Here is a 72,089-nt window from a genome sequence, read left to right as displayed (position 1 = left end):
GAACACAATAAAAGACAAAAATATACAAGAATTTAAGCACATGTCAACAAAAGCACGGGGTCGGGCTTCCTAAAGCACGGGGCCGTGGTCATATTCAGATAAAGACAAAAGGAATTTAAGCACATGTTTATAAAATCACGGGGGCGTGCCTCTGAAAGCACACCCCCGTGGTGAGTCATCATGTACGATCTGACAACATTCAACTGGGGCACGTAGACATGGGGCCGTGCTTATTGAAGCATGGGGACGTGCTTTTCCTTCCAGACAGCCTATAAATAGAGGCTCTTGTGGCATTTGAGAAGTGTGCTTGAATAAGAGTTCTAAACGGTTTTCACATATAAAAAACCCACATTACACTCATATTGAAGATCTTGTGAGGAGTTTGAAGGCTTGAAGGTTATTATCATCATCCATCATCATCCATCATCATCAACACCATCATAACCCATCACTAAGAGAGGAGATTCATCCACATTTGGTTAGATTGTTCTAATTTTAATTATGTGTTTGTTATCATCATCTCTTATGTTCATAACAATGCTCATTATGAGCTAAACTCCTATTACCACCTATAATCTATGAAGAAGCTTTGTTTTACTTGATGATTACATAAAACATGTGGTTTAGTTTGGTATAGTACATGGTAATTTTGCAATTATCCATTGGTGAAGAAATGTTTTATCACTTTAATTCTATACATCAAAGTTGATGATTCATAATCATTCATGGTAATTCATGTTCTTGGAAACTAGAAATGGTAAAAAGAATAATTTGATACTTTATTCAAGATAAAATATGGATTCTTATGTTGTACTTAGAAATGATGAGATATAAGCTATGATCTAATTCTCTAGTTTTGATAATTCTAAACTAACATCGTTAACACGATTGCTTCGGTTATCATGCTAGTTAAAGAAGTCATATGTCAATGGAATGTGTAATTATACTCGAATCTAATCAACTAAGGGGAGGTTGTATGAGTTAACTACAATCATTCGAACTTTTTAGGATTGGTATTTAAGAAATCGAAGTCAATCCTAATTGTTCAACTATACCAAACTACTTGTCTACTTAAATTGACATTCTCGTGGTCATGACATCAGGAAAGGATGGACTTTAAAATGCGCATATTACTTTCTTTTATGTCATAGAATATGTTCACTTAGAAATGAGAGACTATTCTATCATATATTATTAGGACAAATTATCACATGTTTAACTATTAGTCATCAAGGAATAATGGAGTGGATTCTTTATAATAGATGGTAAACCTTCATATAATTGAATTACTCATTTAGAATTTCTATTCTTGTCACCTATATATTATATATTAATATTTTTTAAAAGCTTAAAAATCGATCTCAAAATGTTTGAAACTCTCCGATTAAACTAAAATAAATATTCATTATTAGAAACATTTGTGTCCACGGATCGATACTTGGTTCTTACCAATACTATTCTACATATACGATAGGTACACTTGCCTATTTTGTGTGTGTTTAGTCTTAGCAGAAATCACTTCTATAAATTTAAAACACGATCTTGTGCAAAAGCTAAATATCCAATCTCAAAAATTTTACAAGCATGCGCACACACGCATCAAGTTTTTGGAGCCGTTGCCGGGAACATAGTACGTTTCTAAGAATGATCCAAGTTTTAATTTAATCATTGTCTATAATTGTACAAATTTTTAACTTTCATTTCGTTTTAATTTTTTAATTTTTTTACTACTTATTATATTATATAACTTTTTTTAAGGCTAACCTAACATTTACTTTAGTTTTAATTACTTAGACCTTAGTTTAGTTTTAAAATAGCTTAACCTAACTCGTAGTTTAACTTTAACTAACCTTTAGTTTTAAATATTTTAAATTTGATTTAATCCCATGTATGCCCTCTACATTCGGACATGAGCTTGTTTCTTCAATTTCTGAACCGGGACAACTCTTTCGTCGACGAGCACGTAAACAGACTGCAGAAACCGCCGAAACAATCAAAGACTAGTCAGTAGACGCCACCACTTCAGGAGAAAATCAAACCAAAGAAATAATGGCGGCCCAAAACAATGAACCAAACATGAGACAGTATGACAAGCCAACTCTCGAAGGCTACGGCAATGGAGTGGCTAAACCTGAAATCACCGAAAATTTCAAAATCAAATCAAGCACCATTCGTATGGTGGAAAATTCAGTTCTATTTCATGGTTTCCTCGACGAATACCATCTTTCTCATATATCTCGATTCTTACGAATCTACGGAACCTTTAAATTCCAAAATTGTTCAGAAGATCAGATCAGATCAAACTCAAACTCTTTCCTTTCTCTCAGAGGGGTCAAGCCCTGGAATGGATAGAATCTCTTTCTTCTGGTTCCATCACCACTTGGGACCATATGGTTGCAAACGGCTACCCTGAAGTGCCATTTTAGTACCTGTGGTTTGTTTAATTGAGCAACTTTAGTACCAATTTTGAATTTATTGCAATGGCTACCTCAGTTTTTTAAAACTTGCAATTTTAGTACTTTTTTCTAACTCCGTCTATTTTTATCCGTTAAGTTAGAGGTAATTTTGTAACTCCATTATTTTCATTGTTTTTTTTCCATTATCTTTTAATTAACTTATCCACTTCTTTTACATCTCCGTAACCAAAGACATCTTTATATCCTCTCTCATCTTTTTCCATCATCTTCATACATAGTCTTCTTTCTCTCACTGTACACAACCATCACACACCACAATGGATTTATCTTCTTCATCTCACTCTAACCACCACTTTAACCTTTGCAAACAACCACCACAGTGAGAGAACGATTCACTCATATCTAGAACATGACCCCGCGGGTCAACCGCCGTTGCTATCCATCTACCACCGTCGGCTAACCACCACCGGTTAATCATCACTGCCCCACGATGCGTAATAACAACCACCATTTAACCACCACAATTGCCGCCACCATAAAACATGCCACAAACACAATCATCGTCGGCACAACTACAACCACCACCACCACACCCCTCATCTCAAGAGTCAAATCCGACAACTAAAATCGCTAACCACCACACCCCACACCTTCCCGTCGTCTTCCCCCAATCCTCCTGTGTGCATATTTGGAAGAACACAAGTCCAATTCTTCATTATGGAGACTCAAATTCAACGAAATTAGGGGTTTTTCTGTGTTGATGAAGATGCATCTGGTGCAGATCCATGAAGAAACCATTGATTTGGGTGGAATTAGGGGGTGTAGGGATGTTGGGGGGAGGTGGTGAGTTTAGATTAGGATTAGGGTTATGAAGATAAAAGGTGGAATGTGGTTAAAGAAAAAGAGAAAATAAATAAAATACAGAAAATTACCAGTTTACCCCTTTCTTAACGGATAAAATAGAAGGAGTTAAAAAAAGTACTAAAATTACAAGTTTTAGAAAACTGAGGTAGTCATTTGCAATAAATTCAAAAATGGTACTAAAGTTGCGTAATTAAACAAATCACAGGTACTAAAATGACACTTAACTCAATCCAAAAAGATTTTTGCATACGTTCGCTGAAAATTATGTCAATTACTTACATTTGATGGACATATAAGTGTATATGTTTGGTCCTGATGTTTACTTGTAAATGTTCAGGACAACCATTTACCTGACAATGGAACGTAGTTGGGGCGTTTGTTATGCGTTTTTACTTTATTCTTTCGCTGAAAATTATGTCAGTTATTTAAGTTTGTGGAACATGCTTGCATGTTTTGGTCATGTTATCTACTTGTAGATTGATAGGATAGTCATTAATCTATACACTAAAAAGTGACTGGGGTGATTTACTTTATTTTATGCTCCTCAAAAATTGAGTTTTGAAGCAGAAACACAAAAACATTTTTTTTCTGCTTTTTATTTTACTTTCGGATATTTTTACCCGTAAATATTTTGAAACAAAAATGCAAAATACCATAAAGATTTTTCCTTTTCATTTACATATTATTTAATTCTATTTAAGTTAAGTGTTTGATCGTAAACACGTTACGGTATTACTGTTTACCGAATCGGGTAAAGATTAATAATTTATTTGATCATTGGTATACGGGATTTCGTTGATTTATTTATTAATTTATCTTTTAACTTAAATATTCCTTTAATTAATTGTTTTATTTATTTAATTTAAAATTACATAAATGTAGTTCGTTACTCATGAATAACGAATTAGAGTCATTTATAACGAATTGAATTCCAATTCCTTTGCTAATTCGCTTCCGCCACTCTGTAATGAATGACTTTAGTTCGTTATACTTAACTTAACGAATCAAGCACGAACTAAGCACGAATTACTGCTAATTCGTTATTAATTCGTGTTAAGTTTTAACGATTTAACTTTAATTCATTTGCCACGTGTGATGAATCAACTGATTCGTTATTTCAAATTTAAAGGAATCAGATGATTCGTTGCCTTGGAGACTGTGCCACATCATTGTATATAAGGATATGTTAAAACCCATTTGTTTTCACTATTCACTTTCTTCCCTATCAAGTAAAGAACCTTTGTCAAAATTTTCTGAAAATCTCGACATCACCTAAATCCTACTTCGTTCACTATTTCTAAATCTCAAGGTAATGACGATTATAGCGTAATGATTTTTGTCAGTTTTGGTGAATATCTTCTGGGTTAATTAATCGATATTATATATGGGTTAAATTTCTATATATAAACCTTAAGTTATCTTATCTTAATACATGTTTTGGACCAAATGAACGATAAGAAACGTATATTGATGTGTTTCTGAGATCCTTGAGATCATTCATTCGGCTTTACATCGTTAATCATGTTCTAATTGAGTCCAGATTTGAATTTTGACTTTTAGAGTTCTTGCTAATTTTGACTTGGGCCTTATTAGTCAAACAGTAACCTTATTCGTGGCCATTCGCTATAAAATTTAACAAATTGAAACTACTTCATGTTCAATTCGTTATTATGACTAACGAATCAGATCTTTCATCAAAAATGATAACGAATCAATATGTAATTCGTTATAACGAACTACCAATTCGTTATGACGAATCAGATTATCTAACGAATGACATTTTTAATTTATTATAAAATTAAAAGTTTATAAATTATTATTATATTAATCTTTTAATTAAATTTAATATTATGTCTTATCTGTTTTACTAAATCTCGGGTTTTTATGTGTGTTATAGTTATGGCTGACGAAAATGTTCTAGATCCTCCGGCTGCTGAGCCACAACCGCAGCAACAAGAACAAGTTCTTTCTTTGCTTTCGTACGATAAAAAGCATAACATTTGTGCTTTTGTCGGTACGAACTTCCCTGATGAGGATATCTTTGGTGATTTGTTGACTTTTCTCAGACGATCTGTCATTCATTATGCCGTGATGGCGAGACCGAATGTTCATTTTAGTATCATCCGTCAATTATGGAACTCATCACGCTACATTGAAGCTGAGAATCACATTGTAGCTGACATTAGTGGGAAGTCTATTATTATCACTCATGAAGTAATTAGAAGAGTGTTGAAGTTTGGAGATACTGTGGATAATCCGTGTGACTTTGATCGGGATTTGATTCGGGGTTTATTTAATCGTGTGTTTAATGATGGGGAGCTGGACAAGTCCATGTATAACAAGGCCTACTTGTGTCCAACATACAAGTATCTACTGCATGTGTTAATACATTGCCTTGGTGGACGGAAGGGTGGCTTTGATGAGCGTCGCATCATGTTGCAATCAGCGTTTGTTGCATTGATTTTAAACAAGCCCTTCAACATTTCTGAGATGATCTTCTATCATCTCAAGGAGAATTGTTTTGTGGTGAATCGCCGCAAGAAATTCTTGATGTATCCTTGGTTTATTCAGCTTATTGTCCAAGATTTGATTCCAGGCTTGGTGATTGATCAGACCATTCTGAATGATGTGTTGCCACTGGAACATATGGCAGCCGATACTGTCAGAAGAATGAAGATTTACAGGCAGGATCCACATCCAAGAACAAAGAGATTGATTGGTCATCTGGTTGATCCAGATTATGTATATCCTTCTAATGATCGTTGGATCCATGACGATTTGGATTTCGAGCGTGAAGAGGGTCCAGGTGGGAACAATGGTGATGATGATGATGATGATGATGGTAATAATGGTGATGGTGGTGATGCGGGTCAACGACATGCTAAGGTTGAGGCAGCTGCTGCTCAAGCTGCTCAACATAAAAGAAAAGAAAAGGAGGTGGCCAGCGGTGGGCCATTTAAACGTCAGGTGACTGCAGGAGCTGGTGTCTCTTTTGGAGTTCAGCCTCTAAGGTCGTCTGTTATTCAAAGACCGGTGGTGCCGCTTACTACTAGCACCCCGGAACTCACATTGACGACCACACTCACATCGGATCCTACGCTTGGCATGATTCCATAATTTGTTTTATCTACATTGCCAAGGCCTACTACTGCTACATCGGTGGTTTCACCTACACAAGGTCCTGTTGAGCCAATTCTTCCATCATTTCATGCTATGCCACATGAGAGTCAGATGAGCATGCTTTTGAGTTTGGTTCATCTGTATGAGAATCAGATGGCTGCTGACCATATGGCTCAAGATCGTATGCTAGAAAATCAACGAAAGCTGATGATCTATGTATCTTTCGGTCAAAAAGAGACCAAGCCCCTCCGTGAGATTGTTACGTCTCAGGGGGTGAAGATAAAAGAACAAGAGGATATGATTTTGCAGATTACATGTAGAGAAGATGAATTAAAGAAGCTCAGGAATGATGATGAACATCCAGATGAGTCGGGTGCAGGGGGAAGTGAGCCGAAACAAACTCACGGCTCATCCTCTAGTGCAGGTACGAGTGGGGTTTCTGGTTATTTTAATAAACATTTGGTCGTTTATCAAGACTCGACTAATGCTAAGCCGATTGAGTCGATAAAGGCTAATACTTTTATGTTTATTGATAAATATGGAGATGAATACATTATGGTGAATCAATAACTTATGGAGAGAATAACTTAGACTCGTATGTACTATCTCTACCTAATTATGAACGGGAGCTACCTATTTATAGGCCAAAGCTCCCATTCGTTAAGTTAGTCTAATTCGTTATAGCTTAGTAACGAATTAGACACCATTCGTTATGCTTCCATAACTAATGGGTTATAACTTAACGAACTAGCCATCATTCGTTATGCCTACATAACGAATGAGGCCTCCTTTCATTATGATTCCATAACGAATGGGCTTATAAGTTAACTAACAGTCTAGTCTATAACGAATGGACCTCATTCGCTATACAACCCATAGCGAATGGCCATTTTACAAGAAATATACATTAAATATAAAGACTAGACAACCTATAACTTATTCGATTGCTACGGACACCAAAACCGTGCACTAACAGACTCCCCCTTTTCCGTAGCTGATACTTTAACCTTGAATACTTTAACTGCAAATCACCAGTCACAAACCATGCACTAACATTCCAACGTGATTCAGATCATGAATGTAACTCATGCATTGAATCCAAACTTACAAGATCATCCATTAAATAATTTAAATGAATAACCAAAACCCTTGAACTAATCCACACGGATGATTGTGATTTAAAATCAGATCCACAAAGAGGTGGAATAGAATACTTTATCACGTTTATTGATGACTGTACTAGATATTGCTATATATACTTGCTTAAAAGTAAGTGTGAAGCAATAGACAAGTGTATCTTTTACAAAAAAGAGTTTGAGAATCAACTTAACAAAAAAATAAAACGTGTGAGAAGCATTAGAGGAGGTGAACATGTTTCTCCATTTGCGGAAATATGCGCACAAAGTGGCATAATAAACGAGTGTACTACTCCTTTTTCTCCATAATCAAATGGCACTACGGAACAAAAGAACCGTATATTGAAAGAAATGATGAATGCCATGTTGATTAGTTCTCGGGTGAGTAGGGACATGTGGGGGCGAAGCCATTCTCTCGGCGAATTATCTTTTGAGCAAGGTACCCCTCAAGAAGAAGGATGAGACTCATTACGAGTTATATAAAGGTAGAAAACCACTATACAAATACTTGAAAGTGTGGGGGTGCCTTGCTAAGGTGATTGTACCACATGCTAAGGCTCTTAGGATAAGACCTAAAACTGTTGATTGCATATTCATTGGATATGCTCATAACAGTAGTGCATATCATTTTCTTGTTCATGAATCCAAGAATCCTGATGTACACAAGAACACTATCATGGAGTCAACGGCGAATACTGACTCATATTTTGAAATGTGTTTCCTTTGTTAGGACAAACACATGTGAGTTCATCAGCACTGGTTAATGACATTGTTCATGATGAGAGCGATGATCGGCCCAAGTTGGAAGAGCTTGAAATAAGATGAAGTAAAAGGGCAAGCGTTGAAAAATCCTTTGGTTCAAATTTCATGAGTTATATGGTGGAGGGTGAGCCCAATAACTACAAGCACCTTTACAGAAGGACTACACTCGAAATAAGCAATTAAGAATGAGATTGATTCTATCCTACAAATCCATACTTGGGATCAAGTAGATCTTCCACTGGGTTGTAAACCACTCGGATACCGTTGGATATTCAAAATGAAGATGAAATTCGATGGTAGTATTGATAAATACAAGGCTAGGTTAGTGATGAAAGGATATAGAAAAAAGGAGGGTCTATGTTACTTTCATACGTACTCGCTTGTGACATGAATAACCTCTATGAGATTGGTTCTTGCAGTTGCGGCTTTAAGAAATTTGGAAGTTCCCTAAATGGAGGTTAAAATGCATTTATAAATGGCGATTTAGAAGAAGAGATTTACATGGAGAAACCATAGGGTTTCTCCGCCCCTTGTCAAGAGGGTACAATATGTAAACTCGTTAAGTCTTTGTATGGCTTGAAGCAAGCACCAAAACAATGGCACCAGAAGTTATGTAAATGAGTGTGATAAATGTGTTTATGTCAAAGACACACCCGGAGGTTATGTAATCTTATGCCTTTATGTAGATGATATGCTTATCATTGGGAATAATGATAAAATAACCATTTCTACTGAAGACCTGTTGAAAGCGAGATTTAACATGACATACATGGGTTTAGCGGATGTTATTCTTGGAGTACATATCATTAGAACCCAAAATAGCATTGTCTTATCTCAATCTCACTATGTGGACAAGATTGTAGATAAGTTTAATTTGGGAGACATGAGTATACCTTGAACTCCGGTTGACACAACCCGGCATCTAACTAAAAACTGAGGCGAATGGGTTGATCAATTAAAATATTCATGAATCATCAGCAGTCTCATGTATCTAATGAAAAGCGTACCTAGCATACACGGTGAGTAGGCAAAGTAGATATACTAGAAACCCAAATTATGAACATTGGAAAAGTATAACAAGGGTCTTTAGATACATAAGGTACACAAGAGATTATGCAGCAGTGATCGAAGGATACACTGAGGCAAACTGGATATCGGATATAAAAGATTCCAAATCTACAAGTGGGTATGTGTTCAAACTTGGAGGTGGAGCTATAGATTGAAAATCATCCAAGAAAACGGTTATAGCTAGATTCACGATGGACTCTAAGTTTATTGCTCTGGATAAGTCCGGAGAAGAGGCAGAGTGACTATGTCAATTTATGGAAGATATTCAAAGATGGCCAAAGCCTTTGTCGACAATTTGCATACATTGTGAGAGCCAATCAGAGATTAGTAGAGCTCAAAGCGTAATGTACAATGGAAAATCATGGCACATTCGACGTAGACATAACACAATATGACAACTACTCTCAATGAGTGTTATCACGATTAACTATGTAAAGTCAAAAGATAACATTGCGGACCCATTAACGAAAGGCTACGCAAAGAGTTAGTATTTACGTTGTCCAAGGGATTGGGACTAAAGCCCGTTGGAAAAGGAAACATGAGGGAAACCTAACATAGTTGACTGGAGATCCCAAGATCTAGGTTCAATAGGACAACTTAATCATGTAGCCATATGGAGTCGATGTGGGGGAGTAACCCAAAATAAAAAAATAAAAAAAGGGAGGTGCATACTTCCTAGTCCATTCCAACTAGTGAGAAGGTTAAGCATATTAAGGTTAATGATTTGTGGAAATCATGATGCTTTTAATGATTCAGGAAAATCACCTATGTTAGAGTGAAGTGAGGTCGCTTCGAATGGATTTATGGGGTGGCACAAATCCTAGAGCTCTAGCAGAACCAGGATAGTGTTCCATGACCATAAAGGACACAGAAGTGAAGGATTGACTAAACCTGGAAGAGCATTGTGTGAAGTGTATTGTCGCCTACATAAATGGTGGTCTGTTCGGAGGGTTCTAAAGGAGCACCTACATGTCCTGCAATACTTAACCACTAATTTTTTTCTTGATAATTGCAAGTAAGAATCGATATCCATTCATGTGGAGGATTTTTGGAAAAACCAAGTGTAAGTGTGTTTTTCCCATATATTTGGACAAGTATATTTATATTATTTTCTAATTAATATAATAAAATTTTAGGTATTATGTTATATGATGTAATGTCTTTATAACAAACCAACCACGGCCACATCAAAGCTAAGATGAATAATAAATAGAGGCTCAAAGATGGGACTTGAACTTGTGCAAACTAAATGTGGGAACTTGTCCTACATCGAAAAAGAGATGAAAATTTTAGTGGCTTATGTATGGGAGGGCTGCTCCTTTAATATTATGATAAAGCCACACTCAAGTGGGTTCGCAAAGGTACGCTCCCTAAATCACATGTGAGCCGCCTTTATGCTTTTAAAGGTTGGTTCAGTTGTGGTTCGAAATGTTGTTTAGCAGAGCTGCGGGTTCTCCGATTTTAGTTAACTGACAAGTTTGAAATTTGAACTGTAACATTTTCTGGTCAAGATCATCAAACATCAATTACAACTCGGCTTTCTTGATATATACTAAGGACTCCTTAGTAGAAAGATATAGAAAAAAGAAAACACAGAGCATACACTATGGTTTCAAACTATCTCTACATCTTTTCTTTCTGTTGTTGGGTTCGTAGGCCTTGTTGGCCCGGTTTATTATTTGAAGTCTAAAAGGCAGACGGGTGTAGGGTGGCCACACCAAAGCCCGGCTCGGTTTAGGTTTCTTGTTTAATAAGATACAAACCCTAAGTGTATATCTATATATTTGATGTTTTATTCTGTAATATTCACCTCTTTCTTACCATTCGGACACTAATTCCTGAAGTGTCCATTCTCTTTACAACCCCATCATTCAATATCGATTCTTAGACTGACTCCTCTTCCTACTCCCACCACCTCGTTGTTTTTCCCTACCTCTACCTTCTGTGAATAATATATTACCTGATGATTCACCAAAACTTCTGCGTCTTGAACCAAGAATCAAATCCGAAAACCATCAAAAGTAATTTTTGTAGACGAACTAAAAAATGCAGTCACTGTTTGCGACCAACTTTCGGGTAAAGAGGATAACAACAAAATACCTTGAACTTCATCATCAAACTTAATGCCGACTGACACTAAGCGGGAGAGGTTCGAATTAAGATTATTGATATGCGTTGTAACTGACCCACTCTCTTTCGTTCTTGTTGTCACCAGCTCTCGGATAAGATAGACCTTATTCGTTGCCGAAGGCTTCTCATACATGTTGGATAGTGCCTCCATCATACCATGGGCTGTGGTTTCTTTCATGACGTTAAACGCCACATCTTCCGACAATGACAAAGTAATACAAGCCCTAGCTTTCTTGTCTAACTTCTTCCAATCTGCTTGTGACAACTTTTCTGGTTTTTCATCCTCAAACACTACATCCAAGTCTTTCTGAAAAAGTAGCGCTTCAATTTTCATCTTCCACCAACCAAATTTATGTCCATCAAACTTCTGTATCGAAACCTTTCCGTCTTCTGCCATGACAATGGCTAAAACAAAAAACTGGATAAAACAGAGACCGACGCAACAATCGCACGAGTCTGTACTTAACAACTGTTCTATTGAACTCTGTTAAACAATCAACCTATTTAAACACAGCAGAATAACGAACTGTAAATCAGAAACTGAAACTTTAACCTAAAATGATAAAACCTGACAAACATGGTTGACAATAGTTACCCGTTTCTTTAATAAATTTCTTCTGATTTGACGACTGTTCTTCAACTAAAATCGGATCTTGATTAAACAGTTATTGGCTCGTACTTTGCAAAATAAGATCTTGACCAAATACCCCAAAATATGTCTAACCCACTCAAAACTAAACCCAAAAGTTCGACCTACCCAACTCAACTTCAAAAAAAATGTTCCTGCCCTTGTTCCATGATTTTGAAAAAAGAAAAGAATAAATTAAAATTACTTTGTACCTTGAATATCGTGAATTCCAAGGAAACAAAAATAATAAATTAGAATTTCTTCTTCCTGGGCAAATGCAAATAGCAAATACGACAAAAAATCTCTAGCGACACTTATTTAAACTTTACAGGTTTCGATCAATTATGGCTTTCTTATTGACAAACGCACATGAGATTCAGCCAAAGAAACTACCTTCGATCAGATCTGAAACGGTTTCTAGTGGCGGCGTTAATGACGTTCAACGGCAGTGATGCGGTGCTCAACTTTCGAAACAGAACCTCCACAACGGACGTGCGACAAACAGAAACTGATAGAACCCTAGCCCCGACTTCTGATGCGGCGACGTACGGGACTGTTTCAACATGTTCTTCGTGTGATAAGAACCTAAGCTCTGATACCACTTGTTAGAAAAGCCTTCGACAGCGAATAAGGTCTATCTTATCCAAGAGCTGGTGACAACAAGAATGAAAGAGGGTGGGTCAGTTACAACGCATATCAATAATCTTAATTCGAACCTCTCCCGCTTAGTGTCAGTCGGCATTAAGTTTGATGATGAAGTTCAAGGTCTTTTGTTGTTATCCTTTTTACCCGACAGTTGGTCGCAAACAGTGACTGTGGTTTGTAGTTCGTCTACAAAATTACTTTTGATGGGATTCGGGATTTGATTCTTGGAGAAGATTCAAGACGCAGAAGTTCAGGTGAATCATCAGGTAATATATTAGTCACAGAAGGTAGAGGTAGGGAAAAACAACGAGGCAATGGGAGCAGGAAGAGGAGTCAGTCTAAGACTCGTAAAGATATTGAATGATGGGGTTGTAAAGAGAAGGGACACTTCAGGAATCAGTGTCCGAATGGTAAGAAAGAGGTGAATGTTACAAAATACAACACAGATGACGGGGTCATTAGTGAAGAGGCTTTGGTTTGTTGTGTTGAGAGTAACGTTGATGCTTGGGTGATGGATTATGGTGCATCGTTTCATGCCACACACTGTAGTGAAACGGTGAAGAATCTAAAGTTTGGGGATTTTGGAAAGGTTTGACTAGAAAACGATGATACTCTAGAGGTTACGGGTATGAGAGATGTTGATTTGATAACTTCAACCGGTAATTCTTGGACTTTGAAAGATGTTAGGTTTATTCCAAGTTGGAAGAAACGTTTGATTCAGTTGAGCAGCTGGGTGACCAGGGGCGGGATATTAAGTTCGGGAATTGGCAGTGGAAGGTAATCAAAGGGAATCTCGTGGTTGCTCGTGGCAAGAAAATTGGTTTGTTATATATGGTCGATATGTCACCGAAAGGAGTGGATCCAGTTTTGGTGAAAGACAAAGTCTGGTTCACAGAATCTCATTGGCAGAAGAAGGTTCATTTTGCAAGTAACAAACCCGGAGCCAAAGTGAAGATTCAAGATGAACGAGCTAGGAAGGTTAAATCAGTCAGAGGACATCGTGACAGTGGAAGCAGATGTCGTGTTTCAGTTACAGTTCCAGGTCGACAGTGGATTAAGAAAACAAGTATTCCAGCTGTAAAAGTCTCTTCGGTGGATCACTTGCTTAATATGGAAAGTGTTTGTTCTCAGGGTATCTCGGGATCCGGTAGTTTGTTTCAGTGGGAGCCGGTAGGGACAGAGAACGGGTCAGGGGCAGTTTTAGCCGTGACTGATGTGTTGGAGCTCCGGGGAGCTTCAACGGGCCTTCAGGTTAATTGATGAGAAGGCGGTGGCAACTAGAAGTTAAATGTTTAGATTACAGAAGTACAATCAGGAGTGCAGATGAGAGTACTCAAGGCCTCCGAGTGAAAGATTGTTGGGTTCGTAGGCCTTGTTGGCCCGGTTTATTATTTGAAGTCTAAAGGGCAGACGGGTGTAGGGTGGCCAGACCGAAGCCCGGCCCGGTTTAGGTTTCTTGTTTAATAAGATACAAACCCTAAGTGTATCTCTATATATTCGATGTTATGTACTTGTAATCATTGTCACTCAATAAAAGAAATACCTAGTTGCCACCCATGGACGTAGGTCAGTTATGACCGAACCAAGTTAAATCCTCGTGCTCGTTTATTGCTTTCGAGTGTGTGTTTAGTTCGTGTGTGCGTTTAATCCTAACATCTGCAACTTCTACGAATACGTTCGGGTGTTGGCTCAATTCCGACATTAGCATATGTTTAGGCTGTTGAATCCTAGAAACAAACAAATTCTCTTGGGAGACTCAAAATTTGTATTAAAGGCCCTATGTCAAACAATCCTCAACCAGTTTATTTATTTATTGTCTTACATTTTAGTTTGTATTTTTGTTATTTCTTTGTTTATTTATTCGTACTTGTAATTTACTGATTCCCTTTTGTTTTTTGTATTGCATTTATAGTAAAATTGTTTTTGTGTTTATTGTATATACGAATAATTCCTATAGTTACATTGTTAGTGTATAATAGAGGGTTTAATCCATGTATAGTGTAAACATTTTTTAACAGCTACATTTCATTAAACAAGAAACCAACCCTTCCTACCAAAGTTAACAAGGGCTAGTCAAACAACAAACAAAAAAACAATTAGATAGCTAAGACTTTCCACCTATCCTAATATATGTTCAAATTAGGGGCCCTATTTTTAACTCATAAGAAGCTTAAAACGACAAAATCTTTATATCTCCAGGAACTTTATCAATCTTAACCGGTTTGTTTTTGGAAATTTCTTCGTTTCGAGCCATCCATAAGCACAAGATTGCCACCATAACAATAGACGGCAGTATTTATATTTTGTGACCACTTTCCGGGATCTGTTTAACTATCTCAAAAATCTCATGGGCCTTCTCGGCTTGAAACTATTGTATGTCACACACACCACCTTCGAATTATATTCCAAACCACAGTCACCACATAACAAAAAGTAAATAGATGATTCACCGTATCCCCGGCCGCCCAACAACTGATGCACATATGGAAGTTGATTTTTGCAAGACATGCCATTCGAAAAAGAAGGATTGGATTTCTATAACATCTTTTTCATAAACGCCACCGAGAATAAACCCAAGCTAACACTACCCCACACTCACTAGTCCTTGTAACATATCTGATTCTTCGTGTTTGTATTCGTTTACCTGACTCGGGAATGTAATTCAGATCCTTCATATTAATGAAATCTTGCATTTATTAGTATATAACTTTTTTTAACTTATTTTATATCCTCGTAACTTTCAAACTCGTCAAACAACTCTTAGAAACCTTTAAAAGCGCTTAATTCGGCTAAAGATCGCATTTCTAGAACCAAAAATCATAGTTTTTTGGAAGTTTGATTTCCTTAATCTTTTAAATAAAACAACTAGAATATGCCTTGACATCATGAAAAAGCATATTCCATTGAACTACAAAGATTAGGGAACATGAAATCAATCTAATTTTGTATTATAATAATTACTTTCCATTTTAACGATTGTTGCAGCCAATAAACAAATTTCTGGACTTTATTATTTAAACTAACTTATCAAAGAACCCTAAACCCTACTACAAACTCAGCTTCTATCCCAAAATTTCATGAGTTAGTGTTCTATTGGTGATTTCTTTCAAGTTCTTCAACCTTTGGTTTGACTTTTAACACTCAAGAACCTTTTACTCATTTTCTCATATTTTCCTCTAGCATGCTGAGTAAGTTGTCTACATTAAAAATGTTTGTTTCTATATAACAAAAGCCTTTAATCAATTTCAGTGATTGAGGGAGTTTCGTGGGTCACTTTGATACCGGCCCGTTTAGGGTTATTAAAGTCAATTCTTGTGTTTAATCGGTTATTGTTGCTTATGATCGAAATTAGGTTTCGGACCAGAAGACTTTTATGTTTATCTTGAATTTTTGAGTATATTGAGAAGGACTCGACTCCAAATTCAAAGTTTTAATTCTGAACAGTACTAGCTCGCTTAAACATTAAATATTTCATATCTTGAGTTTTATACATCCATTTGACCTGATTCCAGCAGTTATGTTCTCGTTTTTAATTCAATTATACTATCTCAAAGTTTCAGGTATATTCATGTCAAATTAGTCAACGCGTTAAAAGCTTCGGACTTGTTTATTTTCTTATTTTATTATTTATCTCACCATATATTATGGTGAGTAATCACTCCCCATCTTTTACTGTTTTAAACCTTTTTAAGACCTTATGTGTACCTTATAATACTTTTATATATCATAGTATAAAATTTGCAAATCTTGAATATTGTGTGATTGATCAATTAAATTTTATATTTTATATGCTGCAAACAATTTATCGCATTCGGAGATGTCTATCACGATATATCTCACTTAGTATGATCATACGCCGTCTTAATAGCCATAATCGTGTTCGTGAGGCATGGTCAATCGACACTAATTATTTGCTCATTTTTTAATTATTGATACTCATGATATTGATTTGCGATTTGTCTCATGGATTATATTAAATATCAGCTGGTGATTACTTGCTCAACTTCATGTTGAGAAACCTATTGTATTTTGTATGCATATTGCAGGTTATATACGTGATTGAAGGGCATTTTAGAGACTTAGTTTGGATTTAGGGTATTTAATAAAAAGACAAGTTTTGATGTTTTGTTTATTTTTCTTTTTGATTTAGTGTGTTTGTTGAGACGATGTGTACTTAGGTTATTTAATTAAATAATTTAGATATTTCCATACATATTGCGTGATAGTGTCTTGTGGGCCTGTAAGCAATCAGTTCAATCTCCAACGTTTCCATCTTAGGTTGGGGTGTGACAGTCCTCACTATCCTTAAACTTGAAGTAATATAATAGTTTCAGCAACTCCATCAACTCAGTAACCGCTATATCACTAACAAGTTGGCTTTTCCAATTCCACATGATCATATACACCCCATCATTGACATTGCAACGATCTGCCACAACACATGATTTCACCTTTATTGATCAGTTCTTCATGTAAGTAATAGAAAACATGATAACTATTAAATCTATGAACCTGTTACAGCATGAAGAGTAGTAACCGCAGCAGGGTATGATGTAGTCAACATGCTTGTCATCTTGATCGAATTCCACTTTAGGATGTATAGTTAAGGATGGTTAGGTTTCTTGAGAGGAACCCGGTTTTAGGAAAGAGGAGGCATACAAATTGTTATGTGTATATGATTAGGTTATGATGTTAATATTTATCTCTCTATATATACACCCAAGGGGAAACCCTTTATTAGTTAATTATAGGTAATATGGCCCATCAACAAACCAAACTAATATATAATAAGGTATAGTTAATATTTTGATCTATTATAATATAAATGATTATAATGGCCATATATAATTATATATTTAATCTTACATTCTCCCACTTGGCTAAGTAATCATTTATTATGAGTATTAGATAAGCCTGATCAGGATTTAACACTCATTTTAGCTTAAACTTAAACTGGAGCAGAGAAATACAGTCATTGAACTGAACATCAGCTCAAGACCCCCATTAATTATACTGCAGTCCTTATTTAAAACCTAAGTAGTTATGATCAAAATTTTCAAGTAAGCCCTTCATAACGTTTGATTTGTATATTAATTCGTCTATATGTCATTATGCATGCTAAACATATTAAGAGACATACAAAATCAAAACTAATGAGGAAATTTAATAGTTAATCATTCATACTACGATATGCAGTTGTACGCGGTCATCAATAAACCCCTCATGATTATAAGTGCATTCATAATACTTATGGGTAATAGACCTTTAGTTATAGGATCCTTAAGCATATCATGAATGTATTCCAATATAGAAATTTATATTCCTCAATTCATTCATAAATGAATAATTAATTTCATATCAAAATTTAATGCAACACCTCTCAAACTGTTACTGTTTGAGAAAACATGGTAGCTGACTTTATCACAATAAGTTTTCAATATATAATTTATATGGAGTTTAATAAAACTTATGTGTCTCAATCATAACTTGCAAGATTTGCAAGAGGTGGGGGAGTGAAAACTTGATGTTATCTCAATTGCACCTCTTGTACAAGACACTACTCCATCACAACACTATTTTATCAAAACTTATCTCTTTAGAATTTATTACTACTACTACTCTACAAAAGTTTCATTGTTGCTTAAACGTGGGCATATTCAGATTTCTTAATAAACTAATCCTCACCAAGAGAAACTACAACAACTTATTATTAACTTGTTTCTCTATTAGAATGACCATAAGCATGTAAATTTCCTGAAGGTTTCTAAGGTAAGTGGGAGCAGTAAAAGTCTTTATAATGACTTGTTAGAAGTACAAGAGGCGGGGGGAAGAGAGTTATTAAATTTTGCTCCAATTACACCTCTTGTATACCATACTGCACCAACTCTTACACACTTAGAATGCTGAAAATGATAGCAACCTTACCAAGAGCTAATCCTTAAAACTGAGACTTTTAAAATTACCCAATAATCAACTTAGGAGGCCATCGGGGTTTTAAAACCTATTAAAATTGATGATTATGTAACCTCCCTAATAAAGTTGAAATGGATGTTGGAAAGTTTAATGATCCTACCCCTTATAATTAAACCATTAGCATCAATCATAATTGACTCTATAAGCCAGGCTAACGTTTTGAGATTTGGTTGAATCACCTAAGAGTGTTCATAACTAAATTAAAATATTCCAATGCGAAACATTAAGACAATAAGAAGCATGATTGATTGTTAAAGGTTATATTCAAGGATAAACCAATTATCAAAGAATCTTCTTACCTATATTACAAAAGATTTCTTTAAGGATTATTATTGTTCTAGTAGCTTATAATAGTTAAGAGCTACATTAGATGAACATTAAAACAACTTTCCCTAACAATCGGCTTACATATTTATATATTCATAAAACAACCTAAAAGTTTTAAACTGAAGGCCAAAGAACATTTAGTCTATAAGTCAATAAAATCTATATATGGGTTAATGCAAACATCAAAATGTGATGAAATCTTTATACAATTATTTTCATCAAAAACCAAGTGGATTAATGTACCTACCTAAAGATGAGTGGGAGAAACTAAAACAAACTTGTCCTTATATAGATGACATTCTTTTGACAGGTATATATGTTACATAAGTCAAAGCATTGTTTGTACATACTTTGATATGATAGATCTCAGAGATATCCCTTACGTAATAGATATCATAACCTTCTGAGATAGACCTAAAGGGACGTTAGTCTTGTTCCATAAGTTTTACCTTATATGGGTCTTACACATGTAACAAATAATATTGCTCTATTTTAGAGGATAGTAGGATCATTGAGATTATTTCCTTATGCTTCATTAAGTAGAAGCCTTATATAAGTTCAAGTCTATACTCGTTTAACATTATATATTTAATCTTACAACCTTTTCTAATAAGAACAATGTAGGAAACTGGTTACTCAACCTATCTTTAGTTAACCACACGTCCAGCCAAAAATGTATGATATGCTCATTCCCCATTTGCCCTCTGATGCATTCCTTTAACGAAACCTGAAAGATTCCTAGAGACTAGGCGTGTAATGTGAGGCATAATCCCAAGTACCACTCAAGCGTTTATTGTGAGGTATAATCGGCCACGCTAGGCGTGTAATGTATACCCGTTGATAACCTTTTTCCACAGGCTATCTTTTTCGACCTTGAAACGCCACCGCCATTTAGATAAAAGAGCTAGATTTGAGTATTTTAAAGGACATAAATCCAACTCCCCATCTTCTTTAGTCGAAGTAAATCTATTCCATCCTACCCAACATGTTTTCGATTTACCCTCGTTTCCTCCCCATAAAAACCTTCTTTTTTTCGCTTCTAACGTTTCTATAACCTTGACCAAGGCTCGGTATAAGGAAAAGTAATAACTTGGAAGACATTCTAGAACCTCTTTAACCAACATTATGCGACCACCCGTTGAATGTGTATGAGCCTTCCACAACTCAAGCCTTTTGTCAAAAATATCTACCACTTTTATTCCGAGATACCTCTTGGCTTTTAACTTTCACCCAAACAAAACAGATTTATTTAGGTTTATATTGAGCCCTGCTAACAATCTAAAAATCCTCAATATTTGTCCTATCGCTTTAACATTGTCTCCCAACCACTCACCCACAGTCAGCGCATCATCTGGGAAAAAAAGGTGAGATAAAATTGAACCTTCATTAGGCGCTTAAAACCCTTGGAATATACCACTATCACAACCATTCTTGAATAACACCGACAACGCTTTCATAGCCATAGTAAACAGAAACAGCGAAATCAGATAGCTTTGTCGGATTCCTCTAGCATATTTAAACTCGAACATGGGCAACGAAATGGAAAACGAGCTGATGAAACGATCTCATTAATCCAATTTCTCCACAAACACGGAAACCCATTTTATCCACTACCTCATATAAAAACTTTCAGCATAAATGATCATATGCTTTTTTTTTCAAAATTGACTTTTAAAAGCACCGGTTTTTTCTTTCTTCTTTTCCACCACCTGATAATTTCGTGTATGGCAAGCGGTCCCTCTAAATAAGACCGATCACTTAAGAAAACCGACCGGGCATTCGAAATAACCGAGTTAAGCACATTTTTAAACAATTAGCAATAGTTTTTGACACAATCTTTGAGATGGCCCTATGAGGTTAATCATTCTAAAACTTGTAACGAACTCGGGTCACTTAAATTTGGAACTAAACCTGTGAAGGACGAAAAACATCTCGGTCCAGCTTTGCTTTATCATAAAATAACTTTAGTAAGTTAACAAAATCCTCCTCAAAAAACTACCAATACCTCTTTATGAATTCAAAACTCATGCTTGAAAATTGTTCAGGACTCGGGCCTTTATTATCTCCACACTCCCAAACGGACCTTATAATCTCCATGCTTGAAAATTGTTCAACAAAAATTTCAGCCTCCTCATTTGATAACCTTCTCTATTCAACTTAGGTCTTGAATTCAATGGTTCACTAAATCGAGCCCTGAAATGCTTTAAGACCATCTGGACCTTGTTCGGAATTGAACACCACCTCCCATTTATATTTAGCTCGTGGATTTTGTTTGACAAATTCTTTTGCTTTATCATTCTATGGAACAAAGCTGAATTCTCATCCCCTAAGTAATGAGGAAGAGCATAGAACGAAGAATCCGACCACTTATCCACAAAATCGTGATTAACAAACATTGCTAAACTTTCTTCCTTTACTTTTATAATGTCACACCCCAACCTACGGCGGAACATGCCGGGACGAGACATTGATTGTATCATAGCTCAGAAGACACTAAGTAAAATACACGTGTCAATATCTAAATTATTCATTCATATATCAATTTTCAAAAGCACAAACATTGTCTTAACAATAACTTTACAATTCGATAATAAATAATTTAAAACAAGAAAAAGTGTTCTTCAATCATCAAGCAACCTAAGGTCTCATCTACTTCCAATACTTGATTCATCCGATAAACCTACATGCGCCATGCGTGAAAATATATATTTTGTCAACATAAAGTTAAGCAAGTAAACCACGATTTTGAGTATATATAATAATAAAATGACAATTCTGTGCGATAATTGTAAATCACTACAACTAGTATAACAATAAATAAAAGTTGTATTTTCACTCGAATCATTTTGATAACGCGCTAATTTGATGGCGTATGATCATACTAATGAGGATACCAACCAACATAAATTAAACACATAGTCACATTTGCACATATCAACTAATCGAGCAATTTCAATTATGCATATAGTGGAATCGTAGTGAAAACAATAATTTAATTGTGAACGCATAACGCCCCCAAAACTTAAAATGGTAAAAAGGGGGATGTGACTTTACTTACCTTATTAAGTACGGTAAACGAGGACGAGATAAATAAAGAAGAGGCTAGGATGGAAAACGGTTATGCTTCCCGATATTTGCCGACAATTACTCCTAGATGTTAATAACAAGGATTAAACATAATCATGGCGGAATACTAATATTAATGACGAGTTTTGAGATTCGATAAAATAATATTAGGTACACAAGGGTTATTGTTATATTTATAAATGTTATTGTTGTTATTGTTATCCTTTTTATTTTTATTATTATTATTATTATTATTATTATTATTACTACTACTACTACTACTACTACTACTAATATTATTATTCATGTTCGATATTTTACAAAGTGATATAAAAGATGGAAAAGTTAATACGTACATGGATCATTAAAATGAAAACAATAATTTAATTGTTAAACGAGTTATCATTACATATAGATTTATGAAGAACGACAAGTCTAGAGGTTCGGTATATCCAAACTTCGTTTACTAGAAGTTATAAACATAAATTAATATAAAAGACAATTGTTTAAAGGGGTTTAAAAATATAAATACCAAAAACCGGGTCCAGGGAGGCTCGAACCTGCGCCTGGACCGGTTCCAAGGTGTTAACACCACATGCACCAGCCATTGGGCTGGTGTGTTGATTTGTTAAATGTATCAGTTCGTTTAAATGTAACCAGATACTCCCATAAAACATATTAACCATAAACCCTAGATCTTTAAATCGATTCAACCGTTTATGGTTTAAAATTTGGTTAGGGGTAATGTTCCATGACAGATTGTGATTCTAGACATACCTTTTAATTGGATTAGAACAACTTGTAAGATAGCGAATTTGATCGAGCTATTTGCGGCCAAAAGACGAGAGATTTGAATGACAGGATGCTAGCGTTAACTGAATTGGTTATAGGGGAAAGGATTACGACGGAGAAGAGGTGGTTTCTGCGAGTTTAATTGAGTTATTACGAGGGGATTATATAGAATCCCAAATTAGGGTTCGTTCGGCTTTAATATTTTAAACCGATCAAATTAAGAACGAATTAACCCGTGTTTACCTAAATTGGGTGTCGGTCAATAGATTATACGGCCGAATATGCTAATTGCCTAACTTAATTGATAATAATGAGCGGGAATTTGAAAGTTTTAAAAGGTTTAGGGCCGCCGGGTCGGGTTGAGGTTTGGATCGGCTGGTCGGACCGGAGTGTGGGTTAGGGTTTGATTTTTAATAACAATTTTTATTGATTTTAATAGGTAGTAAAGCCATAATAAAATAAATACTCAATAACTGTGGCGTTTTTAATTAAACGGGTGACCCAAACCCTTAAACGGGTCGGGTATGATTACAAGAATATAAAATGAAAACCCGAAATGTTACAGCATTCACTACTTTAGGAAATTTCATCCCGAAATTAGGAATTAAGCCGTAACGAAGAGGTGCGGGTACTTGGACTCCATTTGGTCTTTACGTTCCCAAGTGAACTCGGGACCACGTTTAGATTCCCAACGAACTTTGACAAGCGGAATACGGCTACGCTTGGTTTCCTTGTCCATATGATCCATGATTTCAACAGGTTTCTCGATAGCACGCATAGATTCATCAATTTGCACTTCGTCGAGGGGTATGTGGAGATTCCCCTTGGCTAAGCACTTCTTGAGATTGGATACATGAAAAGTTGGATGAACATTGGAAAGCTCTTCGGGGAGGTTGAGACGATACGCAACTTTACTAACCCTTTCAACAAACTCAAACGGGCCAACAAAACGAGGAGATAATTTGTTTCTTTTGCCAAAACGAACTACCCCTTTCCATGGACATACTTTATGGAGAACAAGATCACCAACATTGACCTCGAGAGGTTTATGGCGCTTATCGGCGTAGCTCTTTTGACGGCTACGTGCATTTGATGAATGAGAGCGATTCGATCGGAAGTTTCTTGAACAAGCTCGGGACCGGTAATTTGCGATTCACCAACCTCGTTCCAACAAATCAGGGAATGACATTTTCGTCCATAGAGAGCTTCAAAATGTGCCATGCCAATACTAGTGTGAAAACTATTATTATAGGAAAACTCTACAAGTGGTAAGTAAGTATCCCAATTTCCACCAAAGTCTAGTATGCAAGAGCGTAGCATATCTTCGAGATTTTGGATCGTTCTCTCGGATTTACCATCGGTTTGCGGGTGATAAGAGGTGCTTAGATCAATACGGGTACCCAAAGCGGTTTGCAACGATCTCCAAAATGAGAGGTAAACCGACCATCACGATCGGAGATAATGGTCAAAGGCATTCCATGGCGGCAAATAATGTTCTTGACATAGAGTTGGGCTAATTCACTTACAGAGGATTTTTCTCTGAAAGGTATGAAGTGGGCTGACTTGGTCAAACGATCGACAATCACCCAAATACTATCATTGCGGCTTTGAGTAGTGGGGAGTTTGGTAATGAAATCCATGGCTATGTCTTCCCATTTCCAAACGGGGATCGAAGGTTGCTCGAGCAAGCCAAACGGCTTTTGATGTTTGTCTTTAACCTTAGAACAAGTGAGGCATTTAGATACATACACCGCAATATCTTTCTTCATTCCCGGCCACCAAAACATGGTACGAAGATCGGCATACATTTTATCCGCACCGGGATGAATAGAGTATCGTGACTTATGAGCTTCATCAAGGATGAACATGCGAAGGTCTTCATGATCGGGAACCCATAATCAGTCCAAATAATAGAGTAAGACATTGCGTTTGGTTTAAAGTTGGAGTTCGGCGCCACACAACATCTCGTCGTGTAAGTTACCCTCGGTGACGGAGACGTGTTGTGCGTCGAAGATGCGGTATTGGAGGTCAGATTGGATGGTGACACAATGGAGCAAGACGGATTTAACATGACTCTTATGACTAAGAGCATCGGCCACGACATTCGCTTTCCCGTGGTGGTAGCTAATTTCTCAATCATAATCGCATAACAATTCGGCCCATCGCCTTTGTCTCATATTGAGGTCCTTTTGGTCAAAAATGTGTTGTAAACTTTTATGGTTGGTGAAGACCAAACATTTCGTGCCGTAAAGGTAGTGTCTCCAAATTTTCAAGGCAAACACGACCGCACCAAGTTCGAGGTCGTGTGTCGTGTAATTTTCCTCGTGTACCTTGAGTTTACGCGAAGCGTAAGCAATGACCTTGTCTCGTTGCATAAGCACACAACCAAGACCTTGAATAGAAGCGTTACAAAAGACAACAAAATCGTCATTGCCCTCGGGAAGGTCAAGGATTGGAGCATTGCAAAGCATGTCCTTAAGAGTTTGAAACGCTTCCTCTTGATCGGAACCCCATTCGTAAACTTTCCCTTTGTGGGTTAGTGCGGTAAGGGGTGAAGAAATATTCGAAAAGTTGTGGATGAAACGACGGTAATACCCCGCTAAACCAAGAATGAACGAACCTCCGTTGGAGAGGACGGGGTCGCCCAATTTTTAACGGCCTCGATTTTAGCGGGATCAACATGAATACCCTTGTCGTTAACGATGTGGCCCAAGAATTGAACTTGCTTTAGCCAAAATTCGCATTTGGAGAACTTAGCATAAATTTGTTCCTTTCATAGCAAGTCGAGAATGGCGCGCAAATGGTCTTTGTGCTCGGTCTCGGATTTAGAGTATATAAAGATATCGCGATGAAAACAATCACAAACTTGTCGATGTAGGGTTTACAAACACGATTCATAAAGTCCATGAAAACGACGGGAGCATTAATCAACCCAAAAGGCATAACTCGGAACTCAAAGTGGCCATAACGAGTACGGAAGGCGGTCTTGGGTATGTCATCTTCGCCGACACGGAGTTGGTGATAACCCGAACGGAGATCAATCTTAGAGAAACATGCGGCTCCTTGGAGTTGTTCAAAAAGATCATCGATACGCGGAAGGGGATAACGATTCTTGATAGTAAGCTTGTTGAGCTCACGATAATCAATACACATACGAAGAGTATCGTCTTTCTTCATAACAAACAAGATGGGTGCGCCCCATGGAGACGAACTCGGGTGAATAAAACTCTTTTCCGTGAGTTCTTGGATTTGGTTAGAGAGTTCTTGCATCTCGGAAGGTGCAAGATGGTACGATGCTTTGGCTACGAGATTGCTCCGGGTACAAGATCAATACGGAACTCCACTTGACGAATTGGAGGGAGTCCGGAAAAGTCATCAGGAAAGACTTCGGGGAAGTCGCGGACAATCGGGATGTCGGAAAGTTTCTTTTCTTCATCAGATTTTGTGGTGACGTGGGCTAAAAAGGCGACATACTTCTTGCGTAAGTAATGTTGGGCTTCGAGACACGATATGAAGTTTAGCTTTGAGAAGGGTCCTTCACCGCGAACGTTTAGAATCACGCCTCCATCGATAGGGATTCGAATGAGTTTCTCGAAACACAAAATTTCGGCACGGTGGAGAGAGAGCCAATCCATACCAATGATAACGTCGAAGCTACCCATTTGCATAGGGATAAGGTCGATAGAGAACTTTTTCCCGTTAAGAGTAATCGTGCAATTTCGAATGACGGAGTCAATAGTGATCGAACTACCGTTTGCTATCTCTACCATGAAGGGCTTAGATAATTTACTACGGGCACATCAAGTATGTATTCAAAATCAAAGGAAATAAAGCTTCTATCGGCTCCCGAATCAAATAATACCGAAGCATGGTGCTTATTAACTAGGCACCACATCATTCAAGTTTCGGGCTTGATGAGCATTGATGGTGAAAGCTTGGCCTTGAGTTCTTTGAGGTGCTTGGATTTGAGAAGTTGAAGCTTGAGAGGTTGGAGCATGATAGGCTTGCATGACCATGGGTTGAGCTTGAAGAGTTGGAGGAGCCATGAGTTGGGGTACTAGAGGTTGGTAAGCTTGCACTTGATAGGCTTGGGAGGTGTAGTAAGGTTGTGGTGCAACATAGGCATGGTGAACTTGGGCGAGTCGAGGACACGCGTTGCGAAGGTGATTTGGGTCACCACAATTGTAGCAAGCCCTAGCGGTGTTAATGGTTGGAGCACGAGGGATGGCTCGGTTGGGTTGGTTTGATGGTGCGAACCGCGGTGGAGCGGCTTGCACACGAGGTGCTTCTCGACAATATTGGGTGAGGTGGCCGAATCGGTGGCAATTGGTGCACACCAGACAAGTGGCTTGGTTCGGGTGGTGGCGTTGGCAAGTGATGAATACGGGTGTGGGTCGGTGTAGGGCTTCTTGGTTGGAGGTGCTTGTTGGGCTTGTGGTTGGGCTAAGACATAATTTTGGGAGTTGGGTTTTCTCTTGTTGTTGTGATAGTGAGATGAGTTGTTGTGGTTGTTATTCTTGGAGGATTCGGGCTTATAGGATTCGGGCTTAGGCTCTTTAGTGGGCTCAGGTGTGGGCTTATCATTGGGCTTCTTAGAATTCTTCCGCGTCAAGGTTCCGGCCTTAACGTGGTTCTCGGTGAGGGTACCGGCTAGGGTAATGGCATCATGGAGCGTTTGAGGGTCACGACTTAGAACGGAGTCTTGGATTTCCATAGGCAAACCCGAGATGTACTTGTCGATTGCACGCTCAAGTGGAGTGACCATATGGGGAATAAGAAGGCTCAGTTCATGGAAACGATCGTTGTAGGCGATGTCATTACCACTTTCTTGTTTCAAATTCCAAAATTCCTCTTCCAACTTCCGAATCTCATGTTTTGGGCAGAACTTCTTGAGCATAACTTTCTTGAGGTCATCCCATGGCAAGGCCATGGCAACCTCAGCGCCATGCGTGCGCTTCTCACCATTCCACCAATTGAGGGCATTCTTCTTAAGCTTGCTCGAAGCGTAATTGGTTTTCTTGTCCTCGGGGCATTCACATTGGAGGAATATGCTCTCCATTTCTTCGAACCATTGGAAGAGAACGGTAGCGCCGTCGATACCGTGGTATTCGGGAGGGTTGGCAATCCCGAATTGTTTGAGGGGGTAAGCAATTAGGTTCGGAGTTGTGGATGATGAAGAAGCATTCATTGTTTGCAATTGAGTGATGATCGTTGGGAGGGCTTAAATGATGCCCTTAGCAATGCGGGACGACATGCTATGGCCAGAGTTGTCGGTGCGATGGTTACGGTTGATGAGGTGAGAAGACATAATGCAAGGGTAAAAGGTGTAAAGTCCGTAAGACTCGGGTGAATGTTGTGAGCAAAATTAATTGACGAAATATAGTAGTCGTGCATTGGGGTTCGGATTGTGTTTGAGGTTGAGAATTTCGTTATTAACGAGACTTGATTATATAACATTTTATCATCTTTAATATTTTGAGAAAATATAACAACATAACTTGAATAAAAATACATAGGTTCATTTGTCGGTTAGGGCTTCATGTATCACCATGGGTCCTTCCAACAAATGAAAAATATCGAACATCAAATAAACAAAATCAATCGAAAATCGAATTTGAGGGGGGTGTTGAGGTAGATGGTTGAAGTAGTTCGGGAACCACCCCATTGAACATACTTCATCCATCCGATCAACAAAACACAATACGGAAAAACCGAGTTTAGCCACGAAATCACCGTGAATTCGGTTATAAATTTTAGGATGTGCAGGTTCCCAGCCGGATCTACACGGAATATCTCGTTCTACGTAGGTGCGGAATCCCTACGTAAGACGATACGAGCGTAGAAGACGATACACGTTAAACACAATCAAACACACGTTACAATAAACAAAGAACACGTTGTATTGCAACTAGAAACACGTGATACACCGATCACTGATTACACGAATTCTAAAACAACTTCTTCAAACAAGCCGTAACCTATCCGTATTTATCATACGACAACTCCGCCTAACATGTTTAGGCGAAGTTGTCACTAACTTCGCTTGTTCAACAAGTTCGCCTGTCCATAACTTCACCTAAACCCTAAAATTTAAGCGACAACTTCGCCTGAACCCCATAACTTCGCCTGCGGCGGCTGTTCGGCCAAAAACGCATCGGAAACGTGCCAGAAACACCAAAACGCAGATCTCGAACCATAGCATAAGAGTCTATGGCTCTGATACCACTTGTAGGTCCCCCCGGGGCGTCGCCGATCGATACGAGATCCGCACGAGGTCTAGGAGTGCGGAATCCTCCTAGACTCGTTTAATGGTGTAGAAGACGAAGAACACAATTACACACAAACACATACACGAACAAACACACGAATGGGATAAACACATCTGCAGATCTTTTATATCATAACCAAACCATGTTACAAAACGAACAAAAACAAAGACACGGCCGACCCGAGGTGAGCTCTACCTCGGGCCGTCCCACACGACTCTGCCTCTCTGCTTCTCTCTAGCTACTTGAACTGAACACACAATACTCTAATTTTTTGGATACTCAAACCTAAACAAGACACATATATATATACACAAAACAACTTCGCGGGCTTGGGCTTGGCCAGTAGGCGAAGTTGTTATAACTTAGCCTATGGCGAAGTTGTTCTAACTTCGCCTATGGGAGAAGTTGTTACAACTTCACCTATGGCGAAGTTGTTATAACTTCGCCTATGGTGAAGTTGTTCTAACTTCGTACTTCGTTTCCGCTGATCAGAATTGCATAGCGACGGTCACAAAATGCACCAACAGGATGTGATCGTCACATGACCACGTTGATACAATTAGGGTAGTAGATTCGGGTACGTTTGGTGTGATATTCTTTGGCCTAATAAGTTTCACACTCTTACCGAACACTCCAGGAAGGCAACCAGGTCTCGCGGTTGATTGAGATTTATACGCATTGCACTTCCTTAGGCTCGCAAGCCTTGGTGTCAAGGGTTCGGTAAACAAGTGCGTCCCTCTTCCAGTTACTACATATCAGTCCCACGAATCATTCTCAAGGAGAGGGGAGCAAAATGGTGGGATTTCCTAAGGAATTTCCCGATAAAAAAAAATCATCCTAGAGTTATTAAAAAAATAATTTTGGAGGGTGAGGCACAGCCTCGGATTAAGTGTGTGCTTTTTGTGTACAATTGTATATGATGAACAATATAAATATGCTAAGCTATGTACAAAAATTTTAAAAAGTAGGGTGCATGTATAGGAACACGTATAGGGACCCTAAGCATGCTACTAGGTCGTTACGTCTAACCACCTATCTTATAGCATTCGGCTCTGATACCAATTTGTCACACCCCAACCTACGGCGGAACATGCCAGGGCGAGACATTGATTGTATCATAGCTCAGAAGACACTAAGTAAAATACACGTGTCAATATCTAAATTATTCATTCAAATATCAATTTTCAAAAACACAAACATTGTCTTAACAATAACGTTACAATTCGATAATAAATAATTTAAAACAAGAAAAAGTGTTCTTCAATCATCAAGCAACCTAAGGTCTCATCTACTTCCAATACTTGATTTATCCGATAAAGCTACCTGCGCCATGCGTGAAAATATATATTTTGTCAACATAAAGTTAAGCAAGTAAACCACGATTTTGAGTATATATAATAATAAAATGACAATTCCGTGCGATAATTGTAAATCACTACAACTAGTATAACAATAAATAAAAGTTGTATTTTCACTCGAATCATTTTGATAACGAGCTAATTTGACGGCGTATGATCATACTAATGAGGATGAGGATGAGGATGAGGATACCAACCAACATAAATTAAACACATAGTCACATTTTCACATATCAACTAATCGAGCAATTTCAATTACGCATATAGTGGAATCGTAGTGAAAACATTAATTTAATTGTGAACGCATAACGCCCCCAAAAATTAAAATGGTAAAAGGGGGATGTGACTTTACTCACCTTATTAAGTACGATAAACGTGGACGAGATAAATAAAGAAGAGGCTAGGATGGAAAACGGTTAAGCTTCCCGATATTTGCCGACAATTACTCCTAGATGTTACTAACAAGGATTAAACATAATCATGGCGGACTACTAATATTAATGACGGGTTTTGAGATTCGATAAAATATTATTAGGTACACAAGGGTTATTGTTATATTTATAAATGTTATTGTTGTTATTGTTATCCTTTTTATTTTTATTTTTATTTTTATTATTATTATTATTATTATTACTAATATTATTATTCATGTTAAATATTTTACAAAGTGATATAAACGTTGGAAAAGTTAATACGTACATGGATCTTTAAAATGAAAACAATAATTTAATTGTTAAACGAGTTATCATTACATACAGATTTATGAAGAACGACAAGTCTAGAGGTTCGGTATATCCAAACTTCGTTTATTAAAAGTTATAAACATAAATTAATATAAAAGACAATTGTTTAAAGGGGTTTAAAAATATAAATACCAAAAACCGGGTCCAGGGAGGCTCGAACCTGCGCCTGGACCGGTTCCAGGGTTTTAACACCACATGCACCAGCCATTGGGCTGGTGTGTTGATTTGTTAAATGTATCAGTTCGTTTAAATGTAACCAGATACTCCCATAACACATATTAACCATAAACCCTAGATCTTTAAATCGATTCAACCGTTTATGGTTTAAAATTTGTTTAGGGTTAATGTTCCATGACAGATTGCGATTCTAGACATACCTTTTAATTGGATTAGAACAGCTTGTAAGATAGCGAATTTGATCGAGCTATTTGCGGCCAAAAGAGGAGAGATTTGAGTGAAGGGATGTTAGTGTTAACTGAATTGGTTATCGGGGAAAGGATTGCGACGAAGAGGAGGTGGTTTCTGCGAGTATAATTGAGTTATTACGCGGGCATTATATAGAATCCCAAATTAGGGTTCGTTCGGCTTTAATATGGTAAACCTATCAAATTAAGAACGAATTAACGCGTGTTTACCTAAATTGGGTGTCGGTCAATAGATTATACGGCCGAATATGCTAATTGTCTAACTTAATTGATAATAATGAGCGGGAATTTGAAAGTTTTAAAAGGTTTAGGGCCGCCGGGTCGGGTTTAGGTTTGGATCGGCTGGTCGGACCAGAGGGTGGGTTAGGGTTTGATTTTTAATAACAAATTTTATTGATTTTAATAAGTAGTAAAGCTATAATAAAATAAATACTCAATAACTGCGGCGTTTTTTATTAAACGAGTGACCCAAACCCTTAAACGGGTCGGGTATGATTACAAGAATATAAAATGAAAACCCGAAATGTTACATATAATAAGTGAAATTCTAACCATTCATGGGGAATATGTATAGATCCGCATCTGCAATAAACTCGTTTAAAGCATGAGCACAAGACGGGTCAAAACCTGATTTTTTTCTTTCCTAATAGAACCGAACAACGATAAATTCCCCCAGAACACCCGAATCCCCGCCCAATCCGCTTTTAACTCTATCAGTTCGTTGCAAATTCTTTTCCTTGTTGCGAGATCACGCGAATTATAAACACTGACAATAAACACCTCCTCACTGCAACCCTTCAATCCTCCTTTCGTCACTAGATAAATCTGATTACTAAAAACCGATATTATTTAGAACATATTTTTATTCTAAATACTTAGGGGGTGTTTGGGATTGCTTATTTTCACCAACTTATAACTTATAAACTTTTTGAAAAGTGATAAGGTGTTTGTGATTGCTTATATTGTGAGAGGAAAAGTTCTATAAGGTGATGTTTGTTTTTTAAGACAAAAACTGTCTACAGTCTGACTTCATCTGATTTTATGTCTGCAACTGAAGATGTGATCTGAAGGTTTGCAATCTAAAAATATAATAATGTATGTTTTATAATTCGGATATCTGAAAATTAATAACCTATTAAATATATCACAATAGATAGAAGTCATTTAACGTTTGTAGACTGCTAAAATAATTGGAAGTGGTGTACGGACTATGAAAGTGGGTGGTGGTGTACTAACTATGGAAGTGGGTGGTGGTTGACGATTGGTGGTAGGCGGTGAACGGTGGTGATGGACGGTTGTGATGGGTGGTGGACGGTGGTAGTGGACGGTGATGGTGGCCGATGGTGGGTAGTAGTGGTGATGGACGGTGGTGGTGGGTGGTGGTGGGTGGTGGCGGTGGACGGTGGTTGTGGCCGGCGGTGGGTGGCGGCGATGATTACCGGTGGTGGTGGTTGCAAACAGTGGGTGGTGGTAGTGGGTTGTGGTCGACGATGGGTGGTGGTGGTGGGTGGTTGGCTTTGGTGGTGGTGGAAGGTGGGTGGTTGACGGTGGAGGTGGTGATGAGTGGTGGTGGCGTCGGACAGTGGGTGGTGGTGGCGGCGGTGGACGGTAGGTGGTGGGAGGTGGTGGCAGCGGTGGACGGTAGGTGGTGGGTGGTGGTGGTGGTTGCAGACAGTGGGTGGTGGTAGTGGGTTGTGGTCGACGGTGGGTGGTGGTGGTGGGTGGTTGACTGTGGTGGTGGCGGAAGGTGGGTAGTTGACGGTGGAGGTGGTGGTGGGTGGTGGCGGCGGTGGACGGTAGGTGGTGGGTGGTGGTGGTGGACATTGGATGTTGGTAGGATGATAAGAAGTGAGAAGAAGTGTGAAGACGTGTGAAGATAGTGGATATTAGCTTATTATTTAAAAGACCATATAAGCAGTTTTCATATCTTTTTCTTTTCTTTAAACAAACTGTTTTCAGGAACTTATGTCTGCGAGCCCGCAGACATAACCCTCCTGCAAACCTTTGAAGCAAAACCAACACAACCTAAGTTACACTTTTATAACTTATTAACTTAATAAAAAATTATAAGGAGACAAAATAAGGAATCCCAAACACCCCTTAGAATACCGGCCTTTGTCGGATAGTGTAAAAATTTAGATGTTAAAACAAATAATAAAATTTTCTATCAGTTCAAGATAAGCCCAATTATTATTATAAATAATATATAATAATAATTAATATAAGGTTTTAAGCTCTCACTTAAATAAGTTCCACTTTAAAGGTTACAAACCAAAACACCCATTGCTAACATAATGGTAAAACTCTATTTTTCTTCTTGTGAGCCGCATAATTGAATCGCACAATTCCTAATTTTATTTTTCATAGTTTTTAAAACTCATGAAAATAAATTTCGAAAATATAAACCAATTATTTACTTTAAAATACCTCAGAATTTTATTCGCATTATAACATGTATATAATATAATCTAGAGTGTACTTTTTATATTATATTGTATCATATTAAACCGTTATATGAAGAGGCGGTTACAAGTAAGTATTATTATTAATATTATTCCGGTAAGTTAGTTTCTGCATTTGTTAATATCGCAAAAGACACAACCGGACAGAGTTCAAATTCAGCAGCAACTGAATCCATGCCAGAATCCAAATCTCATCATCAACGATCATCATGTAGTGTGTGTGTGTATATATATATATATATTCTCACATTTTTTATTGATTTTTTCAAACATGTTTTGCTAATCACATTTACATTTACAGGCGATGCGGAATCCGTGAAGTTTCTGTGCAGTCACGGCGGCAAGATCCTCCCGCGCCCTGCCGACGGCCATCTCAAGTACACCGGAGGCGAAACCCGCGTCATTGGCGTTCACCGCCACATTACCTTCTCCGGTATCATCATTCTTTTCAATTTCAATTTCAATCACTGGAATCATCAAACAAATATTAATATTAGTGTTTAGTAGGAGATCATATTATTGTATTCTCATTAGGTTTTATTTTAGTTATAGTTATGTTTTTGTTATTGTACACTAATTATATACTTAGTATTACATTGATTTAATTATATATATATATATATATAGAACTTATGAAGAAGGTTGCAAGCATGTTCCATGGTGAAATGATCCTCAAGTACCAGTTAATACCAGATGATCTTGATGTGTTGGTTACGGTTAAATCAGATGAAGACATCCGCCACATGATTGACGAATGCGATCGCCACCAGCACCAAGGCGCTCCAAGGCTACGCGCCTTCCTTTTCCCCGCCAAAACACCGCCTGAAACCACCGCTATAAACCCTGAACCCGCCACTAGCACTCACGCTAAACCTAGCTCCTTATCCAGAAACCGTAGTTCCCCGAGTTTGTGCAATCAAGTTGCACCTGCAAGTTCAAACACGAACCAAAGCCACCATCACCACCACCACCAGCCGCCGCCACCGCCACCACCACCACCATCAGACCACCACCCACACAAGGCTTCTGGTGTGGCAGACTATTACAGGCAGCCGCCATCTCACAGCCATGGAGCAAGTAAAGGAGGACATGTGTACTATCAAAGAGGTTCATCTTATGATAATTATTATGGGGATTATAGATATGATGATAGTCCTCCTAGCCCTGATGTCCGGTCCTCAAGCCCAGGTGCTCAGTAGGACGATGATGAATGTAGTATGTAGATATGGTTAGGCATATAATAATTAATCTGACTGTAGTTTGTTGTAAAGCCTGATCTGAAGATTATGTGACAATATAATGTGTTGTGGACCTCTAAATCGTCATTTCTAGCTCGTTCAATAATCGGTTTTGTTAGGTCGACATGTTTAACCCGATTAATATATTAAACAAGTAGACCTGTCAATCCATTTAAAATATATAATTTTATTTTTTTAAGCTAGGCCCTTTTAACTCATTTACCATATGATTACAACCCGAAAATTTATTCATGGCTCATTTAACCCGTTTACATCTTTATCACAACTTATTTGAACCTGTAAATATACCAAATTTATGTAGGCATTGCTAGCCATGACCACAACCATGGCTGGACCAGAGGCCCATTCAGACTCACTGAGTTGCTTGAGGTGAGTTCAACTCTACAAGTAGCAGCAAGCAGGACTTGCGCTTGATCAGACTCCAACCGAACCATCAATGCCTATTTGGATGTTCGTTTTGAAAGTGATTATGCGGTATTAAATGAGGACATCCTTTAACTTCATTAATTACAAAAAAAAAAAAACATTTCACTAACAGAAGTTAAAATTTCTGTTAATTTTTAAGACAAATTTACACCCCACAACTAAAGAACAGAATGTGTAATTGTAGGGGTAAAGTTGTCACACTCAAAAAAGAATTGTAAAAAATATTACAAATGACACGATTATAAGAATCGAGTGCATAGTGTCGTAGCAACAATTACACATTTTCCTGCAGCAAGCCTGTCTGCTTAAGACAACAATGGGAGCCTTGTGTTGCTTGATATACTTATTTGCAGCTAGAGGTGGGAAAAAAAACCGGTTAACCGAACCGACCCAAAAAACAAACCGAAACCGAACCGGTTTCTTACATTGTTTAGCAACAAATTCTTCAACAGAATCAAAACTTACGTTGCAGTAAAAAGAAACAACTCCAAAGAGATGATCTCCTCGTTTGTCCCTCCCCAGACCTGCTAGTAGCTTTTTGTTATTAGCGAGATTTTACTGTGTATGTTTGTTTGTTATTAAAGTAGAATTAATGTAAATAGTAGGGGATGTAGTGATTAGTGACCATATAATATAAATATAAATATACACATTTTCTTGTATGTTTTATATTGTGTTTTTAAATGTGTTTATGAATAACTTAAATTATCAGGCATCATGTAGTGGCGTTGATAGCCGAAAGACAAGGGTACATGCACCGATCAGCCGGTGTCCCGATGATTGAGTGCTATGTGCCTTATGTCCAAGGCTTGATGCAAAACTACTATCGAGCCGGGGGTCTCACTGGAAGCAGCCTCTCTATCCTTATGGGGTAGAGGTAAGGCTGTCTATATCTTACCCTCCTCAGACCCTACTATAGCTTTACTATTGGTGGGATATACTGAGTACGATGATGATGATGATGATGATGATGAATAACTTAAATTATTTGGGTATTTTTTATGCCAAAATGTAAAAGTTTTTTAAAAAAATGGCATATTTAATGTAAAGAATAAGATGGTTGTAGTGAAGTAATGTTTATTACTTGAAGGTGTGAGATATACATAAACAACTACATCTATTTATACACAAATAAACCCTAGCTATCAACCCATAAAAGGCCCATGGGCTTTAGCCAACAATATGGGTTAAAACCCTAATTATAACTAAATACAACTAACACTCCTCCTCAAGTTGGAGCATAGATGTTAATCATGCCCAACTTGTTACAAATATAATATATCTGAGGTTTCCGAAGCGGTTTAGTTAGAATGTCTGCTAGCTGAAAATTTGTCTTCACATGAACTGGTTGAATGGAAGGAGGATCAGTTTGTGTGCCTACTACTCGATCTCTGATAAGGTGGTAGTCGATCTCAATATGTTTTGTCCTCTCATGAAATACTTGATTCTTGGCTATGTGAATGGCTGACTGACTATCACAGTATAACCTCATCAAGTCATTAGAAACAACCCCGAGCTCTCTGAGAAGACGACGAACCCATGTCATCTCTGATGTTACATCTGCCATGGCTCTATACTCCGATTCGGCGCTCGACCGGGAAACCGTGTGTTGCTTCTTACTCTTCCATGATACAAGATTTCCTCCAACAAACACACAATATCCAGTGGTAGATCGTCGAGAAATCGGACAACCTGCCCAATCTGCATCTGAGAACCCTGATATCCGACAATCTCCTTCTTCCGTGAAGGCACCTACACGACAATGACCCTGATCGGAGTATAATATACCCAAGCCAGGTGAGGTCTTAAGATATCTTAAGACACGAAGGGCAGCATCCCAGTGACCGGTGTATGGTGCAGCCATAAATTGGCTCAGAACACTGACAGTAAAGGAGATATCCGGTCATGTGACGGTTAAATAATTAAGTTTACCAACCAACCGTCTGTATCGCTCAGCATCTTTCATTGGATCTCCTTCCTTTGGGAGGAGTTTCTTTGTAGGAAGCATTGGGGTATCAACAGGTTTACAACCCAGTAAGCCACATTCAGTTAACATATCAAGAACATACTTTTGTTGGGAGAGAAGTATTCCTTGTGGAGAGCGGGATACTTCTATGCCAAGAAAATACCTCAATCGACCTAAATCGCTGACCTGAAACTGAGACTGAAGAAACTGCTTGAGTTCGGTAATCCCGACCTCGTCATCACCTGTGATTATAATGTCATCCACATAAACAACTACAATAATCTTCTTTCCTTTCCGGTGTCTAAAGAAGACAGAGTGATCGTAGGCACTCCGAGTCATCCCAAACTGTCCTATAACACTAGAAAATCGACCAAACCATGCCCTGGGAGACTGTTTAAGACCATATAGAGAACGACGTAGTCTGCAAACTTTCGAAGCCTCCTCCTCAACAACGAACCCTGGGGGCTGCTCCATATATACCTCCTCCTCAAGAACACCATTAAGAAAGGCGTTCTTGACATCAAGCTGGTGGAGCGGCCAATGATTAATGGCAGCAAGAGCGATACAAATACGGACAGATAGCATTTTAGCAACCGGAGAGAAGGTTTCATCGTAATCAATGCCATATGCCTGAGAATACCCTTTTGCAACCAACCGAGCCTTTAAGCGGTGTAAGGAGCCATCCGGGTGTAGTTTAACCGTAAACACCCAACGACAACCAACAATACGCTTCCCTTCAGGAAGTGTTTCAAGATCCCATGTATGATTGGACTTTAGAGCCCCAATTTCATCTTCCATAGCCTGTCTCCATCCTGGGTGAGCGAGAGCGTTCGTCACATTTTTGGGAATCGGGTAGGAATCAAGGGTAGTGGTGTACGCTTGAGATTCAGGAGATAGGTGGGTGTAGGCAACATAGTCCTGAATTGGGTAACGAGTACATTTCCGGGGTTCCTTGCGAAAGGAAATAGGTATATCGGGAAGTGGGGCACCAGGAGGATCATAAACGGGTGTATCAGAGGTTGTTGGATCGGGTAAGGATGTATTAGTGAGAGGTGTGGATTGCTCAGATGTAGACGGAGTATCGGAGGGTAATTCGGGGTCGTGGCCAGGGTGTGAATCAAGAGTCGCTGATGTTTGACCCCTACCTCGCCTAGCATATGTGAAAAGCAGTGGCGGAGATTCTGTCGGTGGGTCAGAATCAGTAGAGATTGGATCGGTAGAAGGAATTGACACAAGAATGGTGGGGATGGAGATGTGGGTATATCAAGGTCAGGAAATGGGTCAGAAACAGGAGTGGAACACTCAAGAAAGTAAGGACAGGACTCATTAAAAGTGACATCGGCACTAGTAAAGTATCGGTGAAGAGATGGGCTATAGCACCGATACCCTTTTTGAACCCGTGAGTAACCAACAAAGATACAACGAAGGGCTCGGGGATCAAGTTTGATTGTTTTCGAACGATGGTCATGAACATAGGCAACGCAACCAAAGACTTTAGGTGCGAGAGGAAAAGGAGTACCGGTGGGACATAGTACAGAAAACGGTGTTTTACCATGAAGAACGGGTGTGGGCATACAGTTAATCAGATATGCTGCTGTGAGAACGGCATCTCCTCAAAAACGATGAGGGACACGTGATTGGATCATGAGTGTGCGAGCAACATCCAATAGGTGACGATTTTTGCGTTCGGACACACCATTTTGTTGAGATGTATATGCACATGATGATTCATGAATAATGCCGTTGTTTTTTAAGTACGAAGAAAAGTCAGTGGAAAAATATTCCTTAGCATTATCGGATCGGAAAGTTTTAATGGTGGTGTTAAATTGGTTTTGAACATAAGCATTAAATTCTTGAAATATGGAAAAAACCTCACTACGAGATTTCATCAAATAAATCCAAGTAGTGCGAGAATAGTCATCAATAAAGCTAACAAAATATTCAAAACCCAAAGTAGATTTGGTAAGGCAAGGCCCCCATACATCAGAATGCAAAAGTTCAAAACAAAAACTGACTCGATTAGACACTCTAGGGGGATAGGGACGCCTGGTATGTTTACCAAGTTGACACGACTCACAATGAAAATTAAAAGACGAAAGTGGTAAATCTGGACGCATTTGCCTCATAACCGCTGTAGAGGGATGACCTAACCGACAGTGGTCCTCCTTGACTGAAGCATTTGCTGTAGAACATGTAGGACCTGATGGGAAGGTTAAGCGGTAGAGGCCTCCAGATTCAAAACCTGTGCCAATCAGACGGTTCGTCCCTAGTTCCTGAAAGATACAGTGAGTAGGATAAAATTTAGCGGAACAATTGTGTTGTTTAGTAAGTTGGCTTACCGAACAAAGGTTATCGGGAAATTTAGGAACATATAGAATAGACAAGAGGTTTAAGTTGGATGAGGTGTTAATGGATCCAACCCCCAGTACAGGACAGGAAGACCCATCAGCCAGTCGAACAGGTTGGTGGGAGACTTTATTAAGGTTGGACAGAATACCCGAGTTCCCAGTCATGTGATGAGTGGCACCCGAATCAATAATCCAAGATGAAGGACTAGGAAGCGTACCTGAATCGGCCGTATTGGCACATGGAGCAGGAGTCTGAGAGGCTAGAAGTTGCTGGAGACGACAATAGTCTTCTTCGCTAACTGTGTAGGTGGGAGTGGCGGTTGGATCTGAAGTCTCACCAGCGGCAGCCAAACGAGCTTTGGGACGAGGAGGTGGCTGACTTCCAGGAGGGCAGTTCGGGCAGTCCCATTTCGTATGACCTGGTTCCTTGCAATAGCGACAAACAAGACCACCGCCCCGTCCAATACCCTTTTTGTGGGTCATATGAGAACCTCGACCAGTACCCCGACCAGTAGATGTATACATAGCCAATGTATTAGTAGGAGGTAGAGTTGCACCAGGACCATACATTTCCCGTAACAGGTGAAAGGTTGATGCAACTGAAGATGTAGCAGCGGAGTTGCTCAACAGTAGGGGTCGAGCGCTTGAATACTTAGGTGATATCCCGGCAATGAAGGTCATGACATCCATCTTGGTGTTTCGCTCCTCCTGAATCTTCAAATCAGTAGTGGGTGGAAACATAGTGCGAAGCTCATCTCGGAGTTTGCAAAATCGTGTGAAATAGTCGGTAAATGTAGAATCACCTTGCTCGGCCCAACCATAGGCTTGAACCACAGAATAAGCATGAGAGATAGACTCCTTAGTCGAAAAGGATGAAGAGAGGTGATCCCACATTTCCTTTACGGTGGAAAAGTTTTGAGCAATAGTAAGGATTTGTGTATCCATAGCATTCCATAAGGCCATTAGGATTCCGCTATCATCAATTTTCCATTCTTTGGTAATCGGGTCCGGGGGTGGTTTAGTGAGATGATCGTCTTTGTCCATACTTTCAAGACCCTTTTGGACAAAGAGACTCCACGAACCCCAATTTTTTGAGTCAAGTTTGATCGGAATGCGAAGAACAGCTGAATAATTAATAATACCTAGAGCAATCTGATTTTCTGAAGCCTTTTTATCAGCCATTGGATCTGAAAGTTTCTTATCCAAACGAATACACACGCGAACTGAGACTGAAAACTAAAAGTTCCCGGATTGAAAAACTAACAACACAGGGTGGCGCGGAAGCAGAAAATAAGTAACCTGGAAAAATACGGCGGCCAGAAGATGGAGCACGCGCCGTCACGCGGCGGCGCGTGGGCGGCAGTGACGTCGGCGAGGTGGCGCGTGGGAGCGCGTGGGGAGGCGGTTGGACGTCGGATTTTCAGGGAAGGCAAATCGGAGGGTGGTGAGTACGATGGCGGCGGCGGTGAGTTGTAAAAGTCTGCCGAAAAAAGAATTGTTTCGAACAGCAGCTCAAACAGTGACTTGGAACTTCAAACAGATTTGAACTTGAACAGGTCTTGGAACGGAAGTCGGGACGGGAACCGGGATTCAGGTTTGTACCGAGCCAATCTGATACCATATAAAGAATAAGATGGTTGTAGTGAAGTAATGTTTATTACTTGAAGGTGTGAGAAATACATAAACAACTACATCTATTTATACACAAATAAACCCTAGCTATCAACCCATAAAAGGCCCATGGGCTTTAGCCAACAATATGGGCTAAAACCCTAATTATAACTAAATACAACTAACATTTAAAAAGTAACTGCTTAAAAAATATAAATAATATATAAATTTAGAACTTTGAAGTATAAATTTGTAATAATATTTAAATATATCCCTTTTTCGGGTTAAATGGTTCTTGTTAGTCAACGCTCGAATAGTCGTGTTGTGTTCAGGTTAATGTGTGACATGATTTTCAGATCTGTGTCATCCTCGTGGCAGGTTCGACCCGCCAACCTGCGAACAGGACCCATTTAGCAGCCCTAGAAAAAAATATAATCTTTGTAATCATATTTGTCTATTCATGAAAAAAATATTATTATTTCTACACAAAGCCCCACCCGATTTGAGTAAAGCAAATAATAAAAAAAATGTGAATCGAGTACACTCTACCTCAGATCTCTCAGCTTTGAGTTGCTTATATTGTGCACTTTTACGATCAAGCCCTTCCCAAATTTCAAACGGTTCAGTTCCCGGGGTATACGCATGTAAAACATGCTTGCCAGGTGGCGCAAGATTGGGACTAAGTACACTTGGCACCGATATCAACACCACATTTTGATCAGCATCAACTCCGCGATCCCAATCATTTACAACTATATGATGAATCCCTAAACCTTCAGGTATCCCCTAAATATTTGAATATTTAATTAGACACCTTCAATATTGAAGTGTAAAATCTTAATTATATTTGTTTTTTAGACACTCACCTCTGCATCAAATCCCAAATGCAAATGCATAAACGACTCGCATTGCTTTGTATTATTAATTCTTTCCTTATACGATTTTGGAACAACTTCTTTAGGTAATAACTTTAATGTGTCCCACATGGATGCATTGCTCACAACAGCTTGCTTTGCGCGTATAAACTGTGATTATTTATCACTAAAGTTATTAAAAATAAACATCAAATAAAATAAGTTTTGGTTACTCACTTGACCGCTTCTAAGCTTCACTCCAACTGCTCGGTCGTTTTCAACAACTATATTTTCGACATGACTTTTTAAATAAATTTGACCGCCAAATTTTTTTAATCCCCGAACAAGAGCATCAACAACCGCTCCACTTCCACCAATAGGGTATTCTAAACTGCAACCAGGTTTATACCATTCTGCAAACATGTAAATCTGCAAATATAGTTCAACATCAGTGAGTCCAGTGACCAGTGTTTTCATGGCCGGGCCGGACTGGTTAAAAGCCTATTTATTCGTTCCCATTTGAGCAGGCCTGATCGGACCGGATTTTAATTTTTTCTCTCAAAATCTCATTTTATGATTCATTTACAGAGACTACATATTCATTTTAATCTTAATATTTTATTAAAAATTAAAATTGCAAATTCACGCTAGAAAATAAAGTGTTTCCATATTATGTGTTGTGTTAGATATATATTTACATACACACATGAACAGACATAAGAAAACGAGTGTGTTCATGTTCATTTATGTTTGTTTGTTAATATTATTAACCTACAAACTGAATATAAACGAACAGACATAACTGAACATATATGAACAAACATAAACAAGCGAACACCAATTAAAATTAAACATGACCATCAAGTTTCCGGGCCATAAAAAATTATAATAGTATACTGAATTATGGCAGGTCTAAAAGTTTTACTGAAAATAAATGAAAAACTTAAAAGCACTTAAACTAACGATCACAAATTCATAATTGAGTGTAACGAAAAGCAAAAACAAGTGTAAATGAACATGCACATTCATGAACATAAATGAATGAACGAGACATGTGTTCATGTTTGTTTAGTTATTAAATAAACGAATTTCCTGCCGAACAATTCACAAATGGTTCACCGAACGTTTGGTTCGTTTACAGGCCCTTTTGGTAAGACCAATAAACCAGTAAGGCAGCTGTCTGGTGTTGATGCATATTCGGCGTGACAAAAGCTTAAGTTTTGTGTTTAAGTTTTGTGTTAGGCGAACCTGATGGGCTAATGGGCTTGCCAAGCGAACTTAGCGACATGAGCAAGACAAACTTATGTGTGTATATAAACATAAGTTCGGCTTGTGTTTTAGGTTAGACATTCCAATCACTCCACCCATTCCAAGCTGTCTAGAGAGAAAACGAACAAACTGTGTTCGAGGTCTTGTGTTCTTAGGTTGATTGTATTTGCCATAATCAATAGAAGAGATTAAAAGTGATTCTCGCGTGTTCTTATTTTTACACGTCTATTACTCATTATTGTTAATCAAAGGGATTCCGCACTTCTGATCGTACGTATCAAACTCGTCAAGATCCGGCTAGGGACCTACATCTGGTCCGGTTCAGTAACCTAACTACGTCTACCATAAACATGATACTAAATATAATTATTTTTTACGTACCATTATCAGCTGAAAGTACACCATCAGATTTAACTCCAGCAAGCAGGAAAGACAAGAGATCGATCCAGTTCCTAATGAACGGATCTTTGAGTCCCAAGGAGTTAACAACTTCTGAAAACGGTCTCAAAAGCTTTGTGGCACCAAGTGCACCTGTGGGCCCCATTTGTGCAAATGATTTCAAAAGTGAGAGCGCGTATCGGGCCCCAGCAGTTGAAAGAACACCCAAGTCACCCCTGATGGATAAAGGGGGCAGAGCCATTGCAGCTGCAGATAATGGAAGTATCGCGTCCTATTTAAATTGAAGTTTGATTTAGCTTGACCAATATTTGAGGTTAATACTGAAGTGAGAAAAGTAAGAAGACAAAGGTAAATGTTACTAACAAGAAGTTTTCGCCATTCCAGCACAGCATCCGGGCCAGCATACATCTCTTAAGTCCTGAACTTAAAAAAATACATAGATTTGGTGATACAACCATATGCTAACATGTTACAAATGAGGGAGTAAACAAGCCAGCCCCGGCTTGTCTCGTTTAACTAATGAGAGCTCAAACACACTCTCGGCTAGTTTTAAAGCCCAAGCTTGGCTCGTCAGTAAACTTTTCAAGCTCAAACATAGCTTGAACTCGGATCAAATATTATTCATTTATTATATTATTCATATATATTCATAACTATTTGTTATATATCTTTATAATTATGATTTTCATATAATATAATACCTTATTTAGTTATTTTTACCATAATTTTACATATAATAATATTTATGTAATAAACATATATGTCATATAATAAATGAAAGTATGTAAATGATAGGCTCATTTTGGCTCATGAGCTTACCCGATCTTGATAAGCGAAGCTGGCTCTCGGCTCTTTTATAGTAAACCGGTTCGGTTCCAGAACCGCTAAAGCCGGTTCGGTTCCAGAACCGCTAAAGCCGGTTCTCGCTAAGCGGTTCTGGCTAGAACCGGTTCGATCATTTGTTTATCAAAACAAGTTTATACAATTGTATGTCTTCTTTCACGGTAAAACTAATTTAGATTACAACATGAACATCCGTTATTAAAACCCAAGTGTTGAAGTTAAATAAATCATTAGCAACGATAGATTAATGGAAGATCATATCATTTTATATTAAATTACCTTGATAGCTTAAATCAAAATTGATCATGGTTGCTAGTTCTTGAACGTAAAGAAAGAAGATTTGAATTAAAAAATGATTGAATGGATGCCGGTTAATAAGTTACTCAATAAAAAATGGGGATTGGTAATTTGTTTTTAAAACGTTTTGAATATTCCGGTTCTTCGGTTCCAAGTCTAGAACCGCCGGTTTTACCCGGAACCGAACCGGGAACCGTTTAATGCAAATTCTGAGAACCGAGAACCGAACCGGTACGCACATTAGCGGTTCTGAGGCACCGGTTCGGTTCCGGTTCCTCGGTTCTGACGGTTCCGAACTGTTTTTTGCTCACCCCTAGCTCTTTATTACTTTATTTATATGAAATTAAAACTATTTTTATATATTTTTATATCATAATTTTTATATAATATTTATGTAATATATTAAATAAAATATAAATGATAGGCTCGTTTGGGCTCGCAAGCCTACTCAAGCTCGATTAGTGAAGCTTTTTCTCGGGCCCGTTTATTAAACGAGCTTACATTTAGGCTCGAGCTCGTCTAAAGCTCGGTTCGATTCGGGCTTTTATCTATTTGATGGCGAGTAGCTTGGCTTGTTTAATTACAAAACATATTGCAAAAGTACCTTGAAAAATTCGGTGGGACCAATGCGCGATAAAAACTCCCCTTCGGGTACATAAACCATCCATGAGTCATACTTGGCGCATGGAATCGACTCACCTAACGCATCCAATACCTAGTCACATAAAAAAGGAATCAAACACATCTACTATTAAATAATGAAATCAATTATTATATGAAGAGTATGGAAAGACATAATGAATGAATACTAATACTTGTGCAAGGGGATTGGCCTGAAGACCTCTAGACTGAAAGCCCGAAAACAAAGACGGGCCGGAGTCAAATTTGTAATCTTTGATCTCAAAGGAATGGGCAGCGCCACCTGGTAAATCATGGCTTTCGAAAAGGATAACGTGTTTCCCGTATCTAGCTAGAAGAGCAGCACAGCATAGTCCACCAAGACCACTTCCTATTACAACAACATCTGCTTCTGTCTTTCCTGTCATTTCTCATTATATGACTATTTTGCCCTTGTTCATTTGAAATCAATGAATGGAGTACAATTCTACGAGATTTACAAATTACATAATGTAAAAGCAATGGACTACATTTTAACTGAATGCCTGTAAAACGTTCAGTGAATTGTTCTAAGTTCGTTTCTTTAATAAACAAACGAACATGAACAGACGTCAGTTATGTTTGTTTGTTTGTTTACGTTTGTTGATACTCTTAACGAAGGAACATGTTCATTTAATTAACGAACAGTCTAACGAAGAAGATGGAGTTGAAGAATGTTTAAAAAATGGGGTAGAATTGTGTTTGATTTGAAGATAGATATTATTCAAACAGGATGAGAGGAGACCTGAGAAGGATTTGGTTTGTGTAACCGAAGAAGAAGATGATGCATCTTGAGCACTAGTACTAGTAGTAGTGGCCGAAACAACATTACGACCTTGTTGCTTGATAGCAGCATGTACATGTACTAATTTAGGTTTGTTGAATTGAGGAGTAATGATAGGCTTGAACAAGGGGGTTCCTAAAGTAGCTGCTGCTGCTGCCATTATTATTATTACAAGAAACAGTAGGAGATTGCCATATGAATACCCTGGCCTGTAGTAGCAGAGATGGTGGTTTTGTAGTTTGAAAATGGCCACGCCACTGCACTCGCCTCACAACCCATAATAATATTCTTTTTCAAAATCTATCAAGAATAATAATTGTAATGACCCAAATGTATTTTCATTGCACATTTTTTATCTAACCACTTCTTTCATATGTTTATCATCTAATTTCAACTGGATTTGCTATTATTATCAATTATGTGAATGTTGATCATCTAATTCACCACAAACCCTTTGACCAGTGTATCCGTATTTACACGCAGGCATATAGGCATGGCACTATTTCATGCACATAGCTTTAGCGATTTAGCCATCAAGCAAACATGATAAAACACCTATTGGGTTTCTCAAATAGAAACATGGCCATGACTCTTAACATGTCGGGATTCTCATGCTTGTAATAACAACAGAAACAAAAGACTGCATCAACACCAATATCATCCTTTCCTTGATGAAACAAAATCCAAACCACAGTTACATAACACCACGGTCATATCTCTCTATTATATGTGCATATATCATAAACCAATTCCGGTTGGTTAGCTTAGCTTAGCATAGTATTATACGTACAGCCACTCTTAAAAGCCATAAAATTCAGCTATATAAACAAACACCACCCAGCCATTCATAGCTTTGCTGGATGGACAACCAAGACTCCCCATTAACTAACGGGAAACTTGCTTTTTCATTCAACAAAAAAAAACACATCACTTTTGTTCCTGTTCCGCTTCCTGTTCCTTTGTAACTAGGGTAAAATGTCCATTCTACCCCTAAGGTTTCACAAATAACCCTGCTTTACTTCATCATCCTTTTTGCTTCTGCAAATACAAAATTTCATGGGCTCCCAACATCCAATACTTCTAGAAAATCAATGTCTTCACTCAACTGCAAATCACCAACATTAATGGTCGGATTTAAACAAGATATTAGTAACATTATGTCATTTCTATGGCATGTATTATTACTTACCAACTTACTTGCTTGACCACAAAAACAATAAGAAAAAAGATAATGCTATTCTACAAGTAAAATCCTAAGAAAACAAATTTATGGTGACTCTGGTAAAAAAGAACTGCTTTTGAACACAACTTTACAAATGATAAAAGAAAGTATATAGATTGCATATTTAGAATTTAAACAACAAAATATCATAACATCAAATATACCCTTTTTCATTTTATCGACATTTATAACCTTACTTTATGCAAGTATATTATAGATTATGATTGTTTGATGTGTACTGAGAAGGAGAAGATATAATAAAGTATACTATAAGTTTCATTATAATAGATATCTTTAATATTAATTTTTTTTAGTACGATGTTATTTGAGTTTTTTAAAAAATATGAGAAAGAAGATTTACCTTAAGAGACAAGACTAAGAACCAGAACTCGACTTCTGAACCCAGACCTGTTTCTGCATTATATTCACATCTTACAAAAATTAGTCATTGTTAGGAAATCAGGAAATGCAGTCACCAATATGGTCTTGATCAAAACACACCTCATGAGAACCAGAAACTCCTCTTTTCAAAGGCTTTCCCTCACTTATATTTGAAGAGCCGTCTGCATCCTTAACATTGTAAGATGGTCCACCAGGCCGATTCCCGTGTTTATAGGAGCCTACATATTTATCTAAAAATCACTTTCTTATCACATGATAAATCCTTCATGTTTTTATTGTATATGAGCATGTATGTGTGTTTCATCAAATGCACAAACCAACCGTTATCAACGGAGAAATAACCACCACGTCTCCCACTCCTTGCAATTGACAGGTCATTCTTCACCTCTCCATGAGTTCCTGTTGAGCCTTTTTAAATGTCAGCATAACTATATTGTCAAACCAAAGGATGGCAATTTTGACCCATTTACTAATGCACAGGCCAACTTGGACTGTGAATTTCAAATGGGTCAAATAAAAAAACTAGCTAAAGGGGGAACTGTGCAAGTGGATCAACATGTTAAAAGTCGCCCAGCGTCTATCATTAATGAATACAACCTCACAGTCATCATATGCAAAACTTAGATGATTATAGTTTCTGCAATCACAATTAATGCATAACTCATAAAAAAAGAGCAAAAACTGTTCGTGGGGGGCAACTCAACCTGACACGTATAGAGTATAGACCCTTACTCCTAATTCTGCATTAAACGTCACATGCTGACATTGGAATTTAGGGGTGTAAACGAGCCGAGCTGAGCCCGAGGTCAGCTTGTGAGCACTTTTTCAAGCTCAAGCTCGGCTTGTATATTATTTAATAGTTAATTTTATCTACTAAACTTATACACATTTTTAATCACTAATTTATATATAACATGATATATATTCTCTAGTTATTTTTTTTAAATCTTAGGGGTAAATCGCTGTTCTGATCCTTGGGGTTTAGTCAGAATTGCTATTTTGATCAGCTTTTAATTTCTCGCCAAAAAAACATTGTGGTTTCCAAAACTTGTCATTTCAGTCCTCTAGACTAACGCCATCCACTAGAACTAAAGAAAATCCTTACTTATTTATATATATATTTGTTTTTTTAATATGGGTATTTTCGTCAAATCACATAATAAAAAACAACAGACCTAATGAATGGCGTTAGTCTATGGACCTGAATGACAAGTTTTGAAAACCACGTTTTTACAGTGAATAAAAAAAACTGATCAAAACAGCAAATCTGGCCAAGCCTCAGGGACCAAAACAGCAGTGTACTCTACAATTTATATAACAGTTACTATTATACAAATACATACATACATACATACATATATATTTTAAATATTTAATACATTAAATTAAAATTATAAAACTAATAGGCTCATGAGCCAGCTCAAACTCGATAAGTGAAGCTCGGGTTCAGGCTAATTTATTAAACACGTTATTTTTAGGATTAAGCAAGTTAAAGCTCGGCTCGATTCTGCTTTTAGCGAGCCAATCTCAAGTAGCTCACAATCAATTCAGCTCGTTTAACCGTACCTTCCGCAGACTCTAGTGGCACTTGTGTAGATTGAGAACTAGAAGACGAAAGGGGTTCATCAGGCCGCTTAAGGGGAGTCCAAACACCACGTTCAGGCCTGTCCTTGTTCCTAGTACTACGTTTGTCATTAGTATTATCATCTGGCAAACCATTGGAAGACCTAGGTGGCAGTCTTCTCTCCATGTTTGGTGGCTGATTCTGCTGTTCAGATTGATTTTGTTTGTTCACAAGTATGCTTCTAATCACCCTTCCCTCCTGTTGCTGGTTCTGTTTTGTACCACCAGAACCATGCAAAAGTTTAACAGGTGATGATAAGTTTATCTGGAATCCAAATAACAAAATATGTTATAAGAACTAATCAAAGTTTTGTAGGAAAAAAAAAGAAAAAGAAAATATATTTAATATTTACATTAGGAATTTCTTTCTCTTTTCCCTTCAAGAGCAGAATTTTCTTTTTCCCGGTATCAGCAGAACCTGTAGAAAGAAGTACACATAAAAGGAGCAAGCAGCAATGTTAATTGATACAACTATGTAAACGAACCAAATGTTTTGTGAACGAGGAGAAGTTCGTTCATTTAATTTACAAATAGACATATGCACAATTCTGCGTTCATCTAAGTGAACAAACAAACAAACATTGCATGCGTTCATTTATGTTCATTCGTTTATGATCATTCGTTTATGTTTGTTTGGATATTAATAAAAGTGTATGTTTTGGTAGAATCATGATGGATTATTTGATAAATCATGTACATTTTAACCACTAATTTAGATGTTTTTGTTAACCATTGACATTAATGGATACTTAATGTACCAGATGTATTCGTTTACGTTTGCAAAGTGTTTGTTTAGATTTTTAACGAATGAACATGAACGGGCACGAACATGTTCGTCTTCTCCACAAACGAACATGAACAAAAAAATCTGTTAGATTAATTGCTCGTGACTTCGTGTTCGTGTTCGGTTAAAGTTTAGTTGAACGAACATGAACATGCCCCCATTCTTGTTCGTTAGGATATTTTACCAGCCCAGATACGCGTGACAAGCACATACCCTCCAATACTACACTTCCAGATACAGAAGAAGAACCAGCAGGCTTTTCAGAAAGCTGTTGACCATCACGGTTTTGGATCTGGACATAGGTTGACTTTTCTTTACCACTCCTGCTTTTCCCAGTATCCCTCGGCACATACTGCCAATGAGAAAAACAAGATATAACCAAAATTTCACTTATAACTGTCATATCACAATTTGTAGGTTTCATACCATGGTGGTTGAAGTCCTCCTTTCAGAACCACGTTTCACTGCAGCTGAAGTAGTACTTGAAGAGGGCCCGCCACTAGTCCTTCTTGCCGATTTCCCATTAGCCAAGGCCCTCTGCATAGGTTACCAACAAACAAAGAAAGCATGTGCACATGTGACATGATATATTTATACAGTGGTAATAACAGTTGCCATAAAAACATTAAGCAAAAAAACTAAAACTCGTAAAGCAGCAAAAATTACAAGATAATGTGAAAGATCTTACACGTCTTTTTTGCCAAATATAAGCAACAGCATTTCCTATCTCACAACTAATAGCAACTAGACTTGTAAACGAACCGATCATCAAGTGAACAGTTCGTAAACCGTTCAGCGGGAAGTTTGTTTATGTTCATTCATCTAATAAACGAACGAACATAAACACATGTCCCATTTGTCCAATTATGTTCGTGAATTGTTCATTTAAATTCATTTATAAATGTGTACGTTCGTGAATGTTTGTTCATTTAAATTCATTTAAAATGTTTTTCATTTATGTTCATCAGTTTAGGTTTGTTTATGTTCTTTTGTTTACTTTCATTAATACATTCACTTCAATTTTTTTAGCGTGCCATAACTTAGTCTGGTTTTAATAACTTTTAGGCCCAACACATTGTTCTTCACGTTACTTTTATACTGTTAACGAACGAACATAAACGAACACATACATGTTCATTTTCTTAACAAATGAACACGGACAAGAAATCCTTGTTCGCATAATTATTCGTGTCTGGTGATTTGTTCAGTTAAAGTTAAACGAACGTACACAAACATGCTCCATTCGTGTTCGTTTAGTTCGTTTACAAGCGTAATAGCAAACATACCCGAGATGCACCCTTGGCAGCTCGTTTCTGGCGAATAAAATCCATTAAGGGAGTAACTATAGGCGCTTCTTTAGCAGCACCTTGAGAACCAAAAAAATAAAATAAGCTGTATTAACTCAATTCAATGCAATTGCAATTTTCATTTTTAAGAATCAATTTTATTTTCATTTAAGACTAACCAGCTCGCTCTGCTTCTTTTCTTTCCAACTGTACCTCTGCACTAGGAAGATTCTCAACAGGCTTTGCAAGTAATTCAAGGAATTCAAGATATTGAGGATCTATATGTTAATCAAAAGTTAACTATTAATAATATATGACAAAATTATCATACAAGAGTAACCACTTTATGTCTTTAGCCACCTAGATACCTTTGTCAATGGTTCCTTCACGTCCATCTTTCTTAGACCATTGTTTTGGAACACGTTGTGAAGGTGCATACTCAACAATAGTTTTAAATTGTGTACCTAAAACATAATAATACTCTGATGAAATACTTAGGTCTATAAACGAACCAGAACCGTTAAGCAGGAAGTTCATTTATGTTCATTTATTTAATAGTCGGACAAACATGAACACATGTCAATTGTCAAACTCATTCATTCATATATGTTCGTGAACGATCGTTTATGTTCATTAGTTTGAGTTTGTTCGCTTATGTATTCTTTTAAATTGTTAGGCCCATTACAACAAGTCTAGGTTTAATAAATTTTTTGGCCCAGCAGATTGATATTTATGTGTACTTTAAATTTATCTTTGCTCAGCTATGTTAAATATATTCATTCATCTATGTTGTATTCGTCCGTGAACCGTTGGTTTATACTATTAACGGACGAACCTAAACAAACATGTACAGTTCTTTTTCTTAGCAAAAGAACATGAACAAGAAAACCCTGTTCTTGATCAGTAACGAACGAACACAATCATGTTCTCTTGGTTCGCTTACAGGCAAGGTTTAAAAGTACGGAATCGCGCCTCGAGGCGTTTTCCCATAGCCTCACGAGGCGTAAGCCTTGAGGCGAAACGAGGCGTAAGCTCGAGGCGGGATTTAAAAATAAATATAAAAATTATATATCTTATTAAAAAAATAGTTAACATCAAACAAAGAACTTTCCAAAATAATTTCATCATCAGATTCACTAGTCATGAAAAACACACAAAAGTCTAAACCATAATAAAAGACAAGTTTGAAACCCGACACCAAAAGTTTAAAACATCAAAACACAAAAAGTTTTTAATGAAATTCAAACAGCATGAAACTGGTCATCCTCAAGATCATCTTCCTCAACTGAAATTACTTCAATATCGTCCTCCTCATCAATCAATTTTTTACCGCCAAAAAAATAGGTTTTCCCGCCTCTTACGCCTCAGCCGTACTTTCCGCCTCGACCGTTTTTTTCCGCCTCAGCTATGAAGAGGCGTACGTTTATTTTTATCCTCTGAGGCGCCGCTTCAAATTCGTTTTGTTACCGCCTCGAACTGAGGCGCGCCTCGAGGCGCCGCCTCACGGCGTTTTTTAAAACCATGCTTACAGGCCTAGGTACACTTAATAAAATGAATGAACACACATACTAAAATTCAACAAACACATAACAAAATCAATGGACATGAAAAAGATGATGACAACATTTCAACTGTTAAATGTATATGGTCAGTATTAGTATTACCCTTCTCATTAACAAACACATGGCCATCAAAGAAGTCTGCAAACTCAATAACATCCTCTGGTTGTTTAAAGTCGATGTAGGCTCTAGAATATGATTGACACTTTAAACTGCAAACATGTTTAGTGGAAGATGTTAAAAAGAGATGCTTTCAATAAACTAGGAAACAATTGAAAAAAGTTCCACATTGGTAAACAGGTGCAACTGTTACAGCAGTAACAAGATTGCATTAAATCACACCAATAATGGGACGTCCGTTAAGACAGTTATTTATACGTTGATGATAACATACGTCATCTTGCTAAAAAATCTGAAGTTAACTAAAGATCCAAGAGCTGATTCAAGCTCTCTCTCTCTCTTTTGTCAATCGTGATGTCATTTACCAAAAATGAACACCAACAAAATCAAGAGATGTGGTTAACAGTTATTCCCCAAATATTTGGAAAATTCAGTCGTTGTTAAATACATTATGGCAAGTCAAAAACATATAAGACAATTAGCCTCATATACTCCTTTTAAAAAATTTCGATCATGTTCCTTGTCATTATACTACACAAACTATTAATCAAGCAAGTGTTTAACAAGGCAATTAAGGTTATAGTTTAACACTTGGGTTTGGTGGTTTGAGCGTGGCAGTAAGTAATATGTTTTGTGTTCTGCTAAACAGGTGTTATGATCGTAATTACAAGTTTTTTTTTCTTTTTTATTACATTATGTCACTTCATAGAAACATCCAAACGATTTACAATGAAGTGGGCAGTAAGTAATATGTTTCCGTAAGCGGGCAACAAGCTGCGCCGCAACCCCCTTTTGGATAGCAAACCCAATCCGACTAAAAACAAAGTTTTGATCGTAATTAACGAAGGTGAAGGTAAAAGCCTAACCTATTCTTTCCGGAGAGAAAAGAAAACCAGCGGTAGCGGCTGGCGAAGCGAGCATCGATTTGGTCGATGAGGGCAGACTGAGAGATATTATGGGGCAAGTGCCGAAGCACAACCTTCGTTCGATCGCCTCCCTTCATCCGTCCGTCCGTACAATAATAATAATATCCACAAAACAAAAGTAAACCCTAGAAAGTATGAAATTACATCTTCGTAAGTAAGGGGTGATTGGTGCCCTAATTATAATATAATATAATATAATATAATATAATATAATGATTGAGTGGGAATTGGAAGAGGAAATTAGAGATTGAAGGTGTATTATTGTATAGAGATTAAGAATAAGTTTGTTATTGTTGTTGTTGGAGTGTTGTTTCGTGTGGGTTTGGGATGATGCATGTTTGGAATGAAGAAAGGAAGGTCAAAATCCCCAAATTCAATATGCGACTTGGAACTTGAAACTTCTTTGCTCCTTTGTTTATTCATGACATCATTCAAAACTTTATATTTGTTTCTTATAAAATCTTTTCTTTTCTTTTATTACATGCGTTCGGGTATACCCGAGTGAATCATTCTTGTACGTGATGCTCATCATTCATATTAATGTCGGACTCATCCAGAAACATTATAAAGAAGGAAACTTCACCACCACTGTGGAAAATTTTCATCGCCTCTCATTCCATTAAAACCCAAAGCTACCTTTCGAATTCAAAGATTTAGAGTTTTTATGTGGAGTCTTTGCTCTTCAAACTTTGGTTTCAAGAATCACTGATTGTCCTTTCTATATCCACATGTACAACTAGTGTATAGGTGTATATACATATAGACAAGAAGAAACTATCAATCGTTCAATACCGTAATTGTAAAAGTAAATCTCAAATATATTGATATTATATGTGTCTCTAATCAATTAATAATACAAGGGTTAAAACAGTCACTGAGATCTCAACGTCCTATACAAATGGTTTTGAATTGTAATATTTGTTGTTATCGTAGTTTCATGGCCTGGCAATTAAGTGTTGATTACAAAATTCTTGTTACAAGCTACTAAAAGTTAATAAAGTGATCATTTCTTATCAATTGAGTTCTGGTGTGAAGATATTTATGAACTATCAACTCGGTGTAAAGGGGTTGATTTTGTGATAACTAGGTAACAAACTCGTTGTGTTAAGACGCGAATTCAGTTAGAATTGTAATGTAACAAAAAATAAATTAATTAATAAACATATTTAAAACCATCTGTAGTTTGTTGGCATAATCTATGTGGTACTAGAACTAAACCAAAAACAACAAATTATCATTTAAAAAAAAGTGGTGTGTTGAGACAAGGAACTGACGCAAATTTGGTTAGTATCGGATTATTAGCACTGAAACTAATGGTTTTAAATATGTTTAAAACCGGATATGTTTGGACACAGAGCTGAGATGTGGGCTATACCACACCTGTTACAATGACCATAGACTGTGTTTTGCGTTGATGCCCACACAAAAGATGGTTGGCGATTTTGGCCACCAGTTCCACGAGAATCATCTCGATTTCTGTTATTATTTCCGCGGTAATTACCACGTGAACCGCCACGCCGATTTCCATGATAATTATTTGAGGAACGATGTGACACCCGGTAAATTTCTCAATCCTATAAACTAAGTAATCAACCTAATAATTAGGTGGTTGTAAATATTAAGCGCGCTATGTTAGAATCAGCGCGGGCACGTTATGTGCGCCCTGCGCGAGCGCGCCATATTAGTCAGCGCGGGCATGTTATGTGCGCCCTGCGCGAGCGCGCTATGTTAGAATCGGCGCGGGTATTTGTTATGAGCACCCTGCGCGAGCGCACCATGTTAAGAACCTGCGTGGGCATATGTTATATGCGCCATGCGCGAGCGTATTGGTTTTATGTTTCTATAACTTAATGTTGTCTAATGGGTTGACCGTCTCGCATGATGCTAAGGCGGGTGCATCCCAAATCGTTTATACGCGTGCGGAAGGGGAACTAACCTTCCCGCATGGCGGGAACATGGAGAACTAGTTTGTCTGAAGCTCCAAGATGGAATTGACTTCAACATGACTGATCACTATGTTGAAATACCAAGACCACCTGGAGAATCTACAAATGAAACTCAATGTCCCTGACTGCGAGAAGGTCACGCACCTACCCGCAGCAAAGAAATGTCCTTCACGCAGAAAGCCATGCGCACAAAGTAATACGCGCAGAACACTTAGTCTATTCTCCAGTTGTAAGGAGATTACTCCCGCCCAAAAAGAAACGGTAGCGTGTTTCAGAGATTTTCCACTTTTTACTGTACACTGACAAAGTACCTGAAAAAGCACACTGTAACATGAAAAGTCAACTGTCAGCCACCCTACTCCCACCAACCACAGACCTGCATGTCCTGTCCAAATCAAATCAAAATCTTTTATCCACTACTCCACTCTTAAATAAATAATAATAATTTCCATACTTTATCATCATTACACCTAGATACGAAGAGATTACAATCCCCTAAAGCAAGGGATTGTGTTCCCTTGAGTTTGCCTATAAATATGTAACCTAAATTATCACCCAAAACACACTTCAAACTTCTCTCTTAAGAACTGCAACTTGCACTAATCATCTCCCAAGCATCCGTTGTTTTCGTTTCCGATCCTGTTACCAGGTAAGCCTAGAATATAACCTTGAGATCTGCTTTCCAACCCTTATATTCTCCTAATTCTTGATCTTAATATATATACTTCTTGTTATTTAATCGCATTCTAGACCTTCAATTCCGAGGCCAACACCAAGAAAACCCGAATCTCGATTAATCCCTTAACAAGAACCACAGGTGAGTCTCACAGCCCCTATTCTCGCTGTTTTCACTGTTTTTAAACTGTTTTCGGGGCGAGGGACACGTACTTAAATAATGTTTTATCATGGTATACTTACAAGCTATGCAAGCGATTATGTGTTTAAATTATATTTCATGATGAGCAATGCGAACGGTTATCTAAGGTTTTCGATGTATGTGCGCTAGAACTCGAGTAAGTGATCACTTTACCATTGGAACTCTAAGGGTAGGGACTGCTGGTTTGATCCACCCACTCGTAGGGGTCGCACCTCTTTGCATGGACGAGTGCCTAGTATGGTCATGGGGCAGTACTATGGGTTTGAGCCCGCTCGTAGGGGTCGCGCCTCTTTGCATGGACGAGCGCCTTGTTTTCCGGCACAACGTCCGCGCGTAACCCGCGGGACGGAATTATTGATTAGCTCGTAGGGGCAGCGCCTCTTGCATAGACGAGCACGGTTTTTCAGAAATGTCCACGCGTAAACCGCGGGACGGCATTATATTATTTAGCTCGTAGTGGCAGCGCCACTTTGCATGGACGAGCACACTTCCAGTAATGATCGCGCGTAGCCGCTGAACGACTTTTATCAGAAATATGTGTCAGATCTATGTTTTCATACGGATTCCCGAGTATATGTTTAGACATGAAATCAGAAATGTGTTTCAATATGATTTTATCAAGACTATGATGCAATGCGATTAATATAGTTACTAAAACTTGTGAACTCACTCAGTTTATACTGATTCAAATGTTTTTACGTGTCTTTCAGGAGATAACTAGGTAGCGCATGGAGTCACACTTAGAGCACCTCACGCTGAACATCTAAAACTAGCTTTTTGGAAGATTTTAGTTCTATCCCTTCGATGCGCGTGGTTGTTCCCGCCGCGCAAGGGGATAGGGCGTGGAAATCTTCAACAGTTTTATACTTTGATGTTTTTATGTAATTTTTAAACAATGTAATGTATTTGTATTAAACATTTCATGCGCAATGAAAATCTTACTATAAATGTTTGCAATGGCCCGTGCTTAATTATCAATCCCCACTCGCGCGCGCCCGGCTGTTTCCGCCACTCAGGGCCGGGTGTGACAGATTGGTATCAGAGCACTGGTTATAGCGAACTAGGAAAAGAAGTTTTAACCTAGACTATAACCGTTGGGGGAAATCGCATGAAATATTTTCAAAAGAAACTATACACACACTTAGGAACACGGGTCACACAGTGTAGTAAATAATGATAATATTATGTGCTCGGAATACATGCGCTAAGATTGATATGTTTTCACTCTTTTAAAGCGAGAATGCCTCCAACTAAAGCCAAGGGAATTACCATGACACCCGAGGAACTCGCAGAAATAATCGCGCAAGCAATCGCAACACATGAGGCCAGCAAGGCCGAATCAAGTCAGGGTCGTCAGAATGAGACCCCAGAACCCGAATCAGGAGCCTTGGACAAAGGATGCTCCTACAAGACATTCATGGCCTGTAAGCCTTGGCCATTCAAGGGTATCGAAGGGGCCATTGGGCTCTACAACTGGATTGACAAGATGGAGACAGTTCTCTCCATTAGCGGATGTAGTGAGAACCAGAAGGTCCTTTACGCGACCTGCATGTTCCAAGAAGCAGCTTCGTCTTGGTGGAAGCTTCAAGTGAAAACCTTGGGGCGAGAAGTTGCTCTTCACAAGACCTGGGAGGAACTGAAGGAAATGTTGATGAGAAAGTTCTGCTCTCGCGCAGAAATTCAGAACCTACAACAGGAATTCTGGAACCACACAATGGTAGGAACGGATATCGACGCCTACAACAACCGGTTCAACGAGCTTTGCCAGTTGGTGCCAGACATGGCAAACACGGAGGAAAAGAAGATCGAGAGGTATATCTTTGGGTTACCTCCTGTTGTTAGGGTTCCGCTCAACGCCGCAGCGCCTCCAACCTTTGATGAGGCGGTAGCGCGGGCCATCACCCTTACAAGGGATACGGTCCGTGCGGGTATGTTAACTACGCGCGGAATCGAGCAGCGAACCTCTGATCCCAAGAGGAAGTGGAACTCTCACCACCGAGGGTCCGACTCCAAGCAACCACCGTTCAAGAAGCAGGAGAGCGTAAGGGCTTACGCGATCCAAGCCGCGGAGCCATCAAGGAAAGGATACAGCGGGCCTCGCCCATGGTGCAACAAATGCAAGTATCACCACGAGGGTGAATGCGCAAGAATCGAATGTGCCAAATGTGGCAGACCAGGGCACAAGACGATGAATTGCCGTGTCAGAGAAGCTGGAGCGAGCGACAACTGCTACGCATGCGGGAAGCCAGGGCATTTTAGTCGGGATTGCCCGCAAAAGGGAAACCAAGCTCGCGGGAGAGCTTTTGTGATCGGCGCAGGCGAAGCTAAAGAAGAGCCGAATGTGGTAACCGGTACGTTTTTGCTTAACGGACATTTTGCATCTGTCTTATTTGATACTGGCGCTGACCTAAGTTTTATATCCGCTGAGTTTAAAGACTCCCTAGGCCTAGCAACCAGTAGGCTAGACACACCTTATACTATAGAACTAGCCAATGGTAGGCAGTTATGCGCAAACGAAAGAACTGAACAATGTGTAATAGTCATGGGAGGTCACGGGTTCAATATTAACTTGTTGCCAATAGACTTGGGAAGTTTTGACATTGTGATAGGTATGGATTGGTTAGTCGAGAACCACGCGGAAGTTATTTGCCATGAGAAGCAGGTTCGGGTCCCACTGTTGAACGGAGAAACCTTGGTGATTCAAGGGGAAAGAAGGGGAGTTGCGACGAAACTAATTTCGTGCCTAAAAGCGCGCAAGTGCCTAAGGAAAGGGTGCTACGCCTTCCTGGCGCATGTAGTAGAGAAGAAAGGAGATGAGCGAAGAATTGAAAACTTACCAGTAGTGCGCGAATTTCCAGAAGTTTTTCCTGAAGATTTGCCCGGATTACCGCCGCCGCGACAAGTCGAGTTTCATATTGATTTGGTCCCAGGAGCTGCGCCAGTAGCTCGAGCGCCTTATCGACTAGCTCCATCTGAGATGCAAGAGCTATCCAATCAGTTACAGGAACTATTGGATAAGGGTTTCATACGCCCAAGCTTTTCACCTTGGGGAGCTCCAGTACTGTTTGTTAAGAAGAAGGATGGTTCGTTCAGAATGTGTATTGACTACAGGGAGCTGAATAAGCTGACAGTCAAAAATCGGTACCCCTTACCGAGGATTGACGACTTATTTGACCAGTTGCAAGGATCCAGTTACTATTCGAAGATAGATCTACGGTCCGGATACCACCAACTTAGGGTCCATGAGGAAGATGTGCCGAAAACAGCCTTCCGAACTAGATACGGCTTCGGGCTAACTAATGCGCCGGCTGTATTCATGGATCTGATGAACCGCGTGTGCAAACCATACTTGGACAAGTTTGTGATTGTATTTATAGATGATATTCTGATTTATTCTCGGACCAAGGCCGAGCATCAGCAACACCTGAGATTGATTTTGGATTGTTGAGGAAAGAAAAGTTGTATGCGAAGTTTTCCAAGTGCGAGTTTTGGCTTAGAGAAGTTCACTTTCTCGGTCACGTTGTAAACGAGAAAGGAATACACGTTGATCCTTCCAAAGTCAAGGCCATCGAAAACTGGGAAGCGCCAAAAACCCCAACTGAGGTGAGGCAATTCCTAGGACTAGCTGGCTACTATCGACGCTTCATTGAGAACTTCTCCAAGATAGCTCTACCTCTGACCGCGCTAACTCAGAAAGACAAGAAGTTTGTTTGGGGCGAAAATCAGGAAGCAGCGTTTCAAATGTTGAAACAGAAGTTATGTAGTGCGCCAATTTTGTCTCTGCCCGAGGGGACGGACGACATCGTCGTTTACTGCGACGCTTCACATCAGGGACTCGGATGTGTCCTTATGCAGCGAGACAAAGTCATAGCGTATGCCTCGCGCCAACTCAAGACCAATGAAAAGAACTACTCAACGCATGATCTGGAACTTGGAGCGGTTGTCTTCGCGCTAAAGATTTGGCGCCATTACCTCTATGGTACAAAGTGTATAATCTTTACGGATCACAAGAGCCTTCAACATATATTTGATCAAAAGGATTTAAACATGAGGCAACGAAGATGGGTTGAATTGTTGAACGATTATGATTGTGAAATAAAGTATCACCCTGGAAAGGCGAATGTGGTGGCAGACGCGCTAAGCAGGAAGGAGCGAATAAAAACACTACGAGTCAAGGCTCTAAGGCTGACCATTCGCGCAGATCTCTTTACCAGCATCCGAGACGCTCAGCAAGAAGCTTTGAAACCAGAGTTTGCTAAAAACGAATCCCTTGGGGGTATGATTAAGAATTTGGAACTTAAGAACGGCAATCTATATTTCGCTAACCGCATATGGGTCCCTCTCAAGGGAGGATTGCGTGAGCAAGTATTAAACGAGGCTCACAAGACGCGGTATTCCGTACATCCTGGCGCAGACAAGATGTACCAAGATGTTAAAGCGCTGTATTGGTGGCCCAATCTTAAAGGCGCCATCGCGACGTATGTCAGTAAGTGCCTGACGTGTTCAAAAGTAAAGGCTGAATATCAGAAGCCGTCGGGGTTACTTCAGCAGCCAGAAATTCCCATGTGGAAGTGGGAACAAATCTCTATGGACTTCATCACCAAACTGCCAAGGACACCTGGGGGTTATGACACGATCTGGGTTATTGTAGATCGGCTAACTAAGTCAGCGCACTTCCTGCCGATCAAGGAAACCGATAAGATGGAAAAGTTAGCCCGACTGTATATTCGAGAAGTAGTTTCAAAACATGGAGTCCCAGTGTCCATCATTTCTGATAGAGATAGTCGGTTCACATCAAGGTTTTGGAGATCGTTACAAGGGGCTTTAGGTACTCGTCTTGACATGAGTACGGCATATCATCCCCAAACGGATGGGCAAAGCGAGCGAACAATCCAGACATTGGAAGATATGCTGCGCGCGTGCGCAATCGATTTCGGTGGTAGCTGGGATACTCATCTCCCATTGGTTGAATTTTCTTACAACAACAGTTATCACACAAGCATCAAGGCTGCGCCGTTCGAAGCTTTGTATGGGCGCAAGTGTAGATCCCCACTGTGCTGGGCTGAAGTGGGTGACAAGCAAATGACTGGTCCAGAATTGATCCAAGAAACAACAGACAAGATTTTTCAGATAAGGGATCGCCTTAAGACAGCGCGCGATAGACAGAAGAGCTACGCAGATGTGCGAAGGAAACCATTGGAATTTCAAGTAGGGGATGAAGTACTTTTGAAAGTCTCTCCATGGAAAGGAGTCCCCCGTTTCGGCAAGCGAGGAAAGTTGAATCCGCGCTACATCGGACCATTTGAGATCCTGGAAAGGATCGGTCCGGTTGCTTATAAACTCCGTTTACCCGCCGAACTCAGTGGAGTTCATGATACGTTTCATGTGTCCAACCTCAAAAAGTGTTTATCTGATGAAACGTTGATTTTACCGTTGGAAGAGATTCACATCGACAAACAACTGCACTTCGTAGAAGAGCCTATAGCCGTAACCGATTGGAAAGAACAAAAGTTGCGCAGAAGTCGAATCAAGTTAGTAAAGGTTCAATGGAACTCAAGGCGTGGGCCTGAATTCACTTGGGAAAGAGAAGATCAAATGCGCCAGAAATACCCACACCTCTTTCAGAACATGGCTTCTGCCAGCAACGTCTCCTAAATTTCGGGACGAAATTCGCTTAACAGGGGGAGAATGTGACACCCGGTAAATTTCTCAATCCTATAAACTAAGTAATCAACCTAATAATTAGGTGGTTGTAAATATTAAGCGCGCTATGTTAGAATCAGCGCGGGCACGTTATGTGCGCCCTGCGCGAGCGCGCCATATTAGTCAGCGCGGGCATGTTATGTGCGCCCTGCGCGAGCGCGCTATGTTAGAATCAGCGCGGGTATTTGTTATGAGCACCCTGCGCGAGCGCACCATGTTAAGAACCTGCGTGGGCATATGTTATATGCGCCATGCGCGAGCGTATTGGTTTTATGTTTCTATAACTTAATGTTGTCTAATGGGTTGACCGTCTCGCATGATGCTAAGGCGGGTGCATCCCAAATCGTTTATACGCGTGCGGAAGGGGAACTAACCTTCCCGCATGGCGGGAACATGGAGAACTAGTTTGTCTGAAGCTCCAAGATGGAATTGACTTCAACATGACTGATCACTATGTTGAAATACCAAGACCACCTGGAGAATCTACAAATGAAACTCAATGTCCCTGACTGCGAGAAGGTCACGCACCTACCCGCAGCAAAGAAATGTCCTTCACGCAGAAAGCCATGCGCACAAAGTAATACGCGCAGAACACTTAGTCTATTCTCCAGTTGTAAGGAGATTACTCCCGCCCAAAAAGAAACGGTAGCGTGTTTCAGAGATTTTCCACTTTTTACTGTACACTGACAAAGTACCTGAAAAAGCACACTGTAACATGAAAAGTCAACTGTCAGCCACCCTACTCCCACCAACCACAGACCTGCATGTCCTGTCCAAATCAAATCAAAATCTTTTATCCACTACTCCACTCTTAAATAAATAATAATAATTTCCATACTTTATCATCATTACACCTAGATACGAAGAGATTACAATCCCCTAAAGCAAGGGACTGTGTTCCCTTGAGTTTGCCTATAAATATGTAACCTAAATTATCACCCAAAACACACTTCAAACTTCTCTCTTAAGAACTGCAACTTGCACTAATCATCTCCCAAGCATCCGTTGTTTTCGTTTCCGATCCTGTTACCAGGTAAGCCTAGAATATAACCTTGAGATCTGCTTTCCAACCCTTATATTCTCCTAATTCTTGATCTTAATATATATACTTCTTGTTATTTAATCGCATTCTAGACCTTCAATTCCGAGGCCAACACCAAGAAAACCCGAATCTCGATTAATCCCTTAACAAGAACCACAGGTGAGTCTCACAGCCCCTATTCTCGCTGTTTTCACTGTTTTTAAACTGTTTTCGGGGCGAGGGACACGTACTTAAATAATGTTTTATCATGGTATACTTACAAGCTATGCAAGCGATTATGTGTTTAAATTATATTTCATGATGAGCAATGCGAACGGTTATCTAAGGTTTTCGATGTATGTGCGCTAGAACTCGAGTAAGTGATCACTTTACCATTGGAACTCTAAGGGTAGGGACTGCTGGTTTGATCCACCCACTCGTAGGGGTCGCACCTCTTTGCATGGACGAGTGCCTAGTATGGTCATGGGGCAGTACTATGGGTTTGAGCCCGCTCGTAGGGGTCGCGCCTCTTTGCATGGACGAGCGCCTTGTTTTCCGGCACAACGTCCGCGCGTAACCCGCGGGACGGAATTATTGATTAGCTCGTAGGGGCAGCGCCTCTTGCATAGACGAGCACGGTTTTTCAGAAATGTCCACGCGTAAACCGCGGGACGGCATTATATTATTTAGCTCGTAGTGGCAGCGCCACTTTGCATGGACGAGCACACTTCCAGTAATGATCGCGCGTAGCCGCTGAACGACTTTTATCAGAAATATGTGTCAGATCTATGTTTTCATACGGATTCCCGAGTATATGTTTAGACATGAAATCAGAAATGTGTTTCAATATGATTTTATCAAGACTATGATGCAATGCGATTAATATAGTTACTAAAACTTGTGAACTCACTCAGTTTATACTGATTCAAATGTTTTTACGTGTCTTTCAGGAGATAACTAGGTAGCGCATGGAGTCACACTTAGAGCACCTCACGCTGAACATCTAAAACTAGCTTTTTGGAAGATTTTAGTTCTATCCCTTCGATGCGCGTGGTTGTTCCCGCCGCGCAAGGGGATAGGGCGTGGAAATCTTCAACAGTTTTATACTTTGATGTTTTTATGTAATTTTTAAACAATGTAATGTATTTGTATTAAACATTTCATGCGCAATGAAAATCTTACTATAAATGTTTGCAATGGCCCGTGCTTAATTATCAATCCCCACTCGCGCGCGCCCGGCTGTTTCCGCCACTCAGGGCCGGGTGTGACAAACGATTTGCAATAAAGGCTTGAGATTGGTTGGTCTGCTGTATTAGAGGGCTGAGTTGATACCCTAATTGGGCCGCCATATGTTGGACATCAGCGAATTGTGAGTTTTGTGGAGTACATGCTGGAGTAGGTGCAGGACCAGCGAGGGCAGCCGTGAACGCTTGAGGAGCAGTAGTTGTGTGACTAGTGACCATGTAGTCATAGTCACTTAGCAAACCATATAATTCATTGAACATCACAGGTGGGGAGCAAGCTATAAGAGTTTGTTTTAAACCTGTGTACTCTTGACGTAGACCTGCAACTACAAGCATGACTAAATCTTTGTCTTTGAATGGTTCTCCTATGTTGGCTAGAGCGGTGGCGTACTCCTGTGCACGAGTAAGGTAAGTAGAGGGACTTTCATCACCTTTCATCTCAAGCTTCAACAGTTGGGTTTTTAGTGTGTATTCTCTGGAAGAGTTATGTGGTGCATATGCTCGTTCAAGAGAGAGCCAGAGATCCCAGGAGGTAAGGCCTTGAACATGTTGGAAGGATTCTTCAGAAATAGTAAAGATCAGAAGCATTCTCACATGAGCATCATTGGCAACCCAATTAGGGTAACTAGGGTTGTCCATAGATGCGGTGTTAGTGGTGGCAGCAATACGTGATGGCGGGCGGGGAATTGTTCCGTCTATATAACCAAATAGATGGTTGGTGACTAAGAATGGATGAATCATATTTTTCCAGAATCCATAATTAGTGGGTGAGAGTTTGAAAGCAAACTTATGGGAATTATGGGTCGTCTTCTCAGTGGTTGTGAAAGCAGGGATCATAGCCATGATTTATTGCAGATAGGTTGTGGAGAATATTGATTGTAGATTATTGTTAGTGATGGAGATTAGGTGTTGCAGGTTGGAGACTGCATGTATTGTTTGGAAGAGAAGAGAAAAAAAAATTGCCTAACGGCTGGTAGGGTTTAAGAATAGGTTGATTAACCTAGTTGTGATACCATATTAACACAGAATAATAATTTGATATTGTCGAATAAAACCAACTACAGTGACTGTTTGAAACATATAATTTGATAAGTATGGCATCACTGATCAGACTAGATTAAACAAAAAGATTTAAAGTGACACCTTAAAAAAGATTTGAATGAACCAAGTTGAGTGTAGTTACTTTAGGAGTGTTTCACTGCTTTGTGTGATTCTATGTGATGTGTAGCTGTTGATTTTGAATGAAAAGAACCACCGAGCAATTCTTAAAAGCAATAGAATTTTTTAGGGTTTTGAAAAGTTAAATTGTGAATTGAATGAAGAGAGTATGCCTCAACTAAAATATTAATGTGTACACATGCAGCAGTCAAGAGTTTGAGAGCATGAGACATTTGGTTACCCTAGGGTTATAAAACATCGAAACAAACTATTTGAGTTATTCGGTCAACCCGATTTTGGATATTTTAATCCAAATACCAACCCGAATGTTTATTCTCGGGTTCGGGTTAAGAGTTTATTCGGGTCGGGTTATTCAGGTCGCGAGTTGCTTTGGGTCGGGTTTGTTATTAGGGTACGGTTAAAAAACACACCCCTACTTGTGGGTAGGTGATGACAATGGTTTTGTAATTTGTGGGTACTTGAGGGCAAATGTGAGGTGGTAGTGTCGGATTGACCGGTGCATGGGTAATAGTAATACCCATGAGTGCCCCATTCATTCAAAACTCTTTAATAAGTTCAACTGATTCATATATTAATAAAAGTTTCGTATTTACCATTTCTTTGTATTTGTAGTCAAGTAACACATAACAGCCATACAATATGAACGACCTATATAATATAACGTGATTGTATAACGTTCATAATCCTGGCTTTCATGAGTGTCATGGATCATTTCTAATTGAGTCTCCATGTCTTAAGTGTCTTTAGTCTTCGTGTTCTAAACCATATGTACACTACTTCATTGATCGTCATGCGCATGAGTTGCAATTTGCAAACAAGTTTTTTTAAGGTACGCATTAGTAGAGCATGAAAATCAGACTTTACACAACACGTAGATCATATTCAAGCTCATATCGTACTTATGTGCTTTTTCGATTCATCATCTTTCGAATTTGTCTTTTTAACATATATTCTCACAAAGAGAATATGGAAACATATTAATAGTTCTACATTGAAATAGAACAAGCAATCACACATGGTGCATCTGTATAGTTGAAGATAACAATTACAAGAATGACATATCATATAATTAAATGCCTATTGGTTTTAAATACTCTCCGCTTTGACCCATGGTAGATATCACTCCCAACTTACGAAATGTTCTCCAATGCTCCCAACTCTTAACATATTTTCTTCTGGCACTCCCGAGGTAACGAGACACTAACTTCGTTAGTTTTTAGGGGTAAATATGTAATTTTTTAAAGTTCAAGGATTAAAAACAAAATTTTGTTAATTATATACTACAACACCCATCTCCTCCCAACCACCACCTCTCTTCCCTGTCGACAACCACCACCGCCACATACAGCTACCAACCATCACCGCCTTTGGCATATACCCCGGAGAAGAAGACGACTCATTATCCGACACCGAAGAACCCCAAACACCTAACCCACAAACCACCACCACCACAACCGAACCCCCAAACCAACCCACCTCAACCCGACTCGGAATATTCGGCACCGAGCCACTATATATTAAAACCCAACTAAACCAAAACAAAACAACATTATTAAAGAAAAACAAGTACTAAAACAATGTAACATCCTACTTTTGATTTTAATAAATAAATGAAATTTTGTTTATTCAATAAAGTGTCGTGTGTCGGTTTCTATAAGATGATGGGCTTGGAATTTAGAAGATAGAATAAAAGATGGAATGGGCCTTAGGTCCAAAGGCTTAAGGGAGTATAAATACCCCTTAAACTCTAAACCTTTCCATTTTTATCCATCTCTACACCATAGCCTACACCATCAAAAACACACACAAGACTACCCTCTAACCCGAGCCTAGATCCGAAGTTGAAAACCCGAGATTTGTTGGTGCTAGATCGTTGTGAAGAACCAAAACAACATCAAGGCTTAACCGTGTTTGTAGTTCGACTCGTTTAAAGTACGTATATAATTAGGAATCGTTCATTTAGGTCCGGATTCATTTAGATAATCTTAGATCTGTATACATATGGTAAAAACGAACCAAACGTGATGATTCTTGCTGAAAACCATTAACGATTGATAGGTTAACTGCTAACCTAAAGAACCCGTAACATATATGCCCAAATCGCACCCCTTAAACATGAAAGTTTGGCTGATTTGATGGTTAGGGTTTGTAGATGCTTGGATTCCGAGTTCATTGATACCTAATGTTAGGGCACGAAAATTTGACACTGTGGATACGTTATCCTGGCATATGTCTGGATCAGTTATCCTTAGCATGAAGGATCCCCAGTACTTATTACTAATTAACGGTTGTTCTCATGTGTAGTCTTGTATTTAGCAGGTGTAACGGTTAGAAGACTCAGTCTATCCACTAACTCGCAGTCAAGAAGATATGGCACGTGGTTAAATGGCTGTAACACGTTTAGTGAGGATAATGACGGATTTATAGGACTTCTTGTTGTGTCACAAATAACTGAGTACTGAGGATATGTTATTCTTGAAAACGTGTCTGGATCAATTATCCTTCCGAAGAGTTCCGGAGCTATGTCAGGATCATGGATATCTAGTGTTGTTAACGGTTGTTTCTCATGTGTAGTCTTATATTTGATAAATATAACGGCTCAAGGACATGGTTTAACCTAAGATTTCGCTACAAGGCTCCTTCAGCACGTGGTCAAAGAGTGGGAATGGCTAGTGGAAGAATGGCAAGAAAATAGGAAAAGTTGTTATAGATATTTTTCTTATTTAATAGAGTTTATGATCTAATTAGGTGACTACACACTCATTAGCTGCAGACATTTCACAAACACTCTCTATAGAACTCTCTATAGCAGCTAGTTCACACACTTAGTTATTCTTGTAATCTTTGATCATAAACTCCACCAATTGTAACACCCTTTTTTGATTAATAAAGTGGTGATAGACGATTTTTCATCACCCGAGGTTTTTTTCTTTTGATCTGAACAAGATCAAGGGTTTTTTCCTCGCAACAAATCGCTGTGTTCATACTTGTTTCGTTCATACAATCACTGTTGATATCATAGCACTATACCTCACAATTACAGATTTGGATACATTATCCTTAGCAGATTTTTGTCTAAAACAATTTGGCGCCCACCGTGGGGCAATTGGTGCTATAATCCATTTCATTTCCATCAATTTCCGATTTTTTCATACCCATATCACCTTCAATGGCCTCTCAATCAACCTCTGCTTCATCAACCATGTCGTCCTCAGTTTCTCTCTCATCAAGGACTTTGCCGCCGATGCCTCCGCCAATCACTGGAGCACCAAGGGCTGCTGCTCCTGGAAACAAGACGCAACTACCAGTCTTCCAGAGCTCGAAAACCACTGCTGCCACTTCGGTGGTAAATTCTAACAATGATGTTTCCTCTATTTTTTTGCAGGTCAAGGCATACATGGAGCAACAAAACAAGACTAACCAAAGGATCCTTCGGGAGATCGAAGATCTGAGGAAAACTAAGAGGCCAGCGGAGGATCATACCCCCTTAATGCCTAGGATGCTGGATTTCACCAGTCCAGGATCCATGGCTCAACTCTCGCAAGGATCATCTATCCTTCAACAAGGGTCCATGGGTCAACGAACTCAAGGATCCTCGGTCTTTCAGCAAGGATCATCCATCCTTCCACATGGGTCCATGGGTCATCAAACCTAAGGATCCTTGATCACTCAGCCAGGATCGACTATTCTAGATCCGAGGTCCATGGGTCACCAGTTTCAAGGATCCTCTAGTTTCCAGAAAGGACCTTCTGTCCTCAACCAGGTTTGTCGGGTCAGAAGATGCAAGGATCCTCCATGTTCCAGAGAGGATCAGCGATCCTTCAACCAGGATCCTCTGGGGTGTCTCACCCAGGATCCTACAACTCCCATCTTCAATGATCCTTCTTCTAGGATCAAGGATACTTAGGAGTTCAACATCAACGATCATCCGAGGTCCATGAAGGAGATATAATCCCCATGCAGACCATCGCTTCTGGTGGACCAACTCCTGTAGCGGATGCATCTTATTTCAGCTACTCTTCTGGAATGGCAACATTCACGCAACAGAGAGGTAATTTGTATGATCCTATATCCTTAGATGCTAATCGTGGTTCCATGCAGGATGCAGGTATTAACCAAGCTATGGCTAAGGAGCTGCAAAATCTCAAGGATATGATATCCAGTGTACCAGGGGTGGTCCGACCGATTCCTGAAATTCCAGAGGGTAGTCACAGGTTGTCCAGATTAGCTCCACCTATATGTGACGCTGAGATCCCTAAAAGATTTCAGACTCCTAACATGAAGACTTATGATGGGACCACGGATCCTGAAGAGCACGTTGCCCAATACAGGGAGAGGATGGAGATTAATCCAATCCCTGAAAGGCTTAAGGAGGCTTGTCTTTGCAAAGGTTTCGGATCCACACTAACAGGATCCGCGCTCAAATGGCTACTAAGTCTTCCTCCCTTTTCTGTTACATCATTTTCTCATTTAGTTAACTTGTTCAACGGTCAATTTTCCTATAGTAGGAAATTTGAGAAGTTAACTAGTGATTTATACCGCGTTATCCAGCCTAGTGATGAATCCCTTATGGATTTTGTTACGAGGTTTGGCAGGGAAGCTTTGGAAATCCCAAATCTTGACATGACTACTGCTGTTGAAGCATTCAAGATGGGAATTCAAAGGAACTCCCCCTTTTATGATAATCGTGTGATGACTCCATGCAGGACTCTAGATGAAGTTAGGAACAGAGCACTCCGATTCATTCGATTAGAAGATGACAAAAGGATCCAGTATCCCTAGTGAGATCGAGGAGGATATGATATCCTTCTTAAAGCGAAGAAAATCCACGTTTGCCTTCAAACATTCAGACATGACAGGTATCTCTAAAGACGTAATTACTCATAAGTTGGGCCTTGATTTATCTATTAAACCCGTCCATCAGAAGCGAAGAAAATTCGCTCCTGATAGGAACACGATCATAAAAGAAGAATTTGAAAAACTTCTTAAGGCCGGTATGATCAGAGAGGTTAAGTATCCTCGATGCTTAACTAATGTGGTTGTTGTTTCTAAAAAGAATGGAAAGTGGAGGGTGTGTGTCGATTTTACTAATTTAAACAAGGCATGCCCCAAGGATCCTTTCCCGTTACCACATATAGATTACATGGTGGATGCAACGGTAGGACATGAAATGCTTACCTTTATGGATGCTTCCTCTGGATTTCAACAAATTCAGATGGAACCATCTGATTAAGAAGATACCGTATTCATGACCCCTACCGGCATATATTTTTATATTGCTATGCCGTTCGGACTAAGA

General features: G+C 38.9%; 1 protein-coding gene and 1 pseudogene across 6 annotated transcripts; both read right to left on the bottom strand.

Annotated features, from left to right (window-relative positions):
* Positions 1-35,672: 35,672 nt before the first annotated feature.
* Positions 35,673-47,058, bottom strand: LOC143626644 (uncharacterized; annotated as a pseudogene).
* Positions 47,059-47,601: 543 nt separating this feature from the next.
* LOC143626664 (regulator of nonsense transcripts UPF3-like) lies at positions 47,602-54,918 on the bottom strand. Of its 6 annotated transcripts, none has more exons than XM_077096665.1 (13): positions 54,761-54,918; positions 53,880-53,986; positions 52,584-52,679; positions 52,395-52,493; positions 52,216-52,295; positions 51,356-51,466; positions 51,143-51,281; positions 50,499-50,563; positions 50,089-50,410; positions 48,844-48,930; positions 48,622-48,752; positions 48,482-48,534; positions 47,602-48,003 (listed from the first exon to the last, which is right to left on the bottom strand). In XM_077096665.1, exons 1-12 carry the CDS (start codon positions 54,895-54,897, stop codon positions 48,496-48,498), a joined length of 1,413 nt encoding a protein of 470 aa, XP_076952780.1. In that variant the 5' UTR covers positions 54,898-54,918; the 3' UTR covers positions 47,602-48,003; positions 48,482-48,495. The 6 variants fall into 6 exon arrangements, with proteins under 6 accessions (XP_076952780.1, XP_076952782.1, XP_076952781.1 ...); XM_077096667.1 differs by having other exon boundaries at positions 48,622-48,740; XM_077096666.1 differs by having other exon boundaries at positions 48,844-48,921.
* Between the last annotated feature and the right edge of the window lie 17,171 nt (positions 54,919-72,089).

This window comes from Bidens hawaiensis, unplaced genomic scaffold, assembly GCF_021521415.1.
Source record: "Bidens hawaiensis isolate Kalapana, Puna unplaced genomic scaffold, B.hawaiensis_p1.1 tig00004474_1, whole genome shotgun sequence".
NCBI lineage: Eukaryota > Viridiplantae > Streptophyta > Magnoliopsida > Asterales > Asteraceae > Bidens > Bidens hawaiensis.
This window is presented reverse-complemented; position numbering and strand designations above follow the sequence as displayed.

Coding starts and splice junctions, on each gene's coding strand:
- LOC143626664 (XM_077096665.1), bottom strand. CDS start 54,897: ATGAAGGGAGGCGATCGAACGAAGGTTGTGCTTCGGCACTTGCCCCAT. Junction 48,931..50,088: donor GCCACTAGAGTCTGCGGAAG/GTACGGTTAAAC, acceptor ACATTTAAAAAG/GCTCAACAGGAACTCATGGA. Junction 48,535..48,621: donor GAGTTTCTGGTTCTCATGAG/GTGTGTTTTGAT, acceptor AATATAATGCAG/AAACAGGTCTGGGTTCAGAA.